The sequence below is a fragment of the Schistocerca piceifrons genome, chromosome 8, assembly GCF_021461385.2.
Source record: "Schistocerca piceifrons isolate TAMUIC-IGC-003096 chromosome 8, iqSchPice1.1, whole genome shotgun sequence".
Taxonomy (NCBI): domain Eukaryota; kingdom Metazoa; phylum Arthropoda; class Insecta; order Orthoptera; family Acrididae; genus Schistocerca; species Schistocerca piceifrons.
Window position 1 is genome coordinate 245,846,727 of NC_060145.1, and position 72,089 is coordinate 245,918,815.

The following is a 72,089-nucleotide window of genomic DNA, read 5'->3' on the forward strand; positions in this document are numbered from 1 at the left end:
TATGGTGATGACGAATACACGCTTCCAATGTGCGTTCACCGCGATGTCGCCAAACACGAATGCGTCCATCATGATGCTGTAAACAGAACCTGGATTCATCCGAAAAAATGACGTTTTGCCACTCGTGCACCCAGGTTCGTCGTTGAGTCCACCATCGCAGGCGCTCCTGTCTGTAATGCAGTGTCAAGGGTAACCGCAGCCATGGTCTCCGAGCTGATAGTCCACGCTGCTGCAAACGGCGTCGAACTGTTTGTACAGATGGTTGTTGTCTTGCAAACGTCCCCACGTGTTGACTTAGGGATCGAGACGTGACTGCACGATCCGTTACAGCCATGCGGATAAGATGCCTGCCATCTCGATGCTAGTGATACGAGGCCGTTGGGATCCAGCACGGCGTTCCGTATTACCCTCCTGAACCCACAGATTTCATATTCTACTAACAGTCATTGGATCTCGACCAATGCGAGCAGCAATGTCGCGATACGATAAACCGCAATCGCGGTAGGCTACAATCCGATCTTAATCAGAGTCGGGAACTTGATGGTACGCATTTCTCCTCCTTACAAGAGGCATCACAACAATGTTTCACCAGGCAACGCCGGTCAACTGTTGGTTGTGTATGAGAAATCGATTGGAAATGTTCCTCGTGTCAGCACGTTGTAGGTGTCGCCACCGGTGCCAAACTTGTGTGAATGCTCTGAAAAGCTAATCATTTGCATATCACAGCATCGTCTTCCTGTCGGTTAAATTTCACGTCTGTAGCACGTCGTCTTCGTGGTGTAGCAATTTTAGTGGCCAGTAGTGTAATTTTCTCAGATGATGCGCACTTCCACCACCTCAGAAGGTACGTCAGTAAGCAGGAGTGCATAATTTGGGGTAACGAAAATTCGCCGGTGACTGTGTAAGATGAGATGGATCCACAGAGCACGACTGTGTGTGGTATGGCTTCTGGGCAGGAAAAGTGATCGGCCCGCGCGTTTTTGAAGATGATAAGAGAGCTGCCGTCACTGTGAACCGGCCACGGATAGCGGAACATTCTTTCTGATTGGCTTTTCCCTATTAATGATGAAAATGACGATTTTTGGTTTCCACAAGAGGACGCGACATGTCACACACTCCGTGAAACGATTGCTCTGCTGAATGAAAAGTTTACTCACAAAATTATCTCTTCGCGTGTCAACCAGAAATGGTCTGGAAGATCATGTGGTCTTACGCCTTGTTACGTTTTTTGTGGAGATTTGTGAAATCAAAAGTGTGTGAACAAATAACAAACGATACACCAACTGAAGAATGAAATTAAACACCCCAACAGACCTTTGTGAAAGCATCATCGAAAACTTTAGTGAACGCATTGCACGTTGCCGCGCGGCCTTGGGTGGTCATACGAAGGATATAATTATTCATACATAAATGGGAGAAGTTACTTAATGTGGTTGTAAAAAAATTACATTTTTATAAATTTTGTGTGTTCTACAGCACTTTAATATTCGTCACTACTTCCCGGACATCCTATACAAAGGCATCGCGCAAAATTACTAGGTTACTTATTCACTATCATTCATCGTAACAAAACTACTGATACGTGAGCGAAGCAGGTGGTAACAACTAATACATTATAATGTGACAGGGTGTTGTAACTGTTTCCTTTTGTTATTAACACCTACTCTGAGAGGTTTATTTTAGTGGTATGCATTGTTTTGAACTAATGCAGTTCAGTAATCGTTTCCTTTTTCTTGTGTAGTTTACTACTCAGTTTCAGTCCTTGACATAAAGCACAATTCTGTGTTTTTTGTGTGTTTTTCCTTGCTAAATGTAAATCGAAAGTGGATTTATTTTGCTAATTATGTGTAGAAGAATTAGTGAAATAGTTACTGTTTTCTATGATCTGCGGAACAGACGGGTATATGTATTCACTTGGTGCCGTAAAGATCCCCAGCTTTCCCAATGAACCTGGTATTCAATTACAGAGATATATGAACAGGCAGAATACGGCACTGCGGTCCGCGACGGCTATATAAGACAACAGTTGTTAGATCGGTTACTTCCGCTTCAATGGTAAGTTATCACGATTTAAGTGAGTTAGAACGTGGTGTTATAGTTGGCGCACGAGCGACGGGACACAGCATCTCCGAGGTAGCGATGAAGTGGGGATTTTCCTGTACGACCATTTCACGAGTGTGCCGTGGTTATCAGGAATCCGGCTAAGTACCAAATCTCCCACATCGAAGCGGCCGGAAAAATACCCTACAAGAATAGGACCAATCGTTCAACGTGACAGAAGTGGACCTCTTGCGCAAATTCCTGCAGATTTCAGTGCTGAGCCACCAGTGTGTGAACCATTCCATGAAACATCATCGCTATGAGCTTCTTGAGCCGAAGGTCCACTCGTGTACCCTTGGGACTGCACGACACAAAGCTTCACGCCTCGCCTGCACACGTCAACACCGACATTGGACTGTTGATGACTGAAAACGTGTTGCCTGTACGACAAGTCTCGTTTCAAATTGTGTTAAGCGGATGGTCGTGTCGTGTACGGGTATGGAGACAGCCCGGCAAATCTATGGATCCTGCGCGCTAGCAGGGGACTCTTCAAGCTGGTGAAGGCTCTGTAATGGTGTGCGTCGTGTGCAGTTGGAGTGATCGGAGTTATATGGGCCTCTGATACGTCTAGATATGTCTGTGACTGGTGACATGTATGTAAGCATTCTGCCCGATTACTGGCATCCGTTCATGTCCATTGCGCATTCCGACGGTCTTGGGAAATTTCAGCAGGACGATGCGACACCCCACACGCCTAGAATTGCTACAGAGTGGCTCCAGGGACACTCTTCTAGGTTTAAACACTTCCGCTGGCCACCAAACTCCTCAGGTATGAACTTTACTGATCTGGGATGCCTTGCCTCTACCGCCTCGTACTCTTACGGATTTATGGAAGCCCAGCAGGATTCATGGTGTCAGTTCCCTCCAGCACTACTTCAGACATTAGTCGAGTCCATGCCACGTCGTTTTGTGGCATGCTCGCCGGGGCCGTACATGATATTATCAGGTGTACCAGTTTCGTAGGCTCTACAGTGTAGTTAGTTCTTTACAATGGACCTGACTATTACTTGTACCCACTATTCTCATGATCCTTTCCTACAGTCTGATAACTGTCAATATTTTGTGCCTTTGATTCCCAGGAAAGTGCCCCATAGCTATGAAATGACTTTATCCAGGAGTACTATGTCAGGACACGATATTAGAAAATTTGAGGGATGGGAAATGAGGCACTGGCGGCAGTAAAGCTGTGAGGAGTAGTTCTGAGTCGCACTCAGGAAGGTCAGTTGCTAGAGCAGTTCCCACTGAACGATAAAGTTCTCGAGTTCGAGTCCTGATCCGATACCATTTTAATCTGCCAGGAAGTTTCACATCAGCGCCCACTCCACTGGAAAGTGAAAAACTTGTTCAAGATATTAGCTGTTACGAAGTGATGATGGAACCCTAAGAGCATAACACGTTGTTTTACGATAATCTTCTTGTTTTAATTGCTTGTTAATGTTTTCTTAGTTGAATTGACAGACATATTTATTGTAATGGCGACCAGTCTGTAATTAATTAAACTGTATATTAAATTGTTTAGTAATTGTATACAATCCTTCAGAAGGTGTTACTGATGCAGTTAATGTGAAGTAGAAACACTACATCGATGGAGAATTAGAGAATTGTGGAGACAGGAAATACTATTTTTACTAACTAAAGTCAGAGCATGGCTAGTATCTTTACGGTAGAAAGTTGGCACAGACAAAAGCAAAGGTGTCTAAAGAATTTCCGTTTCAGACAGCAAATGTCTGTACGTCTGTGAGAATGTCTTCCTTGAAGCGTCGTCCGTCACACACTATTTGCAATTATCTCTGTTTCGACGAGACGCTTAACTGTGTCCTTGGCAGTTAAGTTGAGAGTGAAATGTTGAAGTAGTGTGTATATACAGGAGAGAAGCGACATTGCATTTCCGTGTGTGGCTGCTGCTTCTCGAAGGCCGCATTCAGAAGCGACAGGTGTGAAAATGACGCAGTCCGTAATGAGTTACTGGTAGAGAACGTCAAGGACCTCTGCGGTGAGCTTTGTGGAACACTACCATATTGTCCATACTGTTAGCAGCTGTCGAAACTCATTTGCATAGTCATTAATTCAATGCCGTAATCGCTGATATCATGTCCAGGCCGAAACGTATTTCGTAAAGACGAGTGACTGTTGAGCCCTGAAACAAATGACTGATGAGTTCCTTAGTGATGTATGAGAACATCATCCTCTAACAATTTTCCTGATGTCATCAATATTCCTATTGACTTTATGTCATCTCCCACATGTTCCCTTCTTGTAATAACCACTTTCCACTACCTAAGTACTACATCTACTATTCTCGATGAGATATTTCGAATAAATTTATCTCTGTATGCGCTTTCATTCTTTTTATGCAATTCATAAATAAGCCAAAATTGAACGCTGTTAATGAGAGGAAGACTTGCATATGTACATTATGGAGTCTTTCACCTCTCAGCTATTTTCGTAACATGTCAGGTGTAACTGGCGGAAACGAGGAAGGGTGGGGGGGAGGGGGGAGCAAAGGGGAGGAGTAGTGTTTGTTACTGTAGGGTTCAGTTTCCAAGAAATAGGTTTAACTACAAACGAGGAGACTGTCTCCCAAGAGTAGCCCATTTTCAAATGAGATAATATAGTCTGTACTGAAAGAATCAGTCCATCAACAGACAGTCGCACTGTTGTATGACATCAAGAATAACATCACTGACACCGGCTTTCAGATTCTATACAAGTATTCTGAGGGATAGCTTTCAAATTCCGGTCCTGTTACCCCGGTTTAGGTTTTCCCCAAGTTCATTAAAACACTTTATCTGAATGATATGGTAGTTTCCACAAATAGGCTATGACGTTTTCTTATCCAATCCCAGTCATAACAGGCATTGCATTATATCTAAACACTCCATTATTGACGGTACATTGAACTGGCACCTTCTTTTCTCCCCAGACCTACGAACTTTAAAACGAGAAAAGCGACGCTCCCATTACGCACTCAAAGGATGGCAGAATAAAACATGTCCGGAGAATAATATAAAAACAGACATGAAATGAGATGCTATCAGTTAATGAACATCAGAGCTAATATTTGAAGACGTGGCACCTAGTCCGGGCTGCTTCAATTTTCGTTGAATCTTTGATATATTCTGAAGGTGGCAGGGATAAAATACAGGGAGCGAAAGGCTATTTACAATTTGTATAGAAATCAAATGGCAGTTATAAGAGTTGAGGGACATGAAAGGGAAGCAGTGGTTGGGAAGGGAGTGAGACAGGGTTGTAGCCTCTCCCCGATGTTATTCAATCTGTATATTGAGCAAACAGTGAAGGAAACAAAAGGAAAATTCGGAGTAGTTATTAAAATCCATGGAGAAGAAATAAAAACTTTGAGATTCGCCGATGACATTGTAATTCTGTCAGAGACAGCAAAGGACTTGGAAGAGCAGTTGAACGGAGTGGATAGTGTCTTAAATGGAGGATACAAGATGAATATCATCAAAAGCAAAACGAGGATAATGGAATGTAGTCGAATTAAGTCGGGTGATGTTGAGGGTATTAGATTAGGAAATGAGACACAAAGGAGTTTTGCAATTTTTGGAGCAAAATAACTGATGATGGTCGAAGTAGAGAGGATATAAAATGTAGACTGGCAATGGGAAGGAAAGCGTTTCTGAAGAAGAGAAATTTGTTAACATCGAGTATAGGTTTAAGTGTCAGGAAGTCGTTTCTGAAAGCATATGTATGGAGTGTAGCCATGTATGGAAGTGAAACATGGACGATAAATAGTTTGGACAAGAAGAGAATAGAAGCTTTCGAAATGTGGTGCTACAGAAGAATGCTGAAGATTAGATGGGTAGATCATATAACTAATGAGGAGGTGTTGAATAGGACTGGAGAGAAGAGAAGCTTGTGGCACAACTTGACTAGAAGAAAGGATCGCTTGGTAGGACATGTTCTGAGGCTTCAAGGGATCACCAATTTGGTATTGGAGGGCAGCGTGTAGGGTAAAAATCGTAGAGGGAGACCAAGAGATGAATACACCAAGCAGATTCATAAGGATGTAGGTTGCAGTAGGTACTGGGAGATGAAGAAGTTGCACAGGATAGAGTAGCATGGAGAGCTGCATCAAACCAGTCTCAGGACTGAAGACCACAACAACAACAACATCTTTGATAAGTATGGATCACGCTCAAATACTTAAGGACGTGTTTCGTTTTGGACGTTTTGTAAACAGGAATTGGAGAGTTAGTAGGTATTTTGAGGTACTCAGGAAAATAAAAATAAACATTACAAAACAACAACCTCCTCACTAGAATGGCAAATACAAGACATCTTCGGTGAGTGTACGACATCTACATCTATATCCATACTCCGCAAGGTACCTGACAGTGTGTGGCGGAGGGTACCTTGAGTTCCTCTATCTGTTCTCCGTTCTATTCCAGTCTCGTGTTGTTCGTGGAAAGAAAGAATTTCGGTATGCCTCTGTGAGGGCTTTTATCTCTGTGATTTTATCCTCATGGTCTCGTCGCGAGATATACGTAGGAGGGAGCAATAGGCTGCTCCACTCCTCGGTGAAGGTATGATCTCGAAACTTCAAGAAAAGCCCGTACCCAGCTACTGAGCGTCTGTCCAGCAGAGTCCTCCACTGGAGTTTATCTATCATCTCCGTAACGCTTTAGCGATTACTATATGATCCTGTAACGAAGCGCGCTGCTCTCCGTTGGATCTTCTCTGTCTCTTCTATCAACCCTATCTGGTACGGATCCCACACTGCTGAGCAATATTCAAGCAGTGGGCGAACAAGTGCACTGCAATCTACTTCCTTTGTTCTCGGATTGCATTTCCTTAGGATTCTTCCAATGAGTCTCAGTCTGGCATCTGCTTTACCGACGATCAACTTTATACGATCATTCCATTTTAAATAACTCCTAATGCCTACTTCCAGATAATTTATGGAATTAACAGCTTCCAGTTGCTGAAGTGCTATATTGTATGTAAATGATAAAGGATCTTTATTTCTATGTATTCGCAGCACATTAGACTTGTCTACATTGAGATTCAATTGCCATTCCTGGACCATGCGTCAATTCGTTGCAGATCCTCCTGCACTTCAGTACAATTTTCCATTGTTACAACCTCTCGATATACTACAGCATCATCCGCAAAAAGCCTCAGTGAACTTCCGATGTTATTCACGAGGTCATTTATGTATATTATGAATAGCAACGGTCCTACGACACTCCCCTGAGGCACACCTGAAATCACTCTTACTTCGGAAGACTTCTCTCCATTGAGAATGACATGCTGCGTTCTCATCTGAAATATCACCATAAAACAGCTGAGCTAAACTGCAAGGACAGTCACTGACACAAGCGGTTCTAACAAAGGGCACATTGCCGTATTGCTGTGGCTGGAAACGAAAATCTCTGAAACTGCGAAACTGGTCGCCTGTTGGTGTTTTACTGTCTTGATCACCAACGGAAAGTGACTGAAAGATAGTGAAATAACAATTAGGCCGTATTGTATTTCACAGCCATGTCTCATCACAGAACGTAGTGGTCGGAGGATCCCCCACCGTATAACCCAGAAGAGGCAACGATCTACGGGAGATCTGACGACAGGAACAAGTATTTCGGAGACATCGTTCAAAGGTCGTTGTTGAACATGAAGCTCCACATCACACGACCACTACCTGTTCCTGTGTTAAACAATGAAATTGTCCGTTATGACTGCAGTGGGCACAGCATCAGTGAATTTTCACCGTGTGTGAGTATAAACGCATTTCCTGTTAAATGATTTGCCTTTCTTGTGGCACCAGGTCGATATTTGGGTCCTTACGCGCCGTCATCTAGGCGAATGGATGCACGAAACATGCACCACGCCACAGATGTAGGCCAGTGAAGGCAGAATTATGCAATGGGGTATACTGAATTGGACTTCCATGGGATCTGTGGTGGTAATCGGAGGCATCATGACAGCACTGGACTACGTGAGCATTACTGCGGACCACCTACATCGCTTCACGCTTGAAGTCTCCCCCCACTGCGATGACGTCTTCCAATAGGATAACTAGTCGTGATACAGTGGTTTGAGAGGGTACTATAGTGAACTTAGTCGTGTCTTGGTCAGTAAATGTGCCTGATCTATACCCATTGCAACACATATCGGGTTGCAGCTGTGTGCCCGTAAACCAACAATTAATTCATCTTAAACAAACCATCTCAAGAATTAAGTGCTTTGAATAAAACTTCTTCACCCACATATAGAAACCTGATGACATATGCTTCAGGAATCCGGTGAAGGACTTGCAGACCCCATGCCATCTCTGTGTAATGTTTTTGAAAAGTGGAAAACACGCAATTTAACAGATGTTCATAATGTTTTGGCTCATCGGAGTACTCTGTGCGCAAGATAATTACTCGTGGAGGGAAAGTGATAACAAGTGAATCATGCAAATATCGTGGAAGAGGACCAGTGACGGTTAGGTTTTGGGAGCAACAATAGCTTTTGTACCAAGATTCTAATTCTAGTCTGTAGTTGAAAAAAATGCAGTAAACAATAACAGCTACACGGTACTAAAATTTCGCGTAATTTTCAAAGAATGTGGGTCCGGTGTAAACTTTCTCTTAATGCCCATAGTGTTGAAATGTATGAATGGACGAATTTGCTACAAGGTTGTGATATCCACTCTCACTGAATTCTGAATGTAGCCTGAGAATAACGGGGTGGAGTGTATTATATGTAGCGAAGTAGTCATCTTATTGTATTCTCTTGAAGACAGCTACAGCCTGGAGAGGAATATTTGAAAAAAAATGAAACATGTTTACTTGGTTTTGCCAGTGAGTTAAGTGGCGACAGTTGCGTGCGGTCCTACGCTGTAAGATATTTTGTATTTTCTTTACGTCAACGAAGGGACAAATTTAAACTGACCAGTGACATTAATGTAACCACCTACTAAAAGCTTCAGTAACCAACTTTTGCAGCGCGAACTGTTGGGAGACGTGCAGAAAGAGAGTCAAGTAGATACCGAAAGTTACCGACAAGGACGTGCTGTCGTGGTGATTCTAGTGTAGTGGCCTACTGACTGGTTTTATGCGGCCCGCCACGAATTCCTTTCCTGTGCTAACCTCTTCATCTCAGAGTAGCACTTGCAATCTACGTCCTGAATTATTTGCTTGACGTATCCCAATCTCTGTCTTCCTCTACAGTTTTTGCCCTCTACAGCTCCCTCTAGTACCATGGAAGTCATTCCCTCATGTCTTAGCAGATGTCCTATCATCCTGTCCCTCCTCCTTATCAGTGTTTTCCACATATTCATTTTCTCTTCGATTCTGCGTAGAACCTCCTCATTCCTTACCTTATCAGTCCACCTAATTTTCAACATTCTTCTATAGCACCACATCTCAAATGCTTCGATTCTCTTCTGTTCCGGTTTTCCCAAAGTCCATGTTTCTCTACCATACAATGCTGTACTCCAGACGTACATCATCAGAAATTTCTTCCTCAAAATAAGGCCGGTATTTGATATTAGTAGACTTCCCTTGGCCAGAAATGCCTTTTTTGCCATAGCGAGTCTGCTTTTGATCTGCTCCTTGCTCCGTCCGTCATTGGTTATTTTACTGCCTAGGTAGCAGAATTCCTTAACTTCATTGACTTCGTGACCATCAATCCTGATGTTAAGTTTCTTGCTGTTCTCATTTCTACTACTTCTCATTACCTTCGTCTTTCTCCGATTTACTCTCAAACCATACTGTGTACTCATTAGACTCTTCATTCCGTTCAGCAGATCATTTAATTCTTCTTCACTTTCACTCAGGATACCAATGTTATCAGCGAATCGTATCATTGATATCCTTTCACCTTGTATTTTTAATTCCACTCCTGAACCTTTCTTTTATTTCCATCATTGCTTCCTCGATGTACAGATTGAAGAGTAGGGGCGAAAGGCTACAGCCTTGTCTTACACCCTTCTTAATACGAGCACTTCGTTCTTGATCGTCCACTCTTATTATTCCTTCTTGGTTGTTGTACATATTGTATATGACCCGTCTCTCCCTATAGCTTACCCCTACTTTTTTCAGAATCTCGAACAGCTTGCACCATTTTATATTGTCGAACGCTTTTTCCAGGTCGACAAATCCTATGAAATTGTCTTGATTTTTCTTTAGCCTTGCTTCCATTATTAGCCGTAACGTCAGAATTGCCTCTCTCGTCCCTTTACTTTTTCTAAAGCCAAACTGATCGTCACCTAGCGCATTCTCAATTTTATTTTCCATTCTTCTGTATATTATTCTTGTAAGGAGCTTCGATGCATGTGCTGTTAAGCTGATTGTGCGATAATTCTCGCACTTGTCAGCTCTTGCCGCCTTCGGAATTGTGTGGATGATGCTTTTCCGAAAGTCAGATGGTATATCGCCAGACTCATGTATTCTACACACCAACGTGAATAGTCGTTTTGTTGCCACTTCCCCCAATGATTTTAGAAATTCTGATGGAATGTTATCTATCCCTTCTGCCTTATTTGACCGTAAGTCCTCCAAAGCTCTTTTAAATTCCGGTTCCAATATTGGACCTCCAATCTCTTCTAAATCGACTCCTGTTTCTTCTTCTATCACATCAGACAAATCTTCACCCTCATAGAGGCTTTCAATGTATTCTTTCGACCTATCTGCCCTCTCCTCTGCATTTAACAGTGGAATTCCCGTTGCACTCTTAATGTTACCACCGTTGCTTTTAATGTCACCAAAGGTTGTTTTGACTTTCCTGTATGATGAGACTGTCCTTCCGACAATCATATCTTTTTCGATGTCTTCACATTTTTCCTGCAGCCATTTCGTCTTAGCTTCCCTGCACTTCCTATTTATTTCATTCCTCAGCGACTTGTATTTCTGTATTCCTGATTTTCCTGGAACATGTTTCTACTTCCTCCTTTCATCAACTGAAGTATTTCTTAAGCTAACCATGGTTTCTTCGCAGCCACCTTCTTTGTACCTATGTTTTCCTTCCCAACTTCTGTGATGGCCCTTTTTAGATATGTCCATTCCTCTTCAACAGTACTGCCTACTGCGCTCTTCCTTATTGCTGTATCTATAGCGTTAGAGAACTTCAAACGTATCACGTCATTCCTTAGTACTTCCGTATCCCACATCTTTGCGTATTGATTCTTCCTGACTAATATCTTGAACTTCAGCCTACTCTTTATCACTACTATATTGTGATCTGAGTCTATATCTGCTCCTGGGTACGCCTTACTGTCCTGTATCTGATTTCGGAATCTGTCTGACCATGATGTAATCTAATTGAAATCTTCCCGTATCTCCCGGCTTTTTCCAAGTATACCACCTCCTCTTGTGATTCTTGAACAGGAAATTCGCTATTACTAGCTGAAACTTGTTACAGAACTCAATTAGTCTTTCTCCTCTTTCATTCCTTTTCTTCTACTCCTTCCCCTACAACTGCATTCCAGTCGCCCATGACTATTAGATTTTCGTCCCCCTTTACATACTGCATTACTCTTTCAATACCCTCATACACTTTCTCTATCTGTTCAACTTCAGCTTGCGACGTCGGCATGTATACCTGAACTATCGTTGTCGGTGTTGGTCTGCTGTCGATTCTGATTAGAACAACCCGGTCACTGAACTGTTCACAGTAACACACCCTCTGTCCTACCTTCCTATTCATAACGAATCCTACACCTGTTATACCATTTTCCGCTGCTGTTGATATTACGCGATACTCATCTGACCAGAAATCCTTGTCTTCCTTCCACTTCACTTCACTGACCCCTACTATATCTAGATTGAGCCTTTGCATTTCCCTTTTCAGATTTTCTAGTTTCCCTACCACGTTCAAGCTTCTGACATTCCACGCCCCGACTCGTAGAACGTTATCTTTTCGTTGATTATTCAATCTTTTTCTCATGGTAACCTCCCCCTTGGCAGTTCCCTCCCGGAGATCCGAATGGGGGACTATTCCGGAATCTTTTGCCAATGGAGAGATCATCATGACACTTCTTCAATTACAAGCCACATGTCCTGTGGATACACGTTACGTGTCTTTAATGCAGTGGTTTCCATTGCCTTCTGCAGCCTCATGTCGTTGATCATGGCTGATTCATCCGCCTTTAGGGGCAATTTCCCACCCCTAGGACAAGAGAGTGCCCTGAACTTCTATCCGCTCCTCCGCCCTCTTTGACAAGGCCGTTGGCAGAATAAGGCTGACTTTTTATGCCGGAAGTCTTCGGCCGCCAATGCTGATTATTTATCAAAATTTAGGCAGTGGCGGGGATCGAACCCGGGACGGAAGACGTTTATTGATTATGAATCAAAGACGCTACCCCTAGACCACGGGTACAGGAATCACGGTTTCTCTATTGGATTTAAATGCGGGAGTTTGGTGGGCAGGGGAGTACGGTACTGTTATCCTGGTGTATTTCGGACCACGTATGTACAGTATATTGCGAGCTGCGTGTTGCCTTCCATTGTACTGCTGGTAGATTCCATCATGTCGAAGAAACACAAACTGCATGTGGGGAGGGACGTCTACATCTACATCATGCTCCGCAAGCCACATAATGATGTGTTGTGTAGGGTACTTTCGGTTCCACTATCTGATCCCTCCAACTCTTTTCCACTCGCGAATAGTGCGTGGGAAGAACAATTGTCCGTTATCCTCCGTACTGGCTCTAATTTCTCGAATTTTCTCCTAGTGGTCAATACGCGAGATGTATCTACATCTACATCTACATTTACATCTACATCTACATTTATACTCCGCAAGCCACCCAACGGTGTGTGGCGGAGGGCACATTACGTGCCACTGTCAATACCTCCCTTTCCTGTTCCAGTCGGGTATGGTTCGCGGGAAGAACGACTGCCGGAAAGCCTCCGTGCGCGCTCGAATCTCTCTAATTTTACATTCGTGATCTCCTCTGGAGGTATAAGTAGGGGCAAGCAATATATTCGATACCTCATCCAGAAACGCACCCTCTCGAAACCTGGACACCAAGCTACACCACGATGCAAAGCGCCTCTCTTGCAGAGTCTGCCACTTGAGTTTGCTAAACATCTCCGTAACGCTACTACGGTTACCAAATAACCCTGTGACGAAACGCGCCGCTCTTCTTGGTATCTTCTCTATCTCCTCCGTACCAATCTGATACGGATCCCACACTGATGAGCAATACTCAAGTATAGGTCGAACGAGTGTTTTGTAAGTCACCTCCTTTGTTGATGGACTACATTTTCTAAGGACTCTCCCAATAAATCTCAATCCGGTACCCGCCTTACCAACAATTAATTTTATATGATCATTCCACTTCAAATCGTTCCGCACGCATACACCCAGATATTTTACAGAAGTAACTGCTACCAGTGTTTGTTCCGCTATCATATAATGATACAATAAAGGATCCTGCTTTCAATGTACTCGCAATACATTTCATTTGTCTACGTTAAGTGTCAGTTGCCATTCCCTGCACCAAGTGCCTATCCGCTGCACATCTTCCTGCATTTCGCTGCAATTTTCTAATGCTGCAACTTCTCTGTATACTACAGCATCATCCGCGAAAAGCCGCATGGAACTTCCAACACTATCTACAAGGTCATTTATATATATTGTGAAAAGCAATGGTCCCATAACACTCCCCTGCGGCACGCCAGAGGTTACTTTAACGTCTGTAGACGTCTCTCCCATGTGGGGAGAAGTACTATGTTGTCTGACTCCTTAAAAGCGCTGTCCCTAATAGTAAACCTCACCGTGATGCAAAACGCCTGTCTTGTAACGTCTGCCAGTGGAGTTTGTTTTGCATCTCCGTAACGCTCTCTCGACAGTTAAACGATCCGGTGACGAAAAGCGCCGCTCTTCGTGGGATCTTCTCTATGTCCTGTATCAGTCCTACCTGATAGGGATCCCACATAGATGTATAATACTCAAGAACCGGACGAAAAAGCGCTTTATAAGCCACTTTTATCGTGGATGATTTACATTTTCTTAAGATTCTTCCGATGTATCTGAGTCCACTATCTGTTTTATATGGTCATTCCAATTAAGGTCGCTCTAGATAGTTACGCCTAGATATTTTACGGCAGACGCTGTCTCCGGCTGTTTGTCATCAGTGGTGTAACTGTACAGTAGCGGATTTCTTCTCCTACGAATGCGCAATATGTTTTATTTATTTACATTCAGGGTCAACTGCCAGAATTCTGTGCAGTCGTTCTGCAAATTCTTACTATTTTCTGGCGTTGCTACTTTGGCATAGACAACAGCATCATCTACGAATATACAGGGTGAGTCACCTAACGTTACCGCTGGATATATTTCGTAAACCACATCAAATACTGACGAACCGATTCCACAGACCAAACGTGAGGAGAGGGGCTAGTGTAATTGTTTAGTACAAACCATACCAAAATGCACGGAAGTATGTTTTTTAACACAAACCTACGTTTTTTATAAAATGGAAGCACGTTAGTTTTGTTAGCAAATCTGAACCTATAAGCAAATATGTAATCAGTGCCGTTTGTTGCATTGTAAAATGTTAATTACATCCGGAGATATTGTAACCTAAAGTTGACGCTTGAAACCTCCGACGTTCAGTTGCGTGTTGTAACAAACAGCTGCAACATACATCGCGTTTCTACAGAATGATCTGCCAACGTTGCTCGGAAATATCCCACTGGAAACGCGTCGACGTATGTGGTATCAGCATGATGGTGCACCTGCACATTCCGCAATTAACACTAGGCTGACCCTTGACAGGATGTTCGACGGGCGTTTCATAGGACGTGGAGGACGCATAAATTGGCCAGCCCGTTCTCCTGATCTTACACCTCTGGACTTCTTTCTGTGCGGTACGTTAAAGGAGAATGTGTACCGTGATGTGCCTACAACCCCAGAGGATATGAAACAACGTATTGTGGCAGCCTGCGGCGACATTACACCAGATGTACTGCGGCGTGTACGACATTCATTACGCCAGAGATTGCAATTGTGTGCAGCATATGATGGCCACCACATTGAACATCTATTGGCCTGACATGTCGGGACACACTCTATTCCGCTCCGTAATTGAAAACGGAAACCACGTGTGTACGTGTACCTCACCCCTCATGGTAATGTACATGTGCGTCAGTGAAAAAGACCAATAAAAAGGTGTTAGCATGTGGACGTAATGTGCTGTTCCAGTCCCTTCTGTACCTAAGGTTCATCACCGTTCCCTTTGGATCCCTACGTAATTCGGTGCTCTCCGATACACACGATCGAACAGCGGAGGAGTGGTACTCAAGCGTCAACTTTAGGTTACAATATCTCCGGATGTAATTAACATTTTATAATGCAACAAACGCACTGATTACGTATTTGTTTATATGTTCAGATGTGCTAACAAAACTAACGGGGTTCCACTTAAAAAAAACGTAGGTTTTTCTTAAGAAACATACTTCCGTGCATTTTTTTATGGTTTGTATTAACCAATTACACTAGCCCCTCTCCTCACGTTCGGTCTGTGGAATCGATTCGTCAGTATTTGATGTGGTTTACGAAATATATCCAGCGGTAATGTTAGGTGACTCACCCTGTATATATTGTAAACAGCAACGGCCTTATCACACTTCCCTGTGGTACTTGGGATATTACCTTTACATCTGTCGAGTTAGTTCCGTTAAGAGCGACGTGTTGAGTTCTATGTCCAAGGAAGTCTTGAATCCAGTCGCAGGTCTGCTCCGATACTCCGTAAGCTCGTATTTTTCTCATTAAACGCCAATGCGGGACGCTGTCAAATGCCTTACTGAAATCAAAGAATACGGCATCAGCCTGAGCTCCCTTGTCCATTGCACTGTGGATCTCATGGAGGAGCAGAGAGAGCTGAGTTTCGCAAGATCTCTGTTTGCGGAATCCATGCTGATTTTTATAGAGGAGATGTTCGTTTTCCAAGAACGTCATAATTCTTGACCATAAAACATGTTCCTTAATTCTACAACAAATTGACGTCAACGATATAGATCTATAATTGTGTGGATCTGTCTTACAGCCTTTCTTGAATGCAAGAATAGATACATTCACGTTTTGACCCATTGTGCCTTCCAGAATGACAAGATCACAGAAGGATTGCCGTGAAATCATTCATCAGATCACAACGCTTCCTCCTCCGGCCTGGACTCAACCGACGATTGTTCAAAAAATGATTCAAATTTCTGTGAGCACTATGCGACTTAACTTCTGAGGTCATCAGTCGCCTAGAACTTAGAACTAATTAAACCTAACTAATCTAAGGACATCACACACATCCATGCCCGAGGCAGAATTAGAACCTGCGACCGTAGCTGTCGCTCGGTTCCAGACTGTAGCGCCTAGAGCCGCACGGCCACTCCGGCCGGCCCAACGATTATTGCAAGGTGTTTGTTATCAGACGTTCCACGCCGTACACTCCAACGGTCATCTGTCCGATGGAGCATAAAACGTGATTCATCTGAAAAGTCCAATTGCCGCCACTCAGTGGACGTCCGGTTTTGGTGGTGGCGAGCAAATTTGAGTCTTCGCCGTACGTTCTATGAACGGTCGTTGAGGAGACACTGTTGGCAGCCTGTTGTTTCGTATGGGCGGTCAGTTGTTCAACAGTTGCATGTCTTCTATGGCTCCTGTTGCACCACAGTTGACAGGGCGCCGGTTTTGGATACCGCCATTTTGCCATGAACGGTATGCTTCAAACACGGCGGAACGCGAACAATCGTAGCCGTTTTCGAAATGCTTCCACTCTTGGCCCAAAAACCGATTATCATAATCGTGTGGACGTCAAATAAATTGCTCCGTTTCCGCTTTGCGGCATCGACTGTGCACTGCTAGAGCTTCCCCATACCGTGTTTGTATGGTTATTGTACGTTGACGTTGAACATAGGCGGTAGTCAATGTGAGTGAAACGTATACTGAGGCACGAAAGAAACTAAAGAAACTGTTACAGGCATGCGTATTGAAATACAGAGATATGTAGAAAAGGTGCATGTGGAGCTGCGTTCGGCAACGCCTGTATAAGATAACAAGTGTCTGGCGCAGTTGTTAGATCGTTTACTGCTGCTACAATGGCAGGTTATTGACATTCAAGTGAGTTTGAATGTGGTGTTATAGTCGGCGCACGAGCGATGGGACACAGCATCTCCGAGGTAGCGCAGTTGTAGGAATTTTCCCGTTCGACCATTTCACGCGAGTACCGTGAATATCAGGAATCCGGTAAAACGTCAAATCTCTGACATCGCTGGGGCCGGAAAAAGATCCTACAGGAACGCGACCAACGACGACTGAGGAGAATCGTTCAACGTGACAGAAGAGAAACACTTCCGCAAATTTCTGCAAATCTCAATGCTGGACCATCAGAAATTGTCAGCATGCGAACCATTCAACGAAACATCTTCGATTGGGGCTCTCGGAGCCGAAGGTCTACTCGTATACCGTTGATGACTGCACGACACAAAGCTTTACACCTCGCATGGGAACATCAACACCGACGTTGGACTGTTGATGACTACAAACGTATCGCCTGGTAGGACGAGTCTCGTTTCAAGTTGAATCGAGCTGATGGACATGTACGGGTATGGACACAACCTCATGAATCCATGGGACCTGCATGTCAGCAGGCGACTGTTCAAGTTGGTCGGGGCTCTGCAATTGTATCCTTACCCCTCGTACTCTTACGAATTTATGGACAGCCCTGCAGGATTCGTGGTGTCAATTCCATCCAGCACTTGGCACGTCGTGTTGCTGCACTTCTGTGTGGTCGTGGGGTCCCTACACGAAATTAGGCTGGTCTACCTGTTTCTTTGGCTTTTCAGTAATTTCTTTTTCAGCAAACATCTGGCATAATTGCGTCCAGTAGGTCATAGTGACCAATAGCCTGATAGGGTAAAGCAGCAGCAAGTATTTAGTAATGTTCCTGACCTTGTTGCATGACAGGACAAGACAAGGGTAGTCCACAAAGTAATTATAGTAAGGGATTATTATTTTAACAAATTGCTGAAAATTTATGTTGTCTTATTGCAAGTGAAATTTCTCATCTAGCTATTTAAGAGAATCACTATAAGCGTCATTGGATTCCCATGCTATGCAAAAGGAATTACCTGCTGTGAAACAAGAAAAAATTCCGTTAATTACAAGAGCCAAACAATTCAATGTCTCAAGAAACACACTTAAACGAACTGTTCTTTATAAAACCGTGATGCTACTAAAGCCAAGAAGATTCTTGGGAATGTCATATGTGTATTCAGCCAAGGGCAAGACGAACATGTCAAAAACCGATTTATGCCATTTGGCACTTCAGTTTCCTGAGTGGAATAATCTACTATATCCATTTAACAAAGATAACCGAGTGACACATTTTAGGAAAAGACGTCTGAACATAAACAGTTATAAAAATAGATTGCTCATCATCGGAGCCTTATTTTTCCTCTTTTCTGTCTCTGACCGCTTTTCCCCATCTACCGGGTAGCTGGACATTTAGCACTTTCACTTAAGCTCACTTACCTGCTAGAAAAGGAGGATAATAATACATTTGTATTATAGTTATATGGCCAACGGCAGTGGTAACACCGGTTCCCGTCAGATCATCGAAGTTAAAAGCTGTCGGGCTGGGCTAGCACTTGGATGGGTGACCACCCACTCCGCCGAGCGCTCTTGGCAAGCGGGTTGCACTCAGCACTTGTGAGGCAAACTGAAGAGCTACTTGATTGAGAAGTGGCGGCTCCGGTCTCGTAAACTGACATACGGCAGGGAGAGCCGTGTGCTGACCACATGTACCTCCATATCCGCATCCAGTGACGCCTGTGGTCTGAGGATGACACGGCGGCCGGTCAGTACCGTTGTGCCTTCCAAGGCCTGTTCGGACGGAGAGGAGGAGGATTATAGTTGTATATTCATGCAGATATATTTAGCATGCTTATCTATGAGATGATGTCAGAGCTATACAACATTCACCTTAGGGTAGCCACTTCACCCAGTTTACCCGTGCTTCCGGACCTCTATATACGTCGATGTGTACCTGTCACCACACAGGTACAGCTCTCACCCCTATGCCGATCGCTGTGGCCGAGCAGTTCTAGGCGCTTCAGTCCGGAACCGCGCTGCTACTACGGTCGCAGGTTCGAATCCCACCTCGGGCATGGCTGTGTGTGATGTTCTTAGGTTAGCTAGGTTTATTTAGTTCTAAGTCTAGGGGACTGCTGACTTCATATTTCAAGTCCCATAGTGCTCAGAGCCATTTGAACCTCACCATTAATGCCTATATACGTCCTGCAATAGATGTAATATGCGATGAATTCATCCTACTGCAGAGGTTTTCTCTCAACGTCGTCTTGTATTCAAGGATTTAGGCCTCTGCCTCTCCACTCTTCACAGTTTACTGCCGTAGTTATCTTGGCTAGCCCATGCCTGCCTTTCCTTTCGTGCTGTTGTACAGGATATTCTTGGATAGCCTTCTGTCTGTTATTCTTCAAAAATTTTCAAATGTGTGTGAGATCTTATGGGACTTAACTGCTAAGGTCATTAGTCCCTGTCTTATTCTTATCAAATACTGTTCCCACGTTTCTCTGTATTCAGTTATTTGCTCATTAATGGCAAGTGCATTCAACTCATTTTGAACAGCTTCACTCTGTATTATACTTGAAATAATGCTTTTTAAACAACCAACTGTACCAGCACAACTTAAATCCCCTATCACCGAGCGAGGTGGCGCAGTGGTTAGCACACTGGACTCGCATTCGGGAGGACGACGGTTCAATCCCGCGTCCGGCCATCCTGATTTAGGTTTTCCGTGATTTCCCTAAATCGCTCCAGGTAAAACCGGGATGGTTCTTCTGAAAGGGCACGGCCGACTTCCTTCCCTGTCCTTCCCTACTCCGATGAGACCGATGACCTCGCTGTTTGGTCTCTTCCCCCAAAACCAACCAAATCCCCTATCGGTTTCAATTCACGAAACCAGTATCACTGCAGGGAAAGCTGGATTTTGGTGTTTTCTACATGTATATCAGTACCAGAGCACCTTACTATACCGATACAGTATGTGTGCATAAATCACAGCCGCGCGGTTGGGGGCGCCATGTCACGGATTGCGCGGCCCCTCCCGCCACAGGATCGAGCCCTGTCTCGGACCTGGGAGTGTGTGTTGTTCCTAGAAGTAGTTAGTTTATGTTAGTTTCAGTAGTGTGTAAGTCTAGGGACCGATGACCTCATCAGTGTGGTACTCTTGGAATTCACACACAAATCACCAGTGTCCAAGTTTCCATCCAGGGTCCGCCTGCTTAGGTGGGTGCCAACATGTTCGTTTCCCATGCAAGAGGGCACGGGTTAGCCTCCCGGCGGGTTGGAGCTTTTTCTCCACTCGGGGTATGGGTGTTGTCCTCATCATAATTTCAACCTCATCGCCGGCGCGCAAGTAACCCAATGTGGCGTCGAGTGAAATAAGACTTGCAGATGGCGTCGGAACTTCCCCGAATAGGGGTCTCGTGGCCAACGTTGCCATACCCTCGTTTCCATTTATCCCTCTAGTAACGATGATTTGTGAACCGAAACCGGTAGAGGAATAAAGGTGTGTTTATAGAGACGTTGGTTTGTAAAACATTATTTCAGGCATTTTACAGCAGTACACTGTTGCTTCAAGGAAATTATAATATCCACTATACCCCTTCTAGTGGAGTCCTCACCTTCAGAATCTTATCTCTACTATTTGTATTTTTCTACTTTTCTCTTCATTTATCAGAACCTCGACTCCACACTATAGAAACGGTTTTAATATCGTCTCACTAAATTGAACGTTTGTATCTTTTCATTTTTCACACGTTGCTTCAAATTTGCAGATTTTCATATGCATAAGTGTCATTGTCATAACTCGTGTGCACTCACAATTTGTAACATTGTCATTTGCTCAGTTATTTCGTTTATCATTACGATTTTAGACTGTATAGGGCATTTAGGCTGAACTGCTATAATTGCTTCATATGGAATGAAACTTTAAAATTGTATTCGTACGTATTTGGTTTCCCCCAGCCTGCTGCTAACTGTGATCTTCACTTTCTTGCATCAATAATTTATCAGCTTCAAATAGTAATCCACTTAGGTTACTGTCGTTATCCAATTTAATCCCTGTAACTTGCTTTGCAATTTTTAAGGATATTGTTAAATAAAGGCTTTGCCTCATTAGTCCTTTTATCTTCTGTATTTACTTCTACTTTAGATTCTGCAAATAAGCTTTTGATTGTCCTCATGTCGTGTGGTGCATAGCGACTACAGTTCATAGTCGCACAACTCGACTGAGAGGGTTTTCAGAATCTATAAAATTGATGGGTATTTCAATGTCTCCGCGTCTTTTCTTCCTCTATGTCATTTTAATGCTCAAGGCTTTTAAGTAGATCGTGTATGTGGTTTCTAACGCTGACCTTTCCCAACTCTGTGTATCAAATAGTTCAGTGTACAGAGTCATCAGATGAATCATCCGACACGTTTGTCACAGCGCGTGTTCGGGGTGCCTCACGTAGTTACGTTGTTGCGTATACCCCTTCTACCTAGATCCTTTCGGTGTTACGAGCTGCTTTGTAACAAGAGGTCCATCCCCCAACCCACCACCCTACTCCCTTAGACACAGATACACGCACAATTTCAGTTTTTTGCCAGGAGCGATGTAATGCCTTCTCCAAGGACGATATTCATCCTCCTTTCAGAACAAGCTATCTCTTATGTATCAGGCGTACTAACAAACGTACTAGAATGTACTACAGTTTGTTCTCTGAAAAATGACTAACGGATTTGATACACAACATACAGCAACTAAAAATCGTACTGCCGAAACAGCACACACAGCGGTCAACATCACGATCATTCACTAGGTGTATTGTTGCGGAGGTATTAACACAACGAACATATGGTATATTTCAAACGTGTTTGAAGTTGGAAGACAAATAATTTGAACGAAACTTACGACTTCACGTTCCATTTACACCGAGTAATTTCTGTCAGAGACAGCAAAAGACTAGGAAGAGCAGTTCAACGCAGTGATCAGTGTTTTGAAAGGAGGATACATGATGAACATCAACAAAAGTAAAACGAGGATAATGGAATGTATTCGCGTTAACTCGAGTGATGCTGAGGGAATTAGATTAGGACATGAGACACTTAAAGTAGTAAAGGAGTTTTGCTATTTGGGGAGCAAAATAACTGATGATGGTCGAAGTAGAGAGGATATAAAATGTAGACGGGCAATGGCAGGGAAAGCGTATCTGAAGAAGAGAAATTTGTTAACATCGAGTATGGATTTAAGTGTCAGGAAGTCGTTTCTGAAAGTATTTGTATGGAATGTAGCCATGTATGGAAGTGAAATATGGACGATAAATAGTTTGGACAAGAAGAGAATAGAAGCTTTCAAAATGTGGTGCTACAGAAGAATGCTGAAGATTAGATGGGTAGTTCACATAACTAATGTGGAGGTATTAAATAGAATTGGGGAGAAGAGGAGTTTGTGGCACAACTGGACTAGAAGAAGGGATCGGTTGGTAGGACGTGTTATGAGGCATCAAGGGATCACCAGTTTAGTATTGGAGGGCAGCGTGGAGGGTAAAAATCGTAGAGGGAGCCCAAGAGATGAATGCACTAAGCAGATTCAGGAGGATGTAGGCTGCAGAACGTACTGGGAGATGAAGCAGCTTGCACATGATAGAGTAGCATGGACAGCTGCTTCAAACCAGTCTCAGGACTGAAGACTACAACAACCACAACAACATGGTCCTGTACTGGGGATCTACCGTTATGTTGAATTCTGCTTTAGCACATTAGTATCAGTTTGTTAACACGATCGGATTAACACGCATTTACGAATACAATTATTTAATAATTCTGTTTTCAGACTTCATTAGTGTCCCACTCTCTAACTTTCACTTACGTCACTTACTTCTTCACACATTCTTGCTGAAACCGTGGGAAACTGATGGCTTATATCTGAAAAAGAATGCTACACATACTCAACCGACTGCCACACAGTCTCTCAGAAGTTGGTTATTCTGTACGCCTACTCCCTTGCCACAATAACATTTGGATTTGAGAATGAAAGACGAGTGTTCTCTAAGTAGAGGGTATGGCTCCATTTCAAAAAGTAGAATCACGGGAATAAAACCAATCGCTTCAGGACTAAAAAGTGCTTTTCGTCATACGCATACTACAAATGCGGTCTACTGGTGAGGCAGATTGTGGTTGACTGTGACAAATACCTGTAATTTTAATGTGCTTAATTCGTTCTAAAATACGATAAGGGAGAAGTGGAAAATACGTACAATTATAGCGTGTCCTGATTTACCCGAAAAGGGTGTCGAACTCCAAAACTGGCTGTAAGATTCCTTCTTAAAGCAATAATCTAGTTCGCCGCATCACAATAGTTGGCGAACGTCCTAGTGAAACCGTTGGCTCGCCCCAGTACACGGACTTGGCATCGAACTCTGGTCCGTGCGTAAGAAGACCTAGACCAACCGATATACCAGCTTGCGTTCTAGTTGAAGACAATCCGTTACCTGCAAGAGAAATAGACAAGGAGAAAGAGACGAGGAGAAAGGGGGACTAAAAGACAGACAGGGACAGAAAGAGGGAGGGGGGGAGAGTGAGTGTGTGTGTGAGAGAGAGAGAGAGAGAGAGAGAGAGAGAGAGAGAGACAGAGATAGATAGAGAGAGGGTGAGAGAGCGAGAAAGACGACGACGGAGAAGGGGATATTTCGTACAAAAGCAGGATTTTGTATTGTGTTCGACTTAAGCGCTAGTGGCCCATACACAGATATCGACTTTATTATTTGCAGTAGCTTCATTTTTTATTTATCTTAGAAAAAGGCCTGAGAACTTCGTACTTTTATTTGACTCACCAAAGGCGATGAAATCAATCCCGATCAAGTGGTGAATACTAGGACTTCGTAGTATGCTTTCTAATTCATGACGAGTTTTCTTTTATGCGTTCCTGTCATTCTTGAAATTAATATAGAAAATTACTTGTAGGCGTATGTCTCATTATTCATTTATCACGCATTTGGCACCACATTTTAAAATTCTATTTTCTCTTTCTTTTAGACAGTGCCTAATAAACACTGTTCTTATAACTAATTATAAATAAAAAAAGTACTTCGCCCTTGGAATGACTTTATCCCTGCTGAAACATCTTTTGAAAATCACATTCCCGGTTACAGGGGGCAATCCTCGGTTATTAATAGGTATTACTCGTATTTTCCATGGCAGCATGGAATATTGGTACGTTAGCAGAATAAAATTATATAGCAACATATTTAATGAACAGCGTACAATGTCCAGCATTCATTTCAAAGTTTTAATCAACAACGGAACTATTACTTAGTCACAGTCTCGGGGTACCGCAAGTGTTTACTTCATATCGGAAACTTAAACCTCGTTAATGTAATTGTATTGTGGAAGGAGACTGCTCTGCATTACTGCTGTTAATAATTTAAATTCAACACTTGGACAGTTTTTCCAAGTTTTTTAAAAATTTATCTCACTTGTCTTTACTGCTCCAATCATAGTCTTTAACCACGCGGTTTTGACTAGGAAAAAATTTAGCTGTATAACATTATTTATTAAGAAATTATTATACGGAATAGTAAATTATGGTTTCCGACACTGGTGGTATAAATAAACAAATTTGTGTTCATAACACCAGGTTATTCACACTTGAACGAAAACAATGCGGTTGCTTCATGCATAAAAGAGCTAACATTCCTGGAAAATTGAAGTAAATCTGCAACTTGATTTGTCAGACAGATACCAAGTTGATGTATGTGCTATGTTTTACAATTCTCATAAGTTATGACATTTAAGACAAAAAACATTCCAGAAAATGTTAGGATGAGCAGTCTTAGATTATGATCATTGAGAAAAATAATTCTTTCGTATGTTTCAGGACAACTATGAAGACATAGGTTAGATTTACATTGAGTAAATGGTTGATAACGGTTTTTCTTTCCCTGCAGCGAATGTATTACAGTATTAACCACGGCGTTTTCAATCCACATAGGTGAAACTTACCGTCCTGTCTGGCATGCATGCCGAAACGTTAGGATTTTTAACGCTAAGTAGCATGCTTATTATCAGAAAGAATAAGCGATATCTTGTATTTGTCATTTGATAGATAAGGAATTTCTTAATTGAATGGTTCAGTTCGGGACTTCATTAGCAATTTAGCACAATCTGTCGAATTGACAAAGTAGAACCTGTTATTCGTTAAACACGCTCAATACAAAACCATACTTTGTGTTTATAAATGCTGAACGTTACTATAGATTGAAACAAAATAGGAGCTAGTGATATGGTAAATGTAAATGTTTTAAGTTACGCACATACGACATTAGTTAGTGCATTACAGTTCAGCATATTACAGCCTAGTAATCATCCGAAGGAAACAATCACTGTAAGCGTTGTAATTCCAAACAAAGCATCCTTCAGTCGAATAACAATGATGTTGTCATCATCTGCGTGTGAATCGCCAACTGTTGTCAGAAGATTCGCAGGTGGCGCGGATGGTCATCATCGCCGTAGCCTCTTTGATCACTTTACTGCCATCACCACAGTTTTGGCACCTGTCATTACTGCACAGGATTTCGATGGCCGTTCGGTGCACTGCTCCCTCGGAGACCCTGGAAAACTGCAGCGCCAAAACATCCGAGAGCTAGATTTTAATATATTGTACCGATACCTTCACATGGGTACGAACACAGTATATTGGCTGTAAACAATTTTCTAGAATGAAATTTTCACTCCACAGCGGAGTGTGCGCTGATATGAAACTTCCTAGCAGATTAAAAATGTATGCCTTTCGCGGGCAAGTGCTCTACCAACTTTTTTTGTTCTTTTTTTGATGGTTATTTATTTTATCAGCACATCACTACATTTTTTATTTTTTATTTTTTGTATAGAATGGTTTCTTTCTTCGATAATATTTTTTAAAACCTTTACTTTCATCTTGTTTTGTTGTTTTTTTTGTTATTTTAAAAACTTTTTAATATACAAAAAAGGTTTTTTTAAATTTGTTTGTTTGCACTATTCTTTGCGTGAGATATCTCGGCTTATTGACGGCACTCAACGCTCGTCTTCTCGTGGGTTGCCTATTATGGTATACCCCAAGCATATAGCTAGGTCTTGATTCTGTTTCCCCGTTTGTATGTGCCAACTGAGCTAACCAAGCACGACTCACGCCCCGTCCTCACAGCTTTAATTCCGCCAGTTTCAACAATTTTCTGTTTATGTGGGCTGCTTCCCTGTTTTATTACCGACGTACAATAAATATACAGATACTCGTATGCCTATTGTCAGGTGTTAAGTACATCCACTCAGTCACATGTTACCTGTTTGTCATGTACTGATGTGTTTACTGCAATTATTGATTACAGAATGTAACTCTCACTAATGTGTCTCAAAGAAATCTTTAGCCTGACTGAACTTACTGAAAGTCTTTTATTATTCACAATACAAAGTTGTAACGTGTAAGTTTCATGGAGAAATGAGGGATGGAGAGGGATTGGGAATGTATCGTCTTGAATAGCTGCCTACGTTTATCCATTTGTTTTTGTCAGTCATTGAAAATATAAATTGAGTTTCGGTAGATATCCTTTTAAAAGGCCACGGTTGATTTTCTAACCCATTCTTGGTGAATAAGGGATTGTGCAACTTGTCTGAATGCCTAGTGGTCTGAGTTTTTATTTTTGTCAAAGACATGTTCGGGACAGATGGATGGTAGTCAGTAATACACTATCACTTTGGTTAATGGCGTGTGTTCAGATGAATCGATTGCAAGAGCGTTGCTTGGGAAGGTTGTGATAAATTGTGGTTAATCATCGCTATTGAATTCTAAACTTCCCTCCTTAGTAACGTAAGTAATTTTTTACAGGTAAGATAATCAAGTTTGTTACTGTTTGTGTTTCAGAACAGGTGTAATCGGTTAATGCTGCTACTATCAAGCTTTACGAGCGACACTTGTATTGGTACTTAACAGACAACGATTTACAATTCCCAGAAAATATCTTACAGCAATTGTAAATACGGCTCTGATACTATGACAACTTAGTAACCTTTACCTCAGCCGCTGCACAGCCTTATCAGATTATTCTTTTACCACTGAATCTCAGCTGATTTCTACAATGACTATTCCTATCTGTTTCCGCTCGACCACGCTTCCCACCTTCAACCATTTCTCTTTCACCCCCCCTTGCCTCCTTCCCTTCTCCATATCTCTCTCTCATTCACCCTCTTCCACGTTTCGTCTCGCCCCCTCCCCTGCACCCCCCTCCCCTACACACACACACACACACACACACACACACACACACACACACACACACACACACACACACACACTTTTAGATGTGTCTAATTCCTTATTTTTTGTGGTCTTTTTATCTGCAATACTCTCGGTATCTAAATGAACCGTTGCGGGATCAATAGTTCTCGCCACGTCTTCTGGAACACGGTCTTTGGCGAGAAGAGGGCGTGGCACGTTTGCCACGAGTGGCTTTGTGACCGTTTGCCAGAAGAAGCAGTGAGTGAAACAACAGGGACAGAGCAGGTCTGCCGGACAACGGGCTACCTGTTTGTTCTACCACCCGTGTGACTTGCAAGTTGGTCTGGCTGAGCGTCTTCCGGACACGAGGGGCATACACCGGAAACAGGAGTGGACACATTATTCTTTTGCCTATGAGATTTGGAGGTGGGCGGTGGTTCGTCGTCACCCACGAATCTCCTGGCGGCTCCACGCTTTTCCACTATTTGTCACCGCACAGCGGCTTCGGATGCTAGTTGATCTACTTTTAGTTCGTTGCTTCGGTGTCGAGACCACGCGGTATTCGTAAAGACTGATCTTGCTTCCCAGTGTGAGCGTGATAATTGTGACTGGTTCGGTTCGTCCGTATGTTTGTGCCTTGTTGTTTCTATATCGGACTCTTTTCAGCCTCCTGTTGTAATTTGTCGTCCCCATGTCTGGCGAGGCGATTTGAGGAGCGCGTCTCTCATAAGAAAATCTAATAGCTTCAGTTTGATAAGTTTGGTGCAAATGGCTCTGAGAACTATGGGACTTAACATCTGAGGTCATCCGTCCCCTAGAACTTAGAAATACTTAAACCTAACTAACCTATCACACACTTTCATGCCCGAGGCAGGATTCAAACCTGCGACCGTAGTGGTCGCGCGGTTCCAAGTTGAAGCACCTGGAACCGCTCGGCCACACAGGCCGGCTTGATAATTTTCGTGGAGTTGTGATTTGATAGTTCGGTTTAAATTATTGGGCCTGCGGTCTGCTTGGGCATATATAATTTCTTTTACCTTCAATGTGTCATTATTCGTGACTGTTTGGACTGCTTGGGTTTATGGAAATCATTTTACGTTCAATGTCTCATTATTTGTTTTGTTCAAATATATCCTGGTACGTTGTATACTAAATTTCCAAATCGCTTTATTTAATTGTTTCGATACCGCAAGCCTGTGCGTATTACCGGGACAAATCTTGTTGCATATACTTTGGCGTGTTATACTTCCAAGCCAAGCTTGTCTTCCTTGCACCTACGTTTTCCTCCCGCGCGATGGTTAAGTATTTACCGTTTCCACCTCGTAGCGTGATTTGAAGCTGAATCTCAGTTAGCCGCTGACCTTCTTTACAACTAGGTGTAAGTGGGGGTGGTTGCCTCGGCCAGCTATCTTATCATCTATTAGTGACTTACCACAGCTTTTTTGTCTACGCTGCCAGCGTGTAATCTGATGACTTTAGTTTCTACTCATTTTACTTAAAATTTACTTCTCTGTTCAACAGGCTATTGCTCTATGTTGTACCTTGGGGTGGGTATCCAGTGGTCGCTTACAAAAGAGGAGTGTGGTGAGAAGAGTATCGGGCCTGTCCTAAGTAATTTCTGGGCCGTTCTTTTGATGTACTTCCCTTAGATAAAACTGAATTATTTATTGTACTTAAGTCTATCAAATTCTAAAGAAACTTCTTGCATGACTGTTTTGAAGACTGTTCTTCCATCATGTTACACTTTTTACAACACCGTTATTTTGGCATTTCATCATCACCGTGACGCAAGTCGCCCAATGCGGCGTCACTTGAAGTAAGCCATGTAACCCGACGGCCGAACTTTCCAGGATGGTGCCTCCCGACTGCCACACTATCATTTCATTTCCCTTTCATTTGGAACATTCTTCAGTTTTTCACTCAATCTTTTACCAATTTTGGAAAGGAAAAGAATCTGTGAAGAGACTGGTATTTCGATTATCAGTAATTATTTGGAAAATTTGTGGTAAGGTCTTATGGAACCAAACTCCTGAGGTCATCCGTCTCTAAGCTTACACATTACTTAAACTAACTTACTCTAAGGACTCAAACCTCCGACGGGAGGGCGGGAGGGAGGAGGGGGGGGGGGGGGGGCGGGCGAGCCGCGCGGACCGTAACAAGACGCTCCAGACCGTCCAGACCGTGTGGCTCAGTTATTATTCTTAAATTGTTTACCTAACTGGGTGGTTTGTCTCAATATGCGAAGATCCTAATGACGTAATTGGTAAAGTTACTTTTGCTAAGAAGTGTTAATAAAAACTCTGACACGCAGATGTTTAGTCTTTATTTTTCCCGCCCTTCCACTCCTAGGGGCAACCCCACGCCAGTAGTGCATGCCGAAGCCCCATTGTACGAGCTGTAATAGTTTCACATCAGAAACCTCATTTTCGAACTATTAATGGTGCGACATATGAAAGTGATTAAAAATGATAGACTGCAGGTCAAATAAAAGTCATACGCTGCAAGTCATGTCCTAAAGTAAGAATGCGTTGCTGGATGATGTTCTATCGGCAATAATATTTCAACCAGCTTCTAGTACAGCTGACCTGCAGGATATATGCTTCATTCGAAACAGTGGATATTCTTGCTTCATTCTGAACGACCGAAAACCGAGCTACACTATCTACTTTGATCTGATAGCAAATACCGTATACTGCGCAAGATAAAATAGAGACTCGAACAATGTTGGAGAATATTTCCAACGTTTCTATGGCTTACTGGTTTATACTTATTGTGGGCGGAGGTTAAAAGGTGAACAAATACATCGAAATCATGAAAAGGAGTCAAGGAATATTCGGGTTAAATGTGCTGTCGACATGGAGTTCATTAGATACGGAGTACAAGCTCGGAATGATTCTAGGATGGAGAAAGAAATCTGCCGTCCCCCTTCGAAGGAACCATACCGTCATATTTACGGGAATCACGAAAAACCTAAATCAGGATGGTCGGAAGCGGATTTGAACCGTCGTCCTCCCGAATGCGAGTTGAGCTCGTGACCTCGCTGGGCGTGAGATGACAAAATCATAAAGAACACGGGAGAATACATCATCGAACTTTAATGGACAGTGAAGTGAATTAAAAGAAAAGGGACGCTGTGATAAAAAGCTTACACAGATTAGATAATATATCGTCGATATGTACGTTACTACAATGGTGTGCAAAACTTACGGCCGAAAGCAACTTTTGCAGGAGCAGCGGGAGAGGGGTTGGAGATCGAGCGGTAAGTGAAAGGAAACGAAATTCTGCCAAGAAACATACCTCGGTGCAACTTGGACCACAGTGAAAACGCGCTGCTATCGTATAGTACACTACCTTACAGTAGAGAAGATCACATGAAGAAATACACAATGAGACGGCCAGAAGTTTCAGTTTCAATCCAAGACAATAATTACATGGAACTCACCGCGGTTTATGATGTTTCCTTGGACGTAATGGCGGAACTTGATTCCTAATATGACGTGCAATTCACGTATGGAAAAAATGCTCTCACGCTGGCCGCAAGGTAACTGAGGAGTTCTTGTGGCAGTGTGTCCCATTCCCCTGCCGCGGTTGACTTCTGCTGGATGGTGCTAGTGCATGTGAGCGCGCTGCAACGCATCCCACGTGTGCTCCACGGTATTTACGTCGGGGCAAAAGGAAGACCGAGTCCACTAGTGAAAATTCCTCTCCCTCCAAGGGCTTCTACACCAGAGCTATTCCATGTGGTCGCGCGTTGTTATCCTTAAACACAAACGGAGCAAATGCAGGGGCTGCAGAGCACTTAACGGAGTGCACCTGGCGCTTTCCAGGCGTGGCGGTAATTTGAACTACTCTGATGAACAGTCACAAGACGACACGTATATAGCAAAGTCAGACCGCGTTCAGAGTGCAGACACTTCAGCCGGCAAAATTTTATCAGTAAATTATCGAAATACTCGTTACAAAGTTCCAAAATTTACTACCCTCCAGGAAATTTTTCTAGCTCAAATTATTCTCGGGAACGAGAGATGAAAACAGAAAACTCTGAGGTACATAGCGATTCAAAGAACATAGAACATATATCGAAGCGACAGATTAGACGCGACTGAAGAGGCATTGTTCACTACAGTTGACAAAAATATTATCTCTATTATAGTGGAAATCACTGTAAAGCTATGGATATTTGTAGGAAAACAACACTATCGGCTCGAATTGTTGTGTACAACCTATATATGAAATAGTACGGAACCGAGTATACTGACAAATGCAGTCAATTGGTGTCGCATTTGATGTCAGTAGTACAGTGCATGACAAGACTACATAATAACACATAACGATTCGGGGGGTAGAGGGTAAAACTCAGTATTGATATAGTTGGTTCTGTGTGGTATTAATGTATGCGTATGAATCTTTGTTGCAGGTAGTAAGCAGACACAATTAGCGACGTGACGTGTTATCTAAATAAACATGTTGTTGTTGTGGTCTTCAGTCCTGAGACTGGTTTGATGCAGCTCTCCATGCTACTCTATCCTGTGCAAGCTGCTTCATCTCCCAGTATGTACTACAGCCTACATCCTTCTGAATCTGCTTAGTGTATTCACCTCTTGGTCTCCCTCTACGATTTGTACCCTCTACGCTGCCCTCCCATACTAAATTGGTGATCCCTTGATGCATCAGAACGTGTCCTGCCAACCGATCCCTTCTTTTAGTCAAGTTGTGCCACAAACTCCTCTTCTCCCCAATTCTGTTCAATACCGCCTCATTAGTTATGTGATCTACCCATCTAATCTTCAGCATTTTTCTGTAGCACCACAGCCGGCACCGGTAGCCGAGCGGTTCTAGGCGCTTCAGTCCGCAACCGCGCAACTGCTACGGTCGCAGGTTCGAATCCTGTCTCCAGCATGGATGTGTGTGATGTCCTTAGTTTAGTTAGGTTTAAGTAGTTCTAAGTTCTAGGGGACTGATGACCTAAGATGTTAAGTCCCATAGTTCTCAGAGACATTTGAACCATTCTGTAGCACCACATTTCGAAAGCTTCTATTCTCCTCTTGTCAAAACTATTTATCGTCCATGTTTCACTTCCATACATGGCTACACTCCATACAAATACTTTCAGAAACGACTTCCTAACACTTAAATCTACACTCGATGTTAACAAATTTCTCTTCTTCAGAAACGCTTTCCTTGCCATTGCCAGTCTACATTTTATATCCTCTCTACTTCGAACATCATCAGTTAATTTGCTCCCCAAATAGCAAAACTACTTTAAGTGTCTCATTTCCTAATGTAATTCCCTCAGCATCACCCGAAATAACTCGACTACATTCCATTATCCTCGTTTTGCTTTTGTTGATGTTCATCTTATATCCACCTTACAAGACACTGTCCATTCCAAATTCAACTGCTCTTCCAAGTCCTTTGCTGTCTCTGACAGAATTACAATGTCATCGGCAAACCTTAAAGTTTTTATTTCTTCTCCATGAATTTTAATACCTACTCCAAATTTGTCTTTTGTTTCCTTTACTGCTTGCTCAATATACAGATTGAATAACATCAGGGACAGGCTACAACCCTGTCTCACTCCCTTCCCAACCCTGCTTCCCTTTCATGTCCATCGACTCTTATAACTGCCATCTGGTTTCAATACAAATTGTAAATAGCCTTTCGCATAAAACATGTCACACGCAAAACAATCATCATGAGATGAAAAAGCAAAAATTGGTGCGAACAAGGCCATGGAACTCGCTAATAGTCAAATCGTTCAGAAGTTGAGCCATTCAAGCACGGTGAATGATGATTTAGTTAGAAGGGGCGCACGGTATGAATAGAATGGAATATGTGGGCTAAGTAGATAATCATTTGAGACGTCAAAATGGTCCCTTCTACGCAGTGCAAGAGCTACAAACCGTCATTTTTCTCAACTTGTAACTGATTTACGATTCTCCGTAACTCCCAGGTGTGTATACGACATATTTTGTCTAATGACAAATATCTTGCGCTTCTTGCACCTTCTTCTAACATCCAAACACAAACAGATTGGAATTCGCTGAAACACACTCTAGAATGTGGTAAAGTGATCATTAGTGATGAGCAGACGTTTCATTTGGATGGGCCACATGGATTTCAGTGTTATTGGCACGACCTGAGAACAGAGCAACAGGTAAGAACGAGCAGAAAGTTTTGTGGAGGAAGTGTTATGATTCGGGCAGCCTTCAGCCTAAAGGTAAATCTTGAATGAAGTCAAATATATTACACTGAGATGCTATTTACAGGACTGGTTAGGAGATACAGAGTGAGAATCTAGGGAAGGAAAGTGTAATATCTAAGAAAGACAATGCATCTGTGTATGTTTCTGCTACGACCAAAAGGTGGTTTGAAGATAAAGAGTCCGATGTCTTGTCCTAGCCTGTACATATCCCAGATTGAACCCTGATATAGACCTTGTCAAATACTTGCAAGGCGTGTTTACTGCTGTGGAAGGCAATTTGAGGCTCAATGTTAGTGAAAAATGGGATACGAGAAGAGTGAGCAATAATTTCACTGCAAGTGCTACAGTAACAAAAACAAAGAATTTCTGAGGCAACTAGGAAGAACGGAAGCTGGACAAAGTGCTAACAATGCAATAACACGTCGCCTTATTTTGTTACCCATTTTATGAACAAAAGTATGTTATTCCGTCATGATTTGTTATATTTTATATTTATCTATTATATTCATAATAATTATGCTACAGACATAGTACAGTTACCTTCATGGGAATCCTAGATTTACACAGATTTCCAGTACTGTACTGAGATCGAATTTGAATGTGACAGCGAATTTATCTAGTCGTGTATAACAGGAGTAGTTGAAGCCAAGTTCACTCTTTGGTGCTTCTACCGGCAACTCGATTCCGTCGTGACAGTTTTCGAGTAATTCAAAGAAAATCTACTGTCCGTAGCGCGAAATACCCAGATCTTGCACTGTTAATTGGAAGCGACTTGAACCTACCGAATACAGACTGGGGTGTCCATGCATTCATTGCAGAGTGAACAGACAGTGTCTTGCGAATTACTTTTGATCATGTTTTCTGAAAGCGGTCTTGAGCAGCTAGTTCCTCAGACTATACGTAATGGGTATAGTTTAGATCTTGTAGCTGCAATCAGGCATGACCTTATCGACGGAGACAATGTAGTGATAGATGTTAGTGACCATGATGTCAGTATAGCGACTGCGGTTACTAATGTTAATAAACCAATAAATAAGACTAGGAGAGTATTTCCGTTAGAAAGAGCAGACAAGCAGTTGTTAGCATCCCACTTAGACAATTAATTGGCATAGTTTAATTACAGTATTGTGGACATAGAAGACTCACGGAAAAGTTTGATTGTGTTGTATATCGTGCTCTGGAGAAGTTGTGCTAAGTAAGTGGATTAAAGACAGAAAAGACCCACCGAGGATTAACAAAGAAATTCGTAAAATGCTGAGGAAGCGAAGGCGGCTGCGCACTCGATGTAAATGATGGTAGGTGGTAAGCTGCTGTGGGACCAAACTGCTGAGGTCATCGGGTGGTTCGAAAGAGAACGCCTAAATGACGAAACGTAAAAGTTAGTAGAGATTTTTCCTCTTTAAAAATATCGATGTGTTTATAGCAGCTACCACGCCATACCTTAGTGAGAGCTCTTGCCGAGAACGCGAGAAAATTTTGGTCATACGGATTATGTTAAGCGGGTCTAAGGCTTCTAGCGTCACTCGTTCATCAATCAGATGTGGCAGCAAAAGACAGAAAAAGGAAACCCAAGGTTTAAATTTCGCGTTTAAGAAATCGTTCACGCAAGAGAATCCTACAAACATAGCGTCGTTTGACCATCGGACAGACTCCTCATGAAGGACAAAGTAACAGGCATCTCCGAGCTACATTCCCATATGGAGGACATAGAAATGGTATCGATGGCGTAGAAATGAAGTGATCATATGGCATTGTTTGCCGGGATGTCCTGATTGGGTTCTGCCACCAAGTGCAACTCTTATTTCAGTCGGCGCCACACTGGGCGACTTGCGGCCGATGATGAGGATGAAAACATGATGAGGTCAACACAACACCCAGCCCCCAAGCGGAGAAAATTTCCAACCCGGCCGGGATTCGTACCCGGGCCCAGTGTATGGTAGGCAGGTAGCTTCCCACCCATCTAACCAGGTGGACAATCCGGATGGCATATTCACGAGGCTGACATGTGAATGTTGCAGGGCCCTCGATTAATCGGCTTCGTCGTGCCATGCATGGTGGCGAGTGGACTCATAAAGATTGCATGAACAAAAATTTGGTGCAGGATTAGCCATGCTTCTAAAGCGGGCGAGCGGATACCGCAGTATTCTGGCCTTTGGTATTAGAGCAGAAAAGCCAAAAGTGTCGGACTAAACTTTTTTTTGACGAGGACAGTACCGACAGACTGCTACCTGTCAGAAGAAAGCTACATCTCGGGCAAGGTGACCACTCCCATGCAGTCTCCTTAGAGCGAAAATTGTTTGCCTTCGATTCGCATTAAACGTGGTTGTAATTACCTGTTGCACAATGTAGGCCGGCTTGTGTGGCCGAGCGGTTCTAGACCCTTCAGCCCGGAATCGCGCAGCTGCTACTATTGCACGTTCGAATCCTGCCTCGCGCATGGATGTGCGTGATGTCTTTAGTTCAAATATGGTTCAAATGGCTCTGAGCACTATGGGACTTAACATCTGAGGTCATCAGTCCCCTAGAACGTAGAACTACTTAAACCTAACTGACCTAAGGGCATCACACAAGGTTGACGCCGGTGGCGACACTTACAACGTGCTGACATGAGGAAAGTTACCAAACAATTTCTCATACACAAACAGCAGTTGGCCGGCGTTGCCTAGTGTAAGGAGGAGAACTGTGTACCATCACGTTTCAGACTTTGATAAAGGTCGGATTGTAGCCTATCGCGATTGCGGTTTATCGTATCGCGACATTGCTGCTCACGTTGGTCGAGATCCAATGACTGTTAGCAGAATATGGAATCAGTGGGTTCAGGTGGGTAATACGGAACGCCGTGCTGGATCCCAGCAGCCTCGTATCACTAGCAGTCGAGATGACAGGCACCTTAGCCGCGTGGCTGTAACGGATCGTGCAGCCACGTCTCGATCCCTGAGTCAACAGACGGAGACGTTTGCAAGTCAACAACCATCTGCATGAACAGTTCGACGACGTTTGCAGCAGCATGGACTATCAGCTCGGAGACCACGGCTGCGGTTACCCTTGACGCTGCATCACAGACAGGAGCGCCTGCGATGGTGTACTCAGCGACGAACCTGGGTGCACGAATGGCAAAACGTCATTTTTTCGGATCAATCCAGGTTCTGCTTACAGCATCATGATGGTCGCAGCCGTGTTTGGCGACATCACGGTGAACGCACATTGGAAGCGTGTATTCGTCATCGCCATACTGGCGTATCACTCGGCGTTATGGTGTGGGGTGCCATTGGTTACACGTCTCGGTCGCCTCTTGTTCGCATTGACGGCACTGTGAACAGTGGACGTTATATTTCAGATGTCTTACGACACGTGGCTCTACCCTTCATTCGATCTCAGCGAAACCCTACATTTCAGCAGGAAAATGAATGACCGCATGTAGCAGGTCCTGTACGGGCCTTTCTGGATATAGAAAGTGTTCGACTGCTGCACTGGCCAGCACATTCTCCACATCTCTCACCAACTGAAAATGTCTGGTCAATGGTGACCGAGGAACTGGCTCGTCACCATACGCCAGTCACTGCTCCTGATGAACTGTGATATCGTGTTGAATCTGCGTGGGCAGCTGTACCTGTACACGCCATCCAAGCTCTGTGTGACTCAATGCCCAAGCATATCAAGGCCGTTATTACGGCCAGAGTTGACTGTTTTGGGTACTGATTTCTCAGGACCTATGCACCCAAACTGCGTGAAAATGTATCATACGTCACTTCTAGTATAATATATTTGTCCAATGAATACCGATTTATCATCTGCATTTCTTCTTGGTATAGCAATTTTAATGGCCAGTAGTGTAGTTCTAAGTCTAGGGGACTGATGACCTCAGATTTAAAGTCCCATAGTGCTTAGAGCCATTTTTGAGGACAATGTAGCGGTCATCTGCAGTTGTTAATCGGATTTCATAAGGACGCCTGCACGCTATTAACAAACACATCTGTAAAGGGGCTAGTGTAACACTGCTACGTGAAATGTACATTTACGGGGGCTTGAGGCTGTAGATGTAGAGCTAGATGTGAATAACATTGTCGGAGAAAGAAGATGAAGAACCGGTCGTCCTCCCTGGAGGTCAGATTGAACGAATAACCGGAAGCTATCCTTGAGGCAGACTGCTTAGAAAGCAGAGCCTGTTATAATAACCACATGTCCACCGAACTCGATCGATTGTTGTGAAACAGTCATACTGGTGAGCCAGAGGCCACGGCACGGCCTCCAGGCGTCCTAGCGCCGACATTGCCCAACGGTCCTCTGAGCTGCGTGACCCTACGACCTCCGCTTAGCGCGCAGCAATTTGCCGCTTACGGGTGCTCGGCGGCGACGTTTAGCGGACCCGCAGGCAGTGTTCCTCGCAACCCTGGCGGTCGCCGCCCGTAACTCAGTAATCGGCGCTGGAGCTTTAGAAGATGCTGGGTCTCCCTGAGCCACGAGGAGGCTGTGGCGCGTCCCGGAACGTGTTGATGTCGGCAGAGCTGCCGCTGTGGCGTAACGCCTCTACACGGCCACCGCAGTCACCACTCTGCTGACGCAGACGAGTCCTCTTGTGCAACGGAGCGATCAACGATACAAAAAACTTCCGTATTGTTTGCTGCTTCTCAGTTACGAAAACGCGGTACCGCTGTCTGTCCTAATGAGCTGGCAACCGCAGACACACGTGGCCAACACACGTGATCATTACTAGCGCAGGGCGACCTTTTCGTTGCGCATCTTCATGTTATCGCGGCATAAAGTCTGTTCCATAAAATTTCGGGCGTGCAGCCTCATAAATTAAGTTTCTTCTTCTAACATTTCATCTTAATACCATCCAGCCATCTTCAGAGTGAGCCGAGGTGACTAATGCTCTAGCACTTCCTCCGTCCTTTTAAACTCGAGGACCGAACCTCGACTTCATCTTTCTGTGACCCAGTAGTGAGACAAGCAATTGAAATTCTGTTGGCGACGAATTTAATTAATAGAGATAGCGGCTTCAACTTGGACAGATCATGGAATCCGGCAATTTCTGTAGTTAAATCACAAAGACGTCGCGACGGTACAGCTCTCCGTGACACATCGATATCAACGTGTGGATCGACTTCGCAGCCATAGATTTAATTTGCGTGCATATGTTACACCTCTTTGCCGCCTATCAACGTCTCTGTCGCCTTGTGTATCTTTGGCCGCATACGCAGTGGTTCGGTCCTCCAGTTTAAAAGGAAGGAGCAAGTGCTGGAGCGTTAGTGACCTCGTCTCAATCTGAAGATGGCTGGAAGGTATTCAGCCGAAATTATAGAGGAATAAACTGAATTTATGCGGCTGCACTTCCGAAATTTTATGGAACAACCTTTTCGTTGTCTGCCAATCACCCTACTCAACAATTTGACGCAGTGACCCGGGTATTTATATTTAAATCTCTTAGTCTCGGATTATCTTCTACATCAGTATCTTCTGTACCTTATTTATGCTGGATATTTTTGATTTTCTACACCAACGACAACACTAATACGTCAAAGTTGCTCCTGCATTGCTGGTCGTCGTCGTTTGCACATGAAGCATCCGACAAACCCAGTTAGCTGTCCTGGCCGTTTCATCGTACTCTTTGCCTTGTTTCCTTTTTATGAGTCATCAGTCTTCTGGCAGGTTTGATGCGGCCCGCCACGAATTCCTCTCCTGCACCAACCTCTTCATCTCACTTTAGCATTTGCAACCTATATCCTCATTCATTTTCTAGATCTATTCCAGTCTCTGTCTTCCCCTACAGATTTTACCCTCTACAGCCCTCTCTAGCACCCTGGGTTATTGCCTTATGTCTTAAAAGATGTCCTATCATCCTGTCCCTTCTTCTTGTCCGAGTTTTCCATATATTCCTTTCCTCACTTATTCTGTGGAGAACCTCTTCATTTCTTAGTAGCCCACTTAATTTTCAGGACCTCAGATCCTCCGTCTATCTTCTGTTCTCGTTTCCCTAGAGCCCTTGTTTCACTACCGTACAATACTGGGCTCCAAATGTACATTCTGATAAATTCCTTCCTAAAATTAAGTGCTGTATTTGGTACTAGTAGACTTATCCAAGAATACCCTGTTTGGCAATGCTAGCCTGCTTTCTATGCTCTCCTTGCTCCGTTCATTATGAGTTACTTTCCTGCCTAGGTAACAATGCATTATCTTCATCTACTTCGTGATTCCCAGTTCTACTTTTAAATTTCTCGCTCTAATCATTTCTGCTACGCTCACTAATTTCGTCTTTCTTCGATTCACTCTCCATCCATTTTCTGCGCTCATCAGGCTGTTTATTCCATTCAGCAGAACCTGTAATTCTTCTTCACTTTCTCTGAGGATACCAATGTGATCAGAATTGTATCGTTCATATGCTCTAGTCTTGAATTTTTATCCCACTCTTGAACCTTTCATTTCCGACATTGCTTTTTCGATGTACAGATAGAACAATAGGGGCGATAGATTACTTCCGACTCTTACACCCGTTTTAGTCCCACCACTGTGCTCTCGGTCTCCCATTCTTATTGTTCCCTCTTGGTTCTTGCTCACATTCCATATTACCCGCGTTTTCCTATAGCTTAGCCTTATTTTTCTCACAATTTCGAAATTCTTGCTCCATTTCATTCTATCTAACGCTTTTTCCGGGTCGACTGACCCTATGAACGTGTGTTGATTTTTCTCCTGTCTTGCTTCCATTATCAACCGCAACATCCGAGCTCCCTCTTGGGTGTCTTTACCTTTCCTGAAGTAAAACTAATCGTCATATAACAGATCCTCAATTTTCTTTTCCATTCTCATGTATATTATTCATGCCAGGAAACTGGATGCATGAGTTGTTATGCTAACTGTACGATTATTCTGCCAGTTTCCGCTCTTCTTATCTTCTGAAATTTGTGGCTGATGTTTCTACGAATGACTGATGATATATCGTCAGCCTCGCGAATAGTCATTATGCTGCAGCTTTTCGCTTACTGCAAGCTTAATAATCCCTGGCGACACTCTTGATTTCATTGCTAGTGGCCAACCGTCATTAACATGAAGGACAAGAAGAGGTAGCACAATTCTACTTCAACCCTTCCCGTCCGAACGATGCACAAATGTTCCAAAGGATTTCATATTCTGGAAAATATTACCAAAGCAATGAATAACAGAGCTGTGTGCTATTATACACTGGAAGACGTCGACTGTAATCAATCGTAACGGACAGGTTCGTTCTACTGAGAAAAACGCAGCAAAGTTTCAATTGAATCCTCATAAATAAGATATTTCAAGTACATCTTTTGCGACTCCTTTACTCAGATGAGATAATGTTTTCCAGTGTTTCCAGAGTAACGATGTATTTTTAAAATCGTGAATTTTATCTAAAATTTTGTAACCGTAAGTATTCGGACACCTGGCCGAAAATGACTTACAAGATGTACTGTACGACAGCGCACAAATCCATAATTGCTACAGTGTGGCCCCAGGAACACTCTCCTGAGTTTAAACACTCTACTGTTGGAATTACATGCGACTCGGAGAATGCATTTTCGTCAGCTACTTAGTGATCAAAAGTACCATGACAGCTGGCTGAAAATGACTTACAAGATCGTGGCGCCCTCCATCGATAATGCTGGAATTCAGTATGGTGTTCGCCCACCCTTAGCCTTGATGACAGCTTCCACTTTCGCAGGCATACGTTCAATCAGATGCTGGAAGGCTTCTTGGGGAATAGCAACCCATTCTTCACGGATTGCTGCACTGAGGAGTGGTATCGATGTCGGTCGGTGAGGCCTGGCACGAAGTCGGCGTTCCCAAACATCCCAAAGGTGTTCTATAGGATTCAGGTCATGTGCAGGCTAGTCCATAACAGGGGTGTTATTGTCGTGTAACCACTCTGCAACAGGCCGTGCATTATGAACAGGTGCTCGATCGTGTTGAAAGATGCAACCGCCAACCCCGAACTACTCATCAGCAGGTGGTTAAAACATCAGTGTAGGCCTGTGCTGTGATAGTGCCACGGAAAACAACAAGGGTTGCAAGCCCCCTCCATGAAAATCAGGACCACCCCAAAATACCATCGCCTCCGTATTTTACTGTTAGCACTACACAAGCTGGCAGATGACGTTCACCGGGCATTCGCCATACTTACAACTTGCCATCGGATCGCCTCATTGTATACCGTGATTCATCACTCCACACAACATTTTTACACTGTTCAATCGTCCAAAGTTACGCTCCTTACACAAAGCGAGGCACCGTTTGGCATTTACCGGTGTAATGTGTATCTTATGGGAAGCTGCACGACCATGAAATCCAAGTTTGTACATCTCCCGCCTAACTGTCATAGTACTTGCAGTGGATCCTGATGCAATTTGAAATTCCTGTGAGATGGTCGGGATGGATATTTGCCTATTACACATTACGTCCCTCTTCAACTGTCGGCGGTCTCTGTCATTCACCAGACGAGGTCGGCCTATACGTTTTGGTGATATACGTGCCGCTTCACGTTTCCATTTCACTATCACATCCGAAACAATGGACCTAGGATTGTTTGGGAGTGTGTAAATCACGCATACAGACGTATGGCACAAGTGACGCCTAATCACCTGGCCACGTTCGAAGTCCGTGAGTTCCGCGGAGCGCTCCATTCTGCTCTCTCACGATGTCTAATGACTGCTGAGGTCACTGATATGGAGTACCTGGCAGTTGGTAGCAGCACAGTGCACATTATATGAAAAACGTATGTTTTTATGGCGGTCCGGATACTTCTGATCGCATAGTTTACGTCAATGTGTACTTAACATTGTTTACTTGTAAACTGAGTGACCTGAATAGGGGTTAATATTAACTTACTGTAATTTACTTGCTGGGCCAGTGAACGAGGCAGCACTATAAAACTTCACGAAAATACAAATTAAAAGTTCCAAATTGTTTCACTCTATAACATTAAGATCACAATTACGAACTTTGCGATAAATAATTAACTAATGTATGAATGAATGCTGTCAGAATATACTCATCGTACCTGACCGGTTTACTTACTTACCATTTTCGTATCATTCACACAAACAATACGAAGCCAGATTACAACCATCCAAACACAGTAACATCCTTTCATATCAGCAGGGTCTGTAATCTCTTATCAGGAAATGAACAAGACGGGAGTACATCAGTCTGTCGGTATTTCTGTACACTGTGGGAAAAGATATTGTAGTATTACTGCAAAAGAGTATGATGTGTTACAATAGAGATAAACTGACGCTTTGACAGGATTTTAGTGCATGAATTGAAATTCTTGCTAATCTGTGACTCCAAAAAGGTGTTAGACTTCCAAACATCGTCGTTCAGGAAAGGGTTAAATAAGAGACTCATTTAATCTGATATAGGAGTGCAAGGAGCACCAATGAGGTTCACATTTTAATCGATTAGCGAACACTCAAATGAGTGGTAAAAATTCTGTTATTGTAGATAGTAAATGGTTAAGGGAGCTAATGACAGCGCCCGTTTAGAAAGAAGAAGATCATGGAACAATGCGACTATGGAAAAGTCAATAATTCAGGTCGATTGAGAGAGTTTGTTCAAATGGCTCTGAGCACTGTGGGACTTAACATCTGAGGTCATCAGTCCCCTAGAACTTAGAAGTACGTAAGCCTAACTAACCTAAGGACACCACACACATCCATGCCCGAGGCAAGTTTCGAACCTGCGACCGTAGCGGTCACACGGTTCCAGACCGAAGCGCCTAGAGAGAGAGTTTGTATCTGGTGTGAGTACAGCCCAGTAGAACCTCGAATATTTACGTTGGCAAAGAAGCGTCGAGTCGATGGATCGAAGAAGGTGATAATAGCGTGTTGCCTTTGCACTGTAGTTCCGATCAACTGCATGAACCTGAGAGCAGCTAAAGTGCAACGATCCGTGTAAGTATCGTAATCATACTTGTGGGGCCTACTGAACTAGCTTTCCATATTAAAAATTAAAATAATTTGGCTGTTTATAAAACATAAATCGCTTTCTGGTTGCAGATTCGTTCAAAAATGTTCAAATGTGTGTGAAATCTTATGGGACTTATCTGCTAAGATCATCAGTCCCTAAGCTTACATACTACTTAACCTAAATTATCCTAAGGACAAACACACACAACGATGCCCGAGGGAGGACTCGAACCTCCGCCGGGACCAGTCGCACAGTCCATGACTGCAGCGCCCCAGACCGCTCGGCTAATCCCGCGCGGCTGCAGATTCGTCTAAATTGATTATTATATAGAAAATAGCCTCAAATGGCTCTTCATCTAGTTAAGATTGGAGTTAAAGATTTCAGTATGTCTCTGCAGTTACTTAAATATTTCAATAGGAACCACTGAGAAGACTCTGTAGCCGCATAGCAACTTGCATTAACTGCCTCTGTACACGGATAAATTAGTCTAAATTAAATGAAAATTGTTTTTAAGGTTTGTTCTCATTCTGACCACTCTCCAGTTCATTAGGTATAGTACTTTTCATTGACGAGCAACTTAAACTTCCTTCCCTTCAGTATATATGTTAATAATCCGTATCTAGTTCACTCAGTCGCATAATTGAAAGACCTGAGGTTACTGCCAGGTTTCAGTTTATACTCTGATTTTTCTTTCAGTTTTAATTCAGTAACATCAGTTCGGTAGAGTATCTGTTCAGTAGACAACGTTGTATATTGATTACATTTTGCCGACAGGTTGTTAAACGAGAATAGTATGTCACAGTATTCTGTTGGTGAGGTACCACTTTCTTATGGAAACAAGAGTCTTCATGTATATATTATAATGAATAATTTATGTTTGTTAGATCCCGCAGTAACGAATATAAAGCTTGGAGATGCATTGATTGACCTATCCCAGACACCAAAGGAAGTTAGCGGACAACGTGCCGTTACCAAATGTCACTTTCACTCTATTTTTAACCATAAATGGAACATATTTAATTTCGCTTTGCACCTTCTAATTCATTGTAAAAATGATTAGCCCTTTGGGACATGTTGTTTTCAGCTTTACACATATTGTCCTTAGTCGGCCAATCTATAGACCATTGATGTATTTTCAGGGTAATTCATCACAAAGGCACATTTACAGTTTTCATATCACAACTTCGAATTGGTTTCGTTTTCATCACAACGTACGCCACGTAATTAAGAGAAAGAAAAGAACTTCAAGTCAAGTTGTGCCCAGCGAAAGCAAATGTGACCCGATCAGACCTGATATTAGTATTACATAGGTATTTTGCCTATTTCAACTTTAACAAAGTGCAGTGGACTTCTTAACAAACCTTCAGAAAGCATTGTCGGGAAACGACTTACGGCTCGGACGCAATGCGATCCGGCGGTTCGAAAAAACTCCTACTGCTCCACGAAAGCTAGTTCATCCTCCGATGCGATGGCAGATGAGACATAATAGGGTTGCGTCTCGGAGATCACGTAATTATCAAAAAGTTCGAGTTAATATCACACATAAAAAGTATCAAAATTTAGTCTCATCAGCGACCTCAAACAATGACCCATAATTTCTCTACGGAAGTTCAAAATTATATAATTGGTAGTGAGTATGAACTCATTAATGATATTTATCGAGGTGACGACTAAAAAGTTTCGGAATTAATCCAATTCGCCAATGTCTGTTCTAAAACATAAAGCTCCTCCCCAGTAATGAATGATGGGTTTAGTCCACAGTGCTGTAAGGAGTGTGTCAGAAATGTCCATTACATTGATTAAATGTTAGCCAAATTAAGGCTATTCTTTGCAATGCGAAATATTGGAAATAAATAAGCATTCAGATATCGATAGCAACAATCTGAGGGCGAAACGTGGGAGGGCGATTCTAAGTATTGTTGTGGGACGGAGACAGAAGACGTGTCACGCTGTCCTCACGTCGGTGATGGCAGATCGTACCACACCCAAGACCCGATTTCATTCATATGGCCACGAGAGATTTAGATGGCTTGGAGATGGAATTCAAGGTAAAAGCCGCAAGCGTAGCGTTAAGAGCAGTTGCAGGATTAGGCTCGTGATTGTTAGTCCGAGTTTTTATAATCCCATGTATTGCTTGTTAGTTATAGAAGCCGCCTTATCCTCCAAATAATAATAATTATTCTCCACATTCATCTCATAAATATGCTGTGATTATTAAATGTTAATGTAACTTTGAAATTGCAATTATTTGTTAATCTGGCACTCAGCCAATGTTCCTACTTATGTCATTGTCAGGCATTTCACCGTTATTAATGCTCGTCAAACAATTATAGGTCATGATGATTTCTGAAGTTTTTAAATAAACTTAATTTATGAAATGCCTTGTTACAAGTAGTTAACAGGACCCAAGCAAACTAATTTTTTTTAAAAAGTCATTCATGGTAACAATAAGCTTTAGCCGCCTCTTCTGCATGCTGCTGCGAATTGCTGTAAACGACTCGGAAACTGGCAGTCATCTAAAGAGGTGAGTGCAAAACTAAGGACCAAAACAGAGACAGTGACACTCCACAAAATATCATGTACTCTAATTTAGTAAATTCCGTTGCACAAGTCAGATTCTGTATCACTTGTAAAATTCTTATTCAAATACGCAGTCTGATAGCTTATGCAAATGTTAGTTTTAAGTTTTTCATGTAACGATCTGTTGAGGGCTTAAATGACAGTGAAAACGACACTCATACAACGCGCACACAGTGTTGTGCAGGTCAGATTCCGATTACTGATAGATCAGGTTGCTTATCGAGTCCATATCCCAGACAAACACATACAATATTTGTTGTAGGTTGTTACATATACGTTGTAGGCACGTTACATATTGTTCTAGGTAAGTTACAGTGTGTATTTGGGATGCTTTAGTAGTGTTTTCGGTTTGGTCCACTGAATGAAGTTACCACGAACATCAATCAGGATGTTTAATTCAACTATCTTGGTGATTAATTGTTGTCTCTTCTTTTAAATTATCATCATGAATATGGTGTCAACAATCATATCTTCAAAGATGACAACATCCGAGTCCACTGGGCTTCACACTAACGTGCCTGGTATGGCGAACATTCTGGTACCATATCACATCTCTACTGAGCCGCTAAACCTTATCCTGTAGTAAGTTTGTAGGCCTATTTCGTGCAGTGGATCAAACATAGCAACTTGAAAGCTCTACTGGATAAAGTCAGCAACTAGTGGCTTCATCTGGATTTAGCATAACTAATGAAACTTTAAGTCTCTCTCATCTTCGCCGAAAGGTGACAGTTATCTAGGATAAATGTGAGGTAACGCAGTATTATCTTGATGCCTCTTGCGGGGGGGGGGGGGGGGGCAAATTTTTTGTTCAGTGAGTTTATTAGTGTACATTCCTTGCGTTAAATTTGGGAGAGTAGACACGGTAGATTGCTAACTAGACGGGATTAATCGCCTAGGTGAAGTTCACTTTATAGGACCTTGTATAAGGAAGCAGTTAAGAACTTCGAGCACGTTTCATTTGGGCGGTGCGCCTGTGGGTAAGGCGCAGCTGCTGCCGGCGTGACCCCGTGAGCCTTCGGCTGTGGCTGTAACAGCGAGCGCATCTCGGTCTGACCTCTGTCCTCTGACCTCTGAGCCGAGACCACGCGTACACACCACACCACAGCAAACCACGCCACATCACGCAGAGCGCTTTCGGCAGCCTCGAGGATTTACACGAAACTTGCTTCCGCGTCGCCCGCACTCAGACGGCATCTTATGCAATAAATTTCGCCCGCACTGCACACGGAATTCTTAATTTCCTAGTGTGAAACTGTGCATTACTCAAACACATTCATCCACCACGGTAAATCATTCGCGAAAATAAAACACGTCTCGGCAGCCGAGGCTGCTAAAGCATGCCTATGTGTTTGCTCTTGTCCCGGAGTCCAGCTGGCTTGAATCCTGGTGGTGGATGAAATTTTCAGTGCCCGTATTTGGCCAAAAATAGAGAAAGAGAGAGAGATGTGGCAGAGTAAATTTCTTTAGTGACAACCTTTGCACCAGTGTCCGGGACTAATTCTAAACTTGTCGGCAGTTTCTCATGGAGTTAGCGCATGTGGAACTGTTGATCGTCATCCGTTTCTCGGAAGGAGACGTGAAGTTCAGCGGCCTCCTAGGTGCTGTTCGAAAGGAATAGGGTATGTGACGGCATCGTGTTTCACCTTCTCTCTTCACTAAGTGTCTTCATGAATCACTAAACAACACTTCGTTTTCTTACGTCTGACTGAACTGATCCATGAGACACATTGACACTCCCATAGGCATAGTTACAGCCAATGCTTACAATGAAGTACCTAAATATAAATTGATAACTTTAATAAGTACTGTAGTAGTTGTGATTAATAATGGTGCAACTGATAGTTACTGAAAGTCCACGTGAGAAGAAGTAATACAAATATGCTTTTCGTATATGTTATCCACAGCGTAAGTAAACAGGAGGTATACATATTGACACGTGTCAAGAACTTCGTGTAGTAAGAATTCAAGCCAGTCGTAGTCATAAATGTTGATTTCTGATTGGGTTGGAAGTATGTAGCAATATAAATAATAACAGGATTAAATGATTTGTAATAAAGACTAAAGTACCTCAGTTAGCAATTTTAATTTAAAGTTGAGGGCAAAGCTATGTTATGTACTACAACAAACTAAGTTTGAAACTTGAGAATTCCACTAAATTGATATTGTTAATTATCACCTTAAGATGTAGGAAATTTTTTTACTGTATGGTACTGTTTACCATAGTCTGATGTTAGGTCATTAGATTTATTTTTGTGTGACCCAGAAACACATATGGCGATGGATCGTTGATAGTCTCATATCGTTCTTTCGTCATGATGAATAAATGTAGTCTCTGGAGTCGACGATCTGCTGTTCCGAGAATGTCGTTGAGCCGCTGCAAGATGGCGATAGCGGGTTCATCGATTTATAAAAACTGAAAATAAAAACTATGTGGCTGCTCTGGCGCGTCGCACTGCGAATAAAACACTGTAAATAACTTTCAACCTGGTCCAGAAGGTGCATGGCGTAATAACTCTGGTTAATATTACAAAACCACAATTTTCACATTCAACAATGGACGACTAGTTAACTTTCTATTTAACTAGCAAGCTCTCTGTTAATTACTTTTACCAATATAAATGATGGTAAGCTGGATCCTCAAACTACTAAAACAGTTAAAGCAATTCACGTAGTCAGTCTACTTCCACTCGAAATCCTTTAGAACAGAAAAATTCACGTGCTCCCTTTCGGCTCACAATGGTCACGTAAGTTGTTCGTTTTGAGGCGTCAGTGAGCTAAGACCTGACACCGTTCTCGTAACCTAATTGCAGCAGGCTCTACAACGTTCAACGTCTCTTCGGTATTTACTTTCTTCCGTCGTTTTATAGCGAAGGATCTTGTAAAAGCTTCTAGCCTGGCTGTCTTCTAATTTCTCATTTGGTCTTCTCCTCTTGTGCTTCCTCTTATGCGTCGATTTATAGACCAATTCTTCCTCTCACAGCATAACATGAAGTAGTAATAGTAATGCAGCAAACGCGTTCTAGGACTTACCAAGTTAGATTCTCATTCCCTCGCAAATAATGAGGTTCTCAGTCTTGAAATTTCTGCTTCAGTTCTCTTCCTAACTCTTACTACTTCCGATACGGACAAAGCTGTTCATTTCATCAATACCTTATGCAACTTTGCACAATTATTATAGCCCGCACCCGTGACAGAGCGTCCACAAACCTCTGAAACACCATCTCGAAACAAACTCTCTTCCATTCCTCGTTTGTCTATCCTTTTGGCTTGCAAAAATTAAGACATACATTACACCCTACCAGACCGAGCTTCTAATAGTACAAAAATTACATTCAGATAACATTAACACCAAATAACTCAAAAAAGTTCAAAAAAAGAAGAAAGGTTTGTTTAACTTTACATTGCTTCTTAAAACGTATTAAATTCGTGAAACACTATCACCAGGAAAACGAAGGAGGGCCAAAGATTTTTCCGTCACAATGCATCCATTAGCTCACCTACACGTCACAACAACATAAATGACGCTACTCTCTTTTATCTGGAAGAAAGGGGGCAGAGTGCTCGGAGGAAGAACGGTAGCCAGAATTAACGCTAATGGCGAGAAGAAGCGGTAATTTTGCACCTATAGTGCCTTGAAGACAACTAATACATTTGATAGGAAAAGACAGATTCATAAGTACGCATTCACCGACAGAGTTTCCAGATCGCTGATAGACTATGTGGTAGCGAACAGAAAAGGAACATGTCCACTCAGTGATGTCATAGTATACAGCGACCAATATCTGCTAACAGCCAAACTATTTCTAAGAATTACATGGTCAAATACTAAGAGACAGACTAATACTAGAAAAGAAAATGAAGGTAATTGTAGAGTTACACTGTTGAAAGAAGAACCAGTAACAGAAATCTACGAGCAAAGATTGAAAAGTTATTTGTTAGAAAACGAAACAGGGAGGAATATTAACAAAGAATCGCAGGAGATAAACAACTGTATGAAAAGAGCAACAGATGAAGCATTGCGCAAACAAAGCATCTGTAGACGAAATTAAGGCTTGAGAGTATGGAATGATCAAATGGTAAAGGCCCTCCGTGATAAGCAAACAGCATATGAAACGTATCTAAAACTAAATTCAAAGCGAGGTAGACAGCATCATATATTCGCTTGAAATACTGCAAAATCTCTAAGAAGATTAGCACGTTGAGACCGTTGGAAAAAAATCATGAGTGACGTGGAACACAAAGAGTACAGGAGATAAGACCTCACTTATAAATTATTCCAGAATTTAAATAAACTACAAAGAGAGAACGCACATACAGAGATGATAATACACGATGAATGGTTTGAATCTTATAAAAGCATTTGGTTTAACCATAAGGCAGATAATTTGTACTAATTCCGAATATAAGACCGGAGAAGTAGTAAAAAGATATTATCTTAGTTACTTTAGGAGAGTAAAAGGCAGTAATAAGAAAACAAAAAAGTAAAAAATCACCAGTGTCTGAGGGCATAAACATAGATTTCATAAATAATGGAAACTCAAATTCCAACTTCTTCATCTATCAAACGCCTTGGATTACAGTGAGGACCACCGCTACAGCGTTAAAGGCAACTGCGTATTCTATATCTGAGAAAGGTGAAAGAAATAATCCCACAAACTACACAGGTAAAGAATATTAAATTCAGCATATAAACTATAGGCTTCAATGTTAAATAAGGAATAGAGCCAGTAGCAGAGTCATTCTTGCGAGAAGAACATAATGTATTTCGAAAAGAGACTGCTAGTGTTCACAATATGTTTACTACGAAACAGCTGCCAGAGGAAACAAGGAAATACACTTTGCCCACCTATAAAGCATTTGTAGATCTAGAGAACGCCTGCAGCGTGATAGGCAGGAACTATGGAATATAATGGCTGTAGGGGCATCCCTCAACAAAGAAGAATATGTATAAAAAAGTGTATAACAGCACCAACTTCAGACGCAACTTACCTAATTTAGATGGCGAAAATTTCGTTATTAATCATGGAGTAAGGTGAGGTTGCGTATTGTCACCCAGCCTTTTTAACATTCGTATGTACGAAGTCCTACACAAATGAAGGGAACAGACACCAGCTGGAATTAACTTAGAAAGGACTAAGAAGGGAGACTCTCAGGGGGGCTAATCTTAATTTTTGAAAACGTAAATCTTACATGGCGTTGTTGACTGGGATATCCTACTGGGTGGTTTCGACCGTCTATCATGAAGGGTGTTCCTCCTCCACACACATTGGCGCCTTTCCTTACCGATAAATGTACACTCCTGGAAATTGAAATAAGAACACCGTGAATTCATTGTCCCAGGAAGGGGAAACTTTATTGACACATTCCTGGGGTCAGATACATCACATGATCACACTGACAGACCCACAGGCACATAGACACAGGCAACAGAGCATGCACAATGTCGGCACTAGTACAGTGTATATCCACCTTTCGCAGCAATGCAGGCTGCTATTCTCCCATGGAGACGATCGTAGAGATGCTGGATGTACTCCTGTGGAACGACTTGCCATGCCATTTCCACCTGGCGCCTCAGTTGGACCAGCGTTCGTGCTGGACGTGCAGACCGTGTGAGACGACGCTTCATCCAGTCCCAAACATGCTCAATGTGGGACAGATCCGGAGATCTTGCTGGCCAGGGTAGTTGACTTACACCTTCTAGAGAACGTTGGGTGGGACGGGATACATGCGGACGTGCATTGTCCTGTTGGAACAGCAAGTTCCCTTGCCGGTCTAGGAATGGTAGAACGATGGGTTCGATGACGGTTTGGATGTACCGTGCACTATTCAGTGTCCCCTCGACGATCACCAGTGGTGTACGGCCAGTGTAGGAGATCGCTCCCCACACCATGAAGCCGGGTGTTGGCCCTGTGTGCCTCGGTCGTATGCAGTCCTGATTGTGGCGCTCACCTGCACGGCGCCAAACACGCATACGACCATCATTGGCACCAAGGCAGAAGCGACTCTCATCGCTGAAGACGACACGTCTCCATTCGTCCCTCCATTCACGCCTGTCGCGACACCACTGGAGGCGGGCTGCACGATGTTGGGGCGTGAGCGGAAGACGGCCTAACGGTGTGCGGGACCGTAGCCCAGCTTCATGGAGACGGTTGCGAATGGTCCTCGCCGATACCCCAGGAGCAACAGTGTCCCTAATTTGCTGGGAAGTGGCGGTGCGGTCTCCTACGGCACTGCGTAGGATCCAACGGTCTTGGCGTGCATCCGTGCGTCGCTGCGGTCCGGTCCCAGGTCGACGGGCACGTGCACCTTCCGCCGACCACTGGCGACAACATCGATGTATTGTGGAGACCTCACGCCCCACGTGTTGAGCAATTCGGCGGTACGTCCACCCGGCCTCCCGAATGCCCACTATACGCCGTCGCTCAAAGTCCGTCAACTGCACATACGGTTCACGTCCACGCTGTCGCGGCATGCTACCAGTGTTGAAGACTGCGATGGAGCTACGTATGCCACGGCAAACTGGCTGACACTGACGGCGGCGGTGCACAAATGCTGCGCAGCTAGCGCCATTCGACGGCCAACACCGCGGTTCCTGGTGTGTCCGCTGTGCCGTGCGTGTGATCATTGCTTGTACAGCCTTCTCGCAGTGTCCGGAGCAAGTATGGTGGGTCTGACGCACCGGTGTCAATGTGTTCTTTTTTCCATTTCCAGGACTGTATTTATAGCATTTAGGTAAATTAATGAATTTCATTGCGAGGGACGAACTTCAGCTCTCCTGCGATATCCTGGTGACAGTGTTTCATTAACGTAACATATATTAGAAGCAATGTAAAATTGCACATATTTTTCTTCCTTTCTTTGAATGTCGCGAGCTCTACCTTGTTATCTCGTGTTTTCTACTGAAAATCTCATGCTTGTACTCTTGTTAACTTTACCATACAACTTCATATAATTCAAGAGAAAGGGTTTGGTCGAATCTAAACTCGATAAATGATAACCCAAACAAGTAATTTCTTTTTACAAAAACTATATTCTGAAAGGGATTCTTTCTCATTCAATTTACAAAACGCTAGAAGCACTTTGAACAATCGCTTCGTATGTAAATCTGCCTCCAGTGGCATTAAAGCAATATTACAAATTAATCAAACTCTTGAGACAGACTGAAACACTTCTCAATTAAATACATAGTGAAACAATTCCCTGACAATTACAAAAGAAATCAGTGACAAAAATCAATACTTAATCTATTCGCCTAACAACGGTTTCTTTTAAGAATTGAACTGCTATCATTATCAAATTTACCCTCTGCTGCTACACACATACACAAACCCTTTTCTTTAAATTAATAAGCGCGCTTGAAATTATAAAAAATATCAACTCAATACCAAATCCTGTGTCGCTGCTGACGGACACGGCAGTACGACAGCTCGGCGACGACCCCTCGCCCAACACACGTGCGCACCACAGCAACCTTTTTTTTTTTTTTTTGAAAATTTTGTGGGGTGATTCTTACCTAACATATTGGCAAGGAACAAACAGTAAATTTTTTTTACAAAACAACGCAATATTAGGCAAAGAGAAAAAAAAATGTTACAATTTATATCCAATGACTAAAAGTATTTCTCGCTTAGCATCTAAGTAAAATATTTTTACAAAACGACGAAAATTTTCTTGCGTGGCGTATAGGCAAGAGAACAATGTTAAAATTTTATACAAAATGGCAGGAATGTTGGTTGCCTAATTGATTGGAAAGGAGAAAACATGGTTACTTTTACAAAAATAATATGAATATGTTGCTAGCTTAGTATGTATGCAATAAGAAAACATCAAAGGAAATATAACAAGTATCTTATATAAGTAGATAACAAAGATCATATAAGTTTTAACAGATGTGTAACAATAACTACTTAAGCATTGAATAGTCTTCAATAAGTTAACATAACCTAATAACCAGTAAAATAATAATGTTTTATTTTGTGCATTTGGGCACTTACGTTTCCATGACATTAATCAGTAGTGGTCTGACTACATGATATTTTATGTTTTTATGCTCGCAGTTCCCTCTGGTCAAAAGAAACCAGGTCTACATGTTTTAAGTGCAGCAGACTCAGGGACTTCATATCCACTGACAACCACACCGGTTTTCCATCATCAGTTAATTTAAGGTGTAGACAGACTCAGGGACTCCATATCCACTGACAACCACACCTGTTTTCCATCATCAGTTAATTTAAGGTGTAGGCAGACTCAGGGACTTCATATCCACTGACAACCACACCTGAAGTCAAATTTTCCTCTGTTGAGACAGTTTGACAACGTAGGCAGACTCAGGGACCTTGTGTCCACTGACAACCATACGAAACGTCGATTCTTCCAGAATGACATAGTTTGACAGTGTTGGCAGACTCAGGGACCTCGTGTCCACTGGCAACCACACGTCACATCGTTATTGCATAAGTACCTCCTCAAACATGTAGTGCAGGTCTCGGTCGAGTATTTCTGTATACTGGAAACGTCATATTTTATAGAAAATAGATTCTCCCTTTAAAATATGATATCTCTAACATAATTACAGAAATTAAGCAAGGAATAATATTATATCATACAAACAGGCACAAGAGCTCTGAGCTCATTTAAATGTTTTCTTTAACTCTATTGAAACAGCAATTACAGATTTGTGGCATATATCTCAAGTCATGAATAATATGAGGCTCACCACACGGTGGCAAGTTAATTTTCTTACGATCAGTTTGGCCAATAACAGTGGCAAAGTCTTGCTTGTGACCACCCATCATTACAAATACAAATGTGGCACCACACAAAAAATATTATTTTAATTTCAAGGCCTAAATCCTGTGCCATCGAACTCTAATTACCTAATATTTTTACATTACTAGTGATGCTGAAAAAGAATGTTACAATATTTGTTACAATAATTGTTATTTACATTTTGGTTACAAAATATTTAAATAATCCTACAAAAAGAAAAGTAATTCCATAGTGATGCTATTATATATAATAAAAGTTACAGAATCATTTAGAAAAAGTCTAGCCAATGGCTTGCCAAATCAATTCATGAATATGTACCAAATTTTGTGAATAATTACGTGACTTTGCGCAGAATTTTTACACTCTAATTACTAAGTTATACCAAAGTAATAACTATCAGCCTCTAATGGCTGTCAATATTTCCGATGTCAAATGTCAATATCTGTGGTATAGCGTCTCAATCGTTTTTATATGGAGTCCTCATTGTCTCTGGAGGCCTCCCTAGTCTTTGTATGAATCTGTGTGGCCATATCTTAGATGGTCACAAATAACTAGAAAAATAAACAACCTACAAAGCACATTATAAAAAATAGTTTAGTCACAAAATACAACTCTCAAAACTCCTCCATCTGTCCAGTAGGAAATGAAAGAAATTGTTTAATCATCAAGGTGAGAAGAAATAAATTCATGAAACGACAAGAGAAAAATCATCACCTTCCAATTAACCTCGTGCTGGAATCGGCACTGCATCACTAAATGACGATCATGAAATAGAAAACACAAGATAAATATTAAATAGACTTATTTTACACTACTATTTACAAATTCATATAATATGGCAGATACTATCGCCTCTTGGCGTAAGAGTCATTTCACACTGGAAAAAGAAAAGAAATCGTTTAATGCACAACATAATTATCTACGTCATAGCTCGTTTTTTTTTTTTTTTTTTTTTTTTTTGTCACGGCCGACTGTTTCTGGAACCTCTTTCTTCTTGCGACCCTTAACGGTAATCGTGCCAGGCTCCGATCTGAAAATATCGTCTACTACACAAACTTACGTCACGTTAAGTGCTTTCGTTTCTGCAATGATGAAAACTTCCGTTGCGGTCATATTTCCTGTAAGAAATACAGTGAAGTCAACCTTAACAACAATAAGAAGACAAAAAAACAATATCATTCTACCCATTCCACAATTTCACAAAGTAAAAAATTTTCTTGGCACTCATTCATCACATAATTCAACACTTTGCTGTGTATTTATATCAGAACTCCTTTCGTGACTCATAGCCATGTCTTAACTTTACTGTGACTGAGATTTTAAGTAAGTGTGTACTCTACCTTAACATTACTGTGACTTAAATTTTACGCAAATGTGTATAAGTTATATCTTCCTTCATAGAATACCATTGTGGGTGTCTTCATTTAGAAGTGTACTTTTCTTACCTTCTCTTGTTCTATTAATGTCTGCAAAGTGCTTCCTCATTGTGTCACACTATTCCTGAGTGGTCCGTAAATCCTAATATGCCTTACCTGGCAAACTAATAAACACGAAAAATCCCCATAAATCATCACTCTTCAAACTACTTCTTAAATCAGAACAAGTGTCAGCTCGAAGGTTCCTAATTATACTATTGCCCATCAAATATACCTTCTCAATTCAGAGCCACTTATACACTATATTTTACCTGAAGTTAATGTAAACAGTTTCTGCTATTTCATGTTATTTCTCCCTAAAAAACGTACATAGTTATCTCTTGCATTTTCCTTCAAATAAGTCACGAAAATTTCATTGTTTCAGTGAACAATCGCAAGATGTCAACAGCTGGTAAAATCCTCTCGTCAGAAATGTGCCTTTGCAAAGTTATCATTCTCTCAAACAATACAAATCATTCATAATCATTCATTCTTGGTATTTCATACGGGATAGATTGATAGTAAAAGATTAATAGATGAACAGGTAAGTCAAAGATTATGAAACAGTACTGAAAACTAAAATCGGAAGAATATACTGTAACAGCTGGGGCACCTATGCTCGCCAAACATATATTTACTAAAGATCAGTAAACCCCCTAGGGCCTTATTCCTTAAAAATTTTAATGTGTGATAAGTGATAAAGACCTCGCGATTTATGTGTTCATATTGTCTCAAGTTCTACAGCGTTTGTTTGTGCAATGCGTCGGATATGGAAGGGCCTTCATACACCAAGAAAAACTTCCTACTGAAATATTTTCCCTTATGAGATGGTCGATATGATCCAAGAAATACTTTTTGACCTATCTGTAAATTCTTGACGTTGACGAGTGGATTATGCAGCTTCTTTCTTCTGTCTGCAGCTTTCTTGATGTTCTGTAATGCTATACTTGCCACATCAAGGTGTCTTAAACTTCGCTGTGCAGATAAGGCTACTAATTGTTTTATCCCATCTGGTGGTTGATTATTTTTCAACACAAGCAGAGGCAGGCTAGTGGAATCATTAGGTAGTTCATTAATAATGTTTTGGAAATCGGCTAATGTATGTCCCAGTTTCTATATTGGCGCCGGCAGTACAATCTGCAAAGCTTACCTAACTCTTTCATGATACGTTCTGATGGGTTACATGATGGCATAAAAAGTGATAGAACAACTGGTTTAATTTTCCTGCGTTGCAAGGTTTTCAGCCAACTGTTGGAACGAAATTGTGGGCCACTGTCAGAAATCACCTTGTCAACGTGCCCTACTTCCTTCAATAAATTCTTGACGAATGCTGTAGAAACTGATTTTGCTGTAGCCTTTCGTAATGGTGTGAATGACACAAATATCGAAGTAAGCTCAACAGCTACGAAAACATATGAATGGCCTTGTCTAGACCTTATTACTGGCCCGAACACGTCCACAGCAGTCATCTCTTTTAATTTGACTGGGATGATTGGAAATAGTGGTTTTCTGTGTGTCACTGTTGGTGGTTTTGCTTTCTAACATAACTTGCATATTGATACGACTTTACGAATTATCTTTTCCATATTATAAAAATAACATGTGTCTCGTAATTTTTGAAAACATTTATTCGCACCAAAGTGGACATAGCTGAGATGTGTATACCCGGTGAGTTTATTTACAAGTTCGTCTGGTATGCATAAAACCGAAGAAGGGCTGTCAGGACGTCTGCGTCTGAATAAGATGTTATCACATATGATGTAAAACTGTCTTGTAGCAGGATGTGACTTATTCTCTCACTTCCTTTTTATGTCCTTCCAAATCGAATCCTTTTCTTGTTCACGCGCAATGTCACTTAATGAGGATGAAATGAAGTTTTCAAAAGCAACCTTGTGCATGTAGAGTAAGCTGTAATTATTTTCTAGGCAATCTTCCTCGTTACTTTCAGCCAAACCAACAGGTGCTCATGAAATCGCATCAGCAATTTGAACCTGGAATATATATAACAGTGAAGATAAATTCCTGAAGAAACAAAACCCAACATTTTAAGCAGTAATGATTTAATTTGGCTGACATGAGATATAGTAACGCCCTATGGTCGGTGTATACTTTTGTGTGCTTGCCTTACAGATAATAACGAAATTTATCAAACGCCCATACTATGGCTAATGCTTCCAGCTCCGTGACTGAATAATTGCGCTCTGATTTTGTTAATACTCGACTGGCAAAAGCTACACTTTTCTGAGTAACTAATCCATTTTCAACAACTTCTTGCAACCAATGGACACCAAGCCCAGATTTTGAGCTATCTGTCGAAAGGCAAAAATTAAGGCATAAATTAGGATGTGACATTATAGGTGCATTCAGTAGTGCAGTTTTCAAATCGTGGTACTCTGTTTGAGCAACATGATCCCAGTCCCAAACTGTGTTCTTCCCTGTTAGTTGACATAATCTAAGTGTTGATAAGCTTTACAAGCTAATAAAACGACGATAAAAATTTATTAAACCCAAAAATCCTCTTAATTGTCGCTTGTTTGTTGGTAGGGGCATTTCTTTGATTGCATTTAAATTTTTTGGAACGGTTATAATGCCTTTTGTTTAACAATGTGCCCAAGAAGTTTGACTTGTGTTCTACCAAAGACGCATTTTTTCTGAATTGTCTGTAATGCCATGTTCCCAAAATGTTTGTAATAATTCATTTAATACTTGGTTGTGTTTCGTCCATGAATTTCCTGCGATCAAAATGTCGTCAACATAAGTGGTGATCCCGTCTTTTAAGTGTGTCGGTAATATTGTATTGAAACCACAGATAATTGCAGCAGATGGAACGTTGAGACCAAATTGCAACTTTCGAAATTGATACCAGTTTCCTAAACAGAGGAAAGCTGTGTATTTCCTACACCTCGGATTTAATTCTATTTGCCAAAAACTAAATCTTAAGTCGAAAGATGGCGTCACCTTCATTCCATGGAATTTTTGCAATAGTTCATCTAGTGACAGTGCTCCATCGATTTCAGGTTGGATTACTGTGTTAATTTGTCTGGAATCAAGAACCAGTCTAATGGAATTATCCCTTTTCTTAACCACGTGTAATGGGCTGTTATATGTACTTACAGCAGGTTCGATGATTCCCTGCTCTAACATGGATTGTATTTCCTGTTTGATTTTGTCTCTGTATGTCAATGGGATGACGTATGGTAATAGAAATTATTTATTATGTTCCTTGATCTTGAATTCATAAAGAAAGTTGTGTATGGTTCCTGTCTTGTGAGAAAGAACTTCACAATTTGAATGTAATATTTCAAATAACACATCAGTTCCTGCATTAGGATCTACTTCATCTCAGTAAACTTTCCTTTTAATTAATTGTTCTGTAGTAATCGGCTGTTCTGTTTCACAGTAAAAACTAGTGATGTTATCTGTGCAACTATTAGACGAATTCAGTGATTGTTGTGTCTCATGTGGAAGGAGAAAACGCAGATAATTCGCTTCCCATCCTCCTTTGTTAAACATCCTTGAAATTTAAGCATGACTAGCATTTGATTAACTCATAACATGACTTCAGCATTACAAAAGTTTAACATTGTTTTATAGTCACGTAGGAATTCCACACCCAAAATCATTTCTCAAGAGAGGGACTACTAAGAAATGTGCAGAAAACTCGTGTCCTTGACATCTGAAAACTAAAGAAGTGTGATTGCGTTGGTCTACACTCTTTCCTTGAATGACTCCCTTTAATTTGGTCTTTAATAATGGAGAGGTTGGACAAACAGATGCCTGTTCACATGTCTTAAACACAGTGTCGCTAATTACATTCTCAGGGGTGCCAGAATCAAGTACAGCTGAAACTACAATATTTCCGACCGAGATTTTTATAGTTGGATGAGTATACATGATTTCGCTGTTGTCATTTTCTTGTAATAATGTGTCTCTAATGTCCTTCAGTCCAACAAAGTTAACATAATTTGTGTGTCGGTTTTCCACCGCTACAAACGGTTCGTTTGTAGTCCTTGTTGCTAGTCATTGTTGTGCCGGCTCGTGTTACCGCGTATTATTGCTTGGGTTTGGTGGTCTGATTTCTACATTGTCGCCACGCCCTTAATTGGAATTTCTGTGATCATGCCAATTTTGATTTGTCCCTTCATTATAACTGTTTTGGTTCTCATAATTGTTATGACCATAATTATCACGTGGGCTCGATGCTCTGAATTCTGCATGAGCACCGCGTTCCGAATTGTAATTTGCGTGTAACCGCCAGTTTCGGTTGTCTCTACCGCGACCATTCCTTCTAAAATAATTTTCATTTCCATAACGCCTCTCCTGGTCCGCGATCTCTATTACTGTACTGAGAGTTCCTATGATCATAAAAATCATTTCTCTGGCATCCATGATCTGTGTTGCGCGGTCTTCTTCCGCCCTGTATTCGTCAGGTTCGTCCGAGGTCCACACACGTTTACGGTCACGCTGCGGATTATTATTTTCCCAATACTGATTACTATTATTTCTTTGAGTGTTTTCATAGTTGTCAAATTATAATTCTTGCAAAAGAGCTTGGAATGCCTCCAAGTCATCTTTGCACCTACCAGCTAAAATTATGTGGCGTAATCTGATCGGCAGTTTTGTCAAACAGATACGAATTAATTCCAACTGATTGTACAGATTCGTTAAATATCTGTTCATGCGCACCATGTTTTCAAAATATTGCACTGTAGTTGAAAATTTCGACTGCTCATAGCTCTGCATCATAATGATGTAATGTTTTACACGATCTTGTGTAGTCTGTGACCAGTAAGCAGATAAGAATGCGTGATAAAAGTCACCATATGTGTGACATTCACGAACTATTGAGCGCATTCTTTTTGCAGGCTCTCCTTCAAGATAACTGCAAATGAATTCCAGTTTGTGGCCAATTGGCCATGTTGGTGGTAAAGAATAGTCAAATTGTTGTAACCACTCTCGAGGGTGGATTTCGTGACTAGCATTCCTAAAAATTTTAAGTTTCCTAACAGTGAGAAAACCATTGTAGTCGAACTCGTCATTTTTCTTAGCGTATGAATTTTCTTTTGCAGAATGACTCACGTTTCCTTCATTACGTCCCGCAAACGTGTCATATTCACGAGAAAGGTGGTCAGAATTTCCATAATTAACGCGCTCATTGTCGTTACCAATTTGGTAATTATCGGATATACCAGTGTCATTGCTGCGATCGATCTTTTCTTCGATGCTGGCAAGCTATTCCTGTATATTTTTCACGTCACGTTTGTTTTCCTGATTAATTGTCATCTGCCCTTGTTTAAAACGTTGCAGAGACTGAAATTATTCGGTATCCGCGATCGGTACCGGCTGAGTGTAATCTGACCTCGTTTCTCTGCTCAGTTCCGTCACTTTCATGGATAATTCATCTACCTGTTTGGCTACTGTCTTTAATTGAGTTTCTATCTTTGAAACTTCATTGGTGGTCTGTAACTGCAATGGCTCGACATTTTTCGCTAGATCCTCTACTTACAATTCTTGTTGTGACGTCTGTCGCTTTACTTCAACAATATCAACATTCTGTACCTGATCAAGTCGGGATACAAGATAATTAATATCTGATTTGAATTCTTCACGTACCTGACTTTTCAACTGAATAGTCATTTCTTCAAATTTACAATTTAAATTGTCATTCACCTCACCCCGAAACAATGTGAGATTCTCGTTAATTTCCTTCTGAAGTGATTTTAAATTCTTTGCATTATTGTTGTTAAATTCAGCGAGTTTACTCTCCTGTCTGTCATTAAATTCAGCGAGTTTAATCAGTAATAATTGGAAAACGACATTACTGGGGGCAGGGAGTACAACGTTACTTTCCTCTGTTAAAGCAAAAGCAGTACCTGCATTTCCACTAACAGAAGGAAAGGCAAAATTACTCCGCTCTATCGAGTGGCAACAAGACCTGAATTTCCACCGAAAGTGGGGAAAAAATTACTCTGCACTTTTGAGGTGGAGGCAACGCTGGAATTTCTCATAATGAGTTCGGTTTGCGTCACTGTATCTTCATGTCCTAAGTTGCGTGTAGCACACAGTTGTTCATCACGTATTGCTGGAAAAAGATCGGCTACATTCCGATTCTCCGCAGTATTGTTCGAAAATTCCCGGATCTCAATATTCTCAAAGGAATTTTCTACTCTCTGTTCCGAATTTTCGGAAACTGCGTTTGAAAACGCTTCTACATTCATGTTCGGAACCGTATCTACGCTCGCGTTTGCAGTAGCATCTGCATGCTTTTCTACTTTCTTTTGTGCTCGCGTCATCATTGTCACAATACGAACGAAAACATGTCACTAAAATACACCGCTATCCTAAAAATAACACTGTTCAATTAACTATTACACAATGCACCAACAAATTCAAAGACCAAACTGCTGAAATAAAATTTTGTGTTAATCCAAAGCAGTGCGCAAGCGATCAAAATGCTGTGTCGTCACTAATGAGACACTGTTGCGTAAGCTTGCGGTTGGCAGCGAAATACAAAGCATATCTAACTACGACTCATCCAAAAAAAAAAAAAAAAAAAAAAAAAAAATATCCTGGCAGGCATGTCGACAGGTGAATGCCGCGAGCTCTGTCTTCTTATCTTGTGTTTTCTACTGAAAATCTTGTGCTTTTACTCTTGTTAACGTTACTATACAGAGATCGCCTAGACTTTATTTTTTATTTAATTGGTTATGTGCGCAACAAATAACCTACTTGGTTTTTCTGCTGTCACTGCTTGATCTGCTTTATTCCTTTATTTAACAAAATCGTACTGAGTGCAATGCATGTTCTGTGTGGCAGCTCCTGCTGTTGCTGCGGCTGCTGCTGCTTGCTACAACTAAATATAATTCAAGAGAAAGGGTTTGGTCAAATCTAAACTCGATAAATGATAACGCAAACAAGTAATTTCTTTTTTCAAAAACTATATTCTGAAAGCGATTCTTTCTCATTCAATTAACAAAACGCTAGAATCTCTTTGAACAATCGCTTCGTATGTAAATCTGCCTCCAGTGGCATTAAAGCAATATTACAACTTAATCAAACTCTTGAGACAGACTGAAATACTTCTGTATTAAATACGTAGTGAAACAATTCCCTGACAATTACAAAAGAAATCAATGAAAAAAATCAATACTTAATCTATTCACCTAACAATGGTTTCCTTTAAGAATTCAACTCCTATCATTATCAAAATTACCGTCTGCTGCTACGCACATACACAAACCCTTTTCTTTAAATTAATAAGCGCGCTGCAAATTACAAAAAACAGCAACTCAATACCAAATTCTGTGTCGCTGCTGGCGGACACGGCAGTACGACAGCTCGGCGACGACCCCTCGCCCAACACACGTGCGCACCACAGCAGGCGGGCTCCTACACTGGCATCCAAAACTGCCACTAATTAATCCGTGCGCTGCCAAGTGCGACAACAATATCTTAGATTCCAGAGCTTGTGTATGCGCTGTAGCCAACCTTTAAATCCTAAGAGAGTATTACCAACTGTCATCTTTGATATTTATTGAGTCGTTTGGTGATCTTATACATGAAAATGCAACGAAGAATTGTTAGATAATTTATGTTATTATTTGCATTGTAATATTAACTCAAGGTAATTTTTTGTCCCCTTTTTGTACTTCTAGAAGCTCTGTCCAGTATGGAACAGCCTATGTATTAATTTTTAGAAACGGAACGAGAAGCGTATGAGAAGCTGGATATAATTGGTTTCGAGGTTGTTTCTCAGAGGATTGTAGGTGCTTGGTCGCGAGAGTGTGTGGTAAAAAACGGGCAAATTAGATACTGAACACAACTATAGTTTTATCGTGTCGGAAGGAGGAGGAGTTCGGAAGAAAACAGAAGCAGGCAGTATTTTCGAGACTGAGAACGTCATTATTTACGAGGAACTGCGAAACGAACTTGAAAAGTTTTAGAAGGCGTTCGCTGCATTACTATTACTGCTGTTTGTTATATTCTGAAAGGAGGAACTGATCTATAAATCGGCTCATAAGAGGAAGCGCAAGAGCAGAAGACAACAGGAGAACAAAAGAGATAGCGGAGCAAGAGTTCCATCCCGTAAAACGTAAATACCGAAGAGACATGGAACAGTGTAGAATCCGCAGTAATCATGTTACGAGAGCACCGTCACATTATAACTCACTCATGAAAAAAAAACCAACAATTTTCTTATTATTATGGGTCGAAAGGGAAACTGAGTTTTATGATTTGAAAGCATTGCAAGTGGAAGTGGACTGATATTTTTTATGCATTGAATTGCCAATTGATTTGTTTCAAATTGTTTTATTAGTTTGAAGGCCAGCCTACCAACCATCAGTACATCTTTCTCTTGCCAGTTAAACAAATAGTCAGACAGTCGTCCATTGCTGAATGTGATAATTTCGTGATCGTTATATTAACCCTACATATCCCATCCCGCAGGTTTTGGACCCAGTTGAATATTATTTACAGTGATTTTATCAAATTGCGACGCATCAGAGTAGCCGCGAAGCTTTTATTTTCAGTTTTTGTGAATATTTTAGAAATCGACTAAACCACCTTGGCCATCTCGCCGCTGCTCAAAGATATCTCAGAACAGCAGAACGTTGACTCCAGATACCACGCTACAGTAATCAAGAGGTAGGAAGAATCTGTAACACAATGTTCACATTCTCTGAGATCATAAGTGACGATTTTAATTTACAAGAACTCCTCAGTTTAATTCACAGTTGTCGTAAAATGACATACGTATGCACAAGCCTGTCAACTACTTCAAATGAAAATTGATTACTGAGGTAATTTATTCCTTCTTTATACAAGTAGCGGTCAGTTTTACAAATCATTTTGTCGTCTAATTCTTTTATGAGCAGAGCATGATTTTATTTTATTGCATTTGATGATACAGCTAAAATGCTGCGAAACCGGTTGTGCTTACAAACAAAGTACTTACAACTGAAGCGGTTTTATCTTCGGAATGTATTCAATGAATCACAATAGAAAGGAATTATTTTTCTTTAACGACTTTCTCTCATTTATTAGCTTGGCAGAACTGAAACCGGAAACATTTAATGCACACCGTTGTTACATTTAGTTCTGCTTATTCGTGCTACAACTTCCCAAGTCGAGAAATTCTACTCGCAGCATCAGGGAAGCCATGTGTAGAAGGAAAATATCGAGAGGTGAGCTGATGTTCATGTGTTCAGGCAGCAAACCTTGTCGCCGCATAGTGACACGCAAAATATCGAAACGGTTTTGCACAATAAATTTTGCAGAATTTGATGGGTGACGCTTACAACAATTTGAATAATGCTTTTGTCAAAATGTGCAATCTGGTTCAGTTATAGCGTGCACCTAGGTCTTAAAATAACATGGAAGGAAAGTAGACCAGTCTAGCGAATTTGGCTGCCATGTATTTGGTACATCGCTTCCAGTCCTCCTACACCTCCCAGACACGTGGAGTGGTGTCCTCCTTTTGCTTGAAACATCACGCGGCGCTGTATCCCCTGAATGTGCGCAATATAGTAAAATAATGAAGCATATCCAAATGTACTGCCGGTTACCTTACCCATCCTTCAAACATCCGAGCTCGTGCTCCGTCTCTAACAACGTAGATGTCGACGCCACGTACTTGATTCAACACTTTTTTGTTCATAATGAAGAAAACACCCATAAAGACGTGGTTTCCATATAAACCTCTTTTTGCAGATTTTGTGACTGGAGCCCTTTCTGCCTGGGGCGATTCATTATACGAGGTCTGTCCAGAAAGTAAGTTCCGATTGATCGCGAAATGGCACCACAGTAAAAATCAGAAATGTTAAATATGTAACACTTAAATACACCTTCCAGCTACTTCTCCACTTAGTCGCCGTTCTGAATTAGACATTTGTCGTAGTGTTGTACCAACTTTCCAATACCCTCATCATAGAAGGTAGCCGCTGCCCTAGAGCTCGTTGTCTGTGCCAAAATGTTGTCTTCATAGCCAGCGGTTTATGTGAGCAGAGATGAAACTCAGAGGGAGACAATTACGGGCTGTATTGTTGGTAATCAAACATTTCCAATTGTAAACGATGCAGGAGCATCTTCATTGCCTCTGCAGAATGCTGCAGAGAATTATTGTCTTATTATACATAACGACAGTTATGTATTGTTGGCCTCACAGCTTCAGGCGAAATTTGTCACCAGGCCCTCGTACTTGGCGGGAGACACTATTTTCTAGACCTTTACGCGCTCTTGTGAGCTCAGAACTGAAAAGAGTGACGTGATGCTATCTAGGGTCATACTAGAGACACTGCCCAACACATATGAGCAAAGCTTTATCGGATTTTCATAGTCGTTTCCATTCCGCGACCGAACGGAACCTACTTTCCGGACACCACTCGTATACCAGAAAGCTCCAGCCTTTGCGTTGTCTCGGGACTGATATTTTTTGGGCAATGTTTCGTGTCAGCATCCGTAGTAAAATTCTTTCCGAAAAATTTCTAACCTCTTTGTGGATCCATATGTGGATCAACTCACAAACATGAGCGACTCTCTTGAAGGCGGAACAACAGTATACACCGCCATAACTTGACGCACGTGCTAGACATGTTCGGTGAAGAAAGGGCCATAGTAGAGTCAGTCCAATCTCCTGGCCATCTAGAGCGCCTGATCTCTCTCGCTGGGACTTTTATCTGTGGGGCATACGGAAAGGTTAGATGTACTCACGTAATGCTTACACACTGGAAGAGCTAAAGGAGAACACTGAAAACGCTGTTGCTGCTTCCCTGAGGCTGCGCAGTTGCTCGTTTCTCAAAGTTTGGTAATCAAGCCCAGCGCTGCAGGGACGTCAACGGTGGCCATTTAGAGCATGTTCTAAGAGGTTCACTAACAAGTGTCAATCCAGAGTCAGTCTTACGAGGGGTGCCCGAGAAATAGACGGAATTATTTTTTAAAAGCTATGTAATCTCAAATTACTTACAAAACAACCTTATCCACTTCAAAAGATTCTCCATTACAACTAATGCATTTGTGCCGCCGGTGCTTCCATTGTTCGAAACATTCATTGAAGTCAGCTTTAGAAATGGCTGACAGCTCCTCCCTCGTTATTTTCATTGACTTCTTCAGTGTTGTCAAATCGGTGTCCTTTCAAGGCCCTTTTCATGCGTCGCACGGAGCCAGGTCATGTTTGTAGGGTGCGTGGGGTAACGGAACCACGCCAATTTCACCCAAAAACTGACTACATGTGCAATTCTGTTCTCATTGTGAAAGAATCTATCTCCTGTCAGCCACAAATTTAGTCTTTTTTGTCGAACACTGTTGCGCAATCTTCTTAAAACTTCCAAATAAAAAGGTTTGGGTGACGGTCTGACGTAGGGGGACACAATCTCAATGACGTACGCCCTTGGCCTCCAAAAAGCAAATCAGCATTGTTTTGATGTCTGATTCGACTTGAGGACATTTTTTTGGACGGGATTACGATGACGTCTTCCATTGGCTTGACTGTTTATGAGTCGTGACCATAGCACCATGACTCATAGTTAGTAATGACCTTTCACAAAATATCTGGTTCTGTTTCAAGGTGTTATTTCAAAGCACATGTTTCAACTCGACATTCTTTTTGGTTGTCAGTCAAAACCCGAGGAACAAACTTGGCAGTAACGCTTCTCATTCCGAAATCTTCCGTTACAATTAGCTGAACCGAACTCCAAGATAACCCACTAATCTCTGTCTGTTGATCAATTGTCTGTCGACGGTCTGTGAGCACACGCTCTCGATTTTTTGCAATATTTTCGTCGATTCGGGCAGATGATGTACATCCACAATGAGGTTTCTGGTCAATCGAGATGACGCCATTTTCGACTCGAGCTAACCACTCCTGCACTTGAAATTTTCCCATAGCGTCATCTTGGTAAGCTGTTTTCAACATTAAAATAGTTTCAGCATCATTTTTACCGAGTAGAAAACAAAATGTCACAGCGGCACGTTATTCACTTTAACTTGCCATCATATAAAGCGAAACGAGAACGAAAGAATGTCAGCAAAAACAATCACAGCTGATGAACAGAACGGGCAAGATCGACAACACAGGCGGCACTAAGGTGGCAATGAGTTGCGCTATACGTGCCTAGCGTCAAAAATGCGTACTGCACAATCTCCGCCCACGGAAATGTTATTCCGGTTTTTTTGGTTATCCTCTCGTATTACAAACATTCTTCGACCTATTCAGATTTTGCACACTGTGTACATTAGCAAACCGAAGCAGCCGCTTCATGTAATAAATTTACGCCTAAATGTCATGTAGAATTGTTCGTTGGGTGTTGGACAGGGTGTTCTTCCTCTGCACTTCTTAGCCCCTTTCTTTATGGTATGTGAGGGTTGCGACATATGTGTGTTTATACAATGTAGGTGAGTGTAATATATGTGGGTGTAGTGCAGTGCTATGTTTGTTTTGTGTCACGACGATGACAATGATGGTGATTATGACCGAAGGGTGGGAGTGAAACCTGGTGCCAGCATATAGCCTACTCCTCTCGAATATCACAAGGGAGTCGCTAGGTTTAACGCTCCCAGTCCGAAGGACGGGTCACCATCAACGGTGCCAATGGCCTTACTTCACGAAATGCTGCGATGAGGTTTTAACTTTAATCCTGGGTACTGATTCAAAGACTGTTGTGTAATCACCATCCGAACGGGTTTCCATCGGGCACCGCTGCACGATATTTCTTAAGTTATACCAACAACTAATTACTTGTATCATGGCTAGTCATGGTAGAAATATGCGAAAACTGACGAGATACGTAGTATCGAAGTTCTGAATGTGATTCTGATTATGGCTGTTCTCGAAACGTGTTAAGGTGTATTTTTAGAAAAGAAAAGACGTAACACCGCTCAGGAAGGTCAGCTGCAATGATTGTCCCTGTAGTGTAGGGAAAATCAATTACATGGCTTGTATGTGATTCTGGTCGTTCCCTTTTACTCTCCAGGTTTCATTTTCATATAGACTAATCGACACTGTCACCACCTTGTACAACTTGTGCTGTGTTTCGGTCCGTTCTCTTTTCAGTGTTCCGTGAAATGCTCCACACATTCGTTGAAATCTTCCTATCAGGTAATATACAACCTCTCGCTCATCGATAGATCGTATCTTAAGACTGGAAAGTCGCACAAGCCACAGTCCTACACAAGAAAGAGAACAGTAATCCGCTGAATTACACACCCATATCGCTAAAGTCGATTTGCAGTTGGGATTCGGAATATATACTGAGTTCGAACATTAGGGCTACCTCGAAGTAGGCGATTTATTGACAAACACTCAAACAGCTCTTCACTCTATCGAGGTAGTAAGTACTATCGACAAGGTATGTCAAATGGATTCCATATTTTTAGATTTACAGAAGGCTATTGGCACCGTTTCTCACAAGCAACTTCTAATCAAGCTGCTTGCTTATCGAGTATCGTCTTAGTTGTGCGACTGGATTTATAAATTCCATTCAAAAATGTTGGAGTTTGAAAAGTCATCGAGTAAAACAGAAGTATCATCTGACGTTCCCCAAGAAAGTGTTACAGGCCCTCTGTTGTTTCTGATCTACATTTAACGATTTTGGAGGCAGTGAATGCAGCTCTCTTGGATTGTTTGCCGATCATGCTGTCATTTACCGTTTTATAAAGTTATCAGATGGCCAAAACAAACTGTAAAACGTTTTAGACAAGATATCTGTATGGTGCGAAAAGTGGCAGTTAACTGTAAATAATCAGAAGTGTCAAGTCATCCACATGAGGACTAAGAGGCGGTAAATTTCAGTCACACGATACATCACACAAATCTAAAGGTTATAAATTCAGTTAAATGCTTAGGGATTACAATTACAAATAACTTAAATAATATCAAGTGGATAATTTTGTGGGAAAAGCAGACCAATGACTTAGAAAAGGCGACAGGTGTACTAAAGAGACTGCTTACACTACGCTTGTCCGCCCTCATCTGGATCACTGCTCTACGGTCACGTATCCACATTTTTTAAATGTTTATTTCCACCGAACTGTGCGTATTTCATGGGAAAATTTCCAGGAAAAGTGACAAAAATAAAGGACATAACCAGTATAGTCACTTGTATACCTAATGAATATGTCAAGAATACTACCACGAAATTACGCGTTGACCCTAAGTGAAGTTGTTAACGCACAAGGCGTGAAACTCGAAGTGGTGTATTGAATTTCTTCTTCTTGGTTATTTTGTTAATAAACATTGATTTAAAACCAATTGTCTTACACTGCCGTTTGTGATAAGTGCAACACCGAGAAGGAATTACCCGAACAGCGCCACACTTGCTGGAAGTGGCAACGGGTGTGCAAGCAATACGTGATACGTTTTGATGCGAGGTGGGGTACACGTGGGCCGAGCAGCGCCCTCTTGTGTCGGTCCGACAGAGTCGGTGTTGCGCCTAATGTAGTCGGTGCAGCGCCGTCACCCAAGGTGGGAACAATACAGTGAGTGCCAGTATGCCTCGCCGACGTCAAAGGGACCCATATCGGTATGTCTGCGAGTTCGAACTGGGCAGAAAGATCGGTCTCCGGGAAACGGGGTTGTCATACCGTGACATTTCGGCTCGCACAGAGCATGCTGCTATGACAATGGTGCATGTGTGGAAGCAGTGGATGGAGGAAGGTCGTATGTACCGACGAGCGGGAACTGAACCACGGAACATGACCACAGCACGGGATGACCGTCATCTTGTCCGCATAGCCATTGCGGACCGTACAGCGTCAGCCACAGTGTTGGCTCGTCTCTGGAGCGCTGCAACAGGTGGCAACTTGTCTGCAACGACACTGCGGTGCTGAGTGACAACATGTAATCTTTTCGGACGAGTTCCGCTTCAACGTGTCCTATAGTGATGGCCGCATAAGTGTCCGGCGGTACCGTGGTGAGCGCAATCTGGACGGCTGCTATGTGGAGCGGCATAGCAGACAAACACCAGGTGTGACGGTTAGGGGCGGCATTGGTTACAACAACCGATCTCTCCTCGTACGCATTGCGGGCACTTTGAACAGCAACCGGTACCTAACGGAGTTTGTGAAACCTGAGGTACTTCCCCTGCCTCGGGCATCTCCACAGGCAACAATTCAAGAGGACAATGCCCGGCCGCAAATTACGAGGAATGTAGAGGCCTTCTTCGAAGAACGACGTTTCCGACCTTGATAAAGGTCTGATTGTAGCCTATCGCAATTGCGTTTTATCATATCGCGACATTGCTTCCCTGGCCTGCACGTTCGCCAGACATTTCGTCCATCGAACATGTCTGGGATATGTTTGGTGGGCACCTGGTGCGTCAAGTAACTGGTGTCTCGGATTTGTGGGCTCGGATACAAACTGCGTGGAGGGAAATCCCTCAGGAACGTATTCAGAAGCGATTCAATGCCACGGCGTATAGCACCTCTAGTAGCAGCGCATGGTGGCCACACGACATACTGAATACAGATTTGATCTGGACCACCACCTCTGAAGGCCACCCTGTATGGTGGTACAACATGCAATGTGTGGTTTTCATGAGAAATAAAAAGGGCGGAAGTGATGTCTATGTTGATCCCTATTCCAATTTTCTCTACAGATTCCGAAACTCTTCGAACCGAGGTGATGCAAAACTTTCTTTGATGTTTGTATATCAAAGACGCCTTGTGTCCAAGGCCATCCCAGCTGTCTTTAATTTTCCACAACGTTCACAAGAAAAGATGAAGGCGCACAACCAACGACCAAAAGTGAATTTTCGACACTTTTGTCAATAATCCTCTTAATGAGTTATCAGTAGCTCATAGTTAGTCTGTAATGTAACAGTTATACTCTTTTCACATATCT